Raw genomic sequence first — 72089 nt, 5'->3', positions numbered from 1 at the left:
TTTGTCACTGAATATAAATAAATTAGGCAACACAACCAGACCTCAACCACTATTTATATGGGCCTTTCAAATGTTATATGATGGTAAAAAAAAATATGCAACTTATCTGACTTATTATGATGGCTTTACTATTTCAGTTGAATTTCTGGCTGTGGTTTATGCGGTTGTGTCCCCGTGTACCGGTTAACGAAAATTGTGTGGCACCTGTTTCCTTAAAATTGCGTGACACTCGTGATTCTTGTGGTTCTCGTGGTTCTCCTGGTTCTTTGGTTCCTCTGGTTCTTGTGGTTCTCCTAGTTCTCGTGCTTCTCCTGGTTCTTGTGGTTCTCCTGGTTCTTGTTCCCTTGGTGATGACTTCCGGTTCCAGCTGCTTTCAGGCTAGGCTCAGGCTATCGCTGACAAAAGCCTTTTTTACAAGATTATTTCATCCAACATGGCGCCATGATCGGTGAACGAAGCCAACGCATACCATGCTATGAAGATCACACAACAAGTGCCAAGCCACGCAGTATGAAAATCGTTTACTTCAGGGTGAAAAGGTGGATGGGCCTGTCATTATTGAGCCCGCCCAGCATTTGAATCCGGACTTCCGCTGTACTCCTAACGTTGGCTCCTATGTGCATCCCAGAGTCATCATTTGGGATCCTTTACAACAATACAACTGCTTCAATGGCAGCATTACCTGTCCTCATTATGACTATGGCGGCAAGCTGGGTAGTATCCTCAGCCCTTGTAAGTGGAAAGATGGGAAAACTGAGTGAGATATGCCGCGTCAAATGTACTGTGTAAATGGTCCTGTGTTACTTGTGAGCCACGTGTATCGATGCAGTCAAGGGCATAAAATTGCTGGTCATGACCCCAGACTTCTGGAGAACATACCATCAGTAGACATCACATGTCACGTTGGCAATAAGATGGGAATCAATGCGTAACTCTGCTCTGTGGTTTTTAGCGTTGGCATCAAGTGGGCAATCCTTTCATGAAATTGAACTGTTTTTGGCACAAAGATACTAGGACAACTTTGCCGAAAGACAGTGCAGGTACACAAGGCATGTCGCTACTTACCGTGAGAAAAATCCGTCTGTAGACAAGGAAATGCTGGCAGAATTCCCTTCGTTTGATGTCTGGACACCGACCCTTTGTACTAAAACAATTCATCAGTGTTTTCTGCACATTTTTAGGGAGAATGAACAATTTTTTTGGCAACATATGAGTGAGAAAACAGCTTGTGCATGGGTCAGTGATAACCACACATTTAAAGTTGCTGCAAACATTGGATGCAAGCTCCCAGATGGATCTTGGTCAACCCAGTTCGATTCATTGTTCATTGTCTTAAATGAAAAAGGCCAGGTACTTCCCTATAAACAAACAAAGGGTACTGCAATGAGTAAGGTAGACGACATCTTACAGAACTTAAAGTGTAGATTTGATCAACAGAAAGTACCATGTAAGACAATATTTGTAGATGACTGCTGCAAGGTTCGTGGTAAATTACTACAGAGTTTTCCAGACATGACAGTTAAGCTTGACTTGTTTCATGCTGTCCAGAGGGTCACCTCTAATGTGCCTAAGGATCGATGGCACTACCTGTCCTCATCTTTCATAGATGACTTTAAGATGGTATTCCGAGCTGATGCAGACCAAGGCGAAACCAGGGAAATGGATACACCTGATGAGAAAACCATAATGAGTAACCTTGATAATCTTACAACAAGATGGAAAGATGTAAAGTATGACTCTGGTGAATTGTTTTGAATGCAAATATCCTCCACGAGAGACAACTTGAAAGTTCACATTGAACGAGGTTGTTTGTCAAGAATTCATCCTGGTGGTGGGTATACATCTGAGCATCTGTGCATCTGAGCTACCTTCAGGGTGTGTAAGGCATGTTGTATCCTACAGAGCAACATTACAAGGACAAGGGTTTGTACCCACAGCCAAAAGGTTTGGTATAACCCCAGATTCGCGTGACCTTGAGAATGCTAGTGCGCCCACTGCATGTTGTGATCCCAAAGTAATCCAGAGTACTTTGTGTGAAATGTCAAAGAACACCACTTCTGAATGTTATGAAACAAGCACGGACAGGCTCACTGACAATGATCTTAACAACATTTTTTGCCAGGCAGTGAACATGTCTGTTTTCTACAACCAGCTTAAATCACCACAAAAATCCCAGGCTTAGTTCCAAGCTACTCTATCTGATGCCCTGTAGCTTGCTTTTGTTCAGTAACTCGACATTTGACACTGACAACGTTGCTGAACACAAAGAAAGGCTAAAAAAAAGTCTGTTGGGCTATCACCTGAAACTTGTCACAGGGGGCGATGTTTGCCCTGGCAATAGCATTTTTCTCCGTGTTAGCCAATTAAAAGAAATGTTGCCATCATCACCCATGTTACAAGAGCATTTGTTCAACCTTGGAGTTTTATTGCCAGACAGTGACGAAACAAACATTATCCAAGCATTACGACAGATTGTTGTCGGTGAATTCCTAAGCAATGCTGGAAGATACAAGCATGCCTTATTGTCACCTGATAAGCATTTTGAAGACGAGGTTAACAAATACAGAGAGTGTGGTTACTTTACAAGTAAGTATTTACACATCATTGAGATTATTCTGCTCATAACAGTATCTTTATGTTAATCGAATGACCAAGTAATTCCATAAAGAGGCTGTTTAAAATCTTGTTGTGTTCATATGGGTAGGCAGGCTGGCCCACTTGCCAGGATCTTGGTGTTGACTGTCGAGATCTCCGCAAGCCGGACTAAAAAAAATTGATATCAACATGCCTTGGAAGGAAATTGTTTTCCCAGGACCAGCTTAACCCGAATGTTCCAGCATTCAGACCTGCCCGTGATGCAGTAGTCGCAGCGAGTGTGCAAATACTTGATATAGCAAATGATGAGCATGCCGATTGAACATTGAGTAAATGTCAAAGTTCGAAATGATTCTATGCAGAGTTTAAGCATTACAGTTTGTAAATCTGACCATATTGCTTTGTAAGATAAGGTCGACGGCAGTTTAAATTCAATTTCCTAGTCAAAGATGCAAGTTTAACATATGTCTTCTAGATGTAGACATATTGAGGGAGGATGTCGGGAATTATGCGACGTATCGTTATCATTCTTCTTTGTTCTAGATTACGTGATTTTGTCTTTGTTTTGATTATAAGCAATGTGATGTGAGAAAGTGTTAAGTGACAGACAACGTGTGGGAATCGAATAGCCTTGAACTTTGGAATCTTTCAATTGAAACTCAAGACCACATGATTGACTGTAATGGGAGAGACAATAGAAGAAAATAGAATAGGAAACCTTTGTAAGAACTTGACCTTGAGAGAGATCCTCGTGGTGAATAATAAAGAAGAAATAAATTGGCATTTCGTGTGAGTGTGTTGGGTTTTAAATCTTGGAGGCAATTCCCAACCTCTGTATAATCACACCATAGGCCATTTAAGAGTGACTATCCCTAATAACCTCGTATAGGTGGTTTGCATTGCCGCTATGTTGGTGGACAAAACAAAAGAGATTTTGTTCACATAGTCATTGCATTGAAATGACAGTTAACTCCAAGAGGAGAAAAATCTTATTGTTCCTGTCCACCAACATGGCTACTGTGACATCAAATGCAAACCATCAATTGAATTTTTATCTAAAAAAGTAGATTTCGCTGATAACTCTTCCATCAGCTTTTCTTGGCAAGTAAACACCCCTCTGTAACTGGAACCTGACCCCGTGGATTGTTTCCCCTTACCCAGTGGAAATTTAGCCTCCCTGGTACCCAGCGAATATTATGATTTTACTCTTGCTTCCCCAGTGACTGTTCGGTGTGACTTTTACATACCCAGCATATTTTTGCAAACAAACAAAAAAAAAATAATAAAAATACAACAACAATCCGAAGCCGGTTTATAAAAAAATACTAGCACGGGGAGTGAAAACAGCAGGATATATTTAAACCATGTTACACTCACCTCGGTCATAGGACTGGTGCCGATCAAACAAAATGTCAAAGATGGTGGAAGCTATAGGCTAGCGGCAGTTCTAGTTCTGGAACGGAAAGCGATTCATCCTCATTGGACTCTGGTGATTATCGCACTCGAAAACGAGGTCGACGTAGAAAAAGAAGTAAACATGTACCGGAAGTGGAAAAAATTAAGAAGCTGAAATCCAGTAAAAGTAAAACCTACCAGTGCAAGTCTGGAAGGGATAGCGACAAGTTTTGCCACGTTTCGAAAGGTGAGGACCACAAGCCTGTTTATACTGCTCTTGTCAGAAAAGACAATAGCGACAGCTACAGTCCTTTTTTGTTTTCTTTAAAGTCTGTTAATCCTTTTGCTTTATTCAAGACAAAAGTCTTAAATGCTTGTTCTGCTTCTTGAACGAATTCACAGCTTTAATATGATCACAGCGACTGCAAAGTTAATTTGAGCTCAGCCTTGTGGGAATCATTTGTCTATTGAAGAGTCTCCAAGATTGTACAGTAACCGTGCAAGTTGAAAGCGTCTCGAGTGCTGCCAGTGCTGCCTTACGATCACCTGGATCTACAAGGACAAGGTTATTTTCTTCCCAGCTATTCCGGTCCATCAACAATATCAAATGTTCCACAGAAAAATGGTAAAAATGTGCTGGACATGATAATAGAAAAGGACTGGAGCGGTGTGTTCATCCATGGGCTCCCAAAGAAGTCTAGAGAACAGGCAATGCAGAAACTAATTCTACGTTACTTGAAGGAAACGTGGTGCAAAACTTAACCAGTTTTTCACTCTACCAAAAATGTTGTAGCACCAAGCCCAGAAGGACAACAGGTTAAGAGCGCCTTTTTTTCATGACCGAGTGAGTGGTGGCACAGGGTTCAAAAATTGACTACGCTCATATTTTACTCAGAAATACTCTATGATGAGTTAACAAACGTAGTGTATTTCTTATGTTTAGCTGTGCTTTTATTTTCCAGAAAATTCTCAAAAACTGTAACGGGCGCCGACCGTCATAAAATGGCGGAAATTAGTGCGCCGAGTAACAACACAAGAACTTCGCTCGTGAAAAGCGCAAAGGAAGCACGGTTTTTTCAAATTGGTATATTTGTGTAAGAGACACTGGCAAATGATTCAAGTCTAAAACCAGGATTGTTTACTTAAAGGGGAATGCGAGTTTACGAAATCAACAACTATCTGAGCGATACCTGGATGGCTCTTGTAGAAACATCGGCGCTATTCTTGACAGTTTCAAACACACCATAGCTGCTATCTTTCTCTAACGTACAACTGAGCTTGTTTCATTGTAAAAAAATGACCATCGAGCGACATTTTTTAGCACTGAGCAACACTGTCGTTTTGACTTCTTCAATCCATGCATATCATTTGTATGTCGCGCAATGGCATATCACACACCTTACAAGGAAGGCTCAGTTACCAATATTCCTTCAGATGATACACAAGTTTTGCGGATAAGGAAATCATTTTGGTTTGTTAAACAAGACACTCTTATTGATATAAAATTCATAAAACAAATGGTCAGAAAGGCCAAAAAGAACGAGAGAGGATTAAGGAAGAAAGATCCACCGATCGACAAACAAGCAGCGAGAACGATAGGAAGAAATTAAAAAAAAAAAAAAGAAAACGAACAAGCAAACAAAGGAAGAAATGAAGGAAATAAACAAATGTAAAATTTAGAAGGAAAGTAGTAATAAAATAATGGGAAGGGAAAAGCGGGAGGGCTCAACACAAAAGTAAACCAAATTTGATAAGGTGAACTAATTCTTATGATAATGGCCATTGCGTCATTCAAAAGTTTTTAAACAAACAGATGATTGCTCAGCCACGTTGTCCTTCCGGGTAACACATATGAAATGGATATCAATTGCTCTTTTCAGAGGTTAGCTGGGAGACAGTGCTCCCAAGATGAACGAAGTCGAACAAAAGAAAAAAGTGCCCTTATCTTCCCGTTGTTTTCATGTGGAAAAAGCATCTCAGCACACACACAGTCTGTCGTCGTAAGTGATGTTGAGTCAGAGATCGACTTAATTTTTGCACGGGCATCAATTTTCACTGCACCTTGTGACATTTCAGGCATGACAATCTCTCCAGCTCATCCCTCCTCTTTGGGAATTGGGTGGCGGAGAGGTTCCCAACGATGCCGCGTTCCAGAAACCTTATCGAGCCATGCCAAAGGGAAATCGTGCAAGGCGCTTTCAAAGACTATCTAAGACGTACGGGCATGTGTGTACCTGTTGGCTCTGGTAAGGCAAAGTAGTTCATGATAGGGGAAGGTCAATTTGAAATTTAAAAGTTGTATTTTTTTGTCAAACTGAGCGGAAACCCGTAAGTCGGAAGAAGCTCGCATTTTAAATAACTAGCCTGTTTTTGGTGTAAGATAATTTAATTAAAATATTTATCATGAACTTTTTTTCCATGAATGAAACCAACATGCTTATTTTCCTGGAAACCCAACTTTAAACGCAATGCTTATGCTTTTTATCATCATCATCATCATCATCATCATCATCATTATTTTTATTATTATTTTTATTATTATTATTATCATTATTAATCATTGTTATTATGGATACTGTTTATAGCCGTAGACACTAATCTGTGAAGAACTCCGTGATTTGTGCGTACAGTGACTTCGCTCAGCTGACTTCTCTCAAAGCCTCAAAGAGGTTCTTCTGAGGGAGACTGTTAAGCTGTCTCAAATAAACTGAACTTTGACTAAGTACACAATTTTGTGGTCTCATTCCCCTCAGAAGCCCTTCAGACTGATCAATGGTACTGAGAGCAGTCATATTCAGGGCTCATTTCAGTGGTTATTTTACATCTCTAAATTGGAGACGAGACCGCCATAAAGATTTCAACGTGGTCATCCGAACCATTTGAGGGTCTGACCTTCTTCTCTGAAAATTTCTGACCCTGAGTATGGGTGCGGCCGTGGTTCGAACCCGGCGGTGCTTAATATTATTCTCATCATAATTATTTAGAAACCTTTTGTTATTTTATGTTCAGGAGCACAGTTATCCCAATAAGTATCGTTGTTTTGTGTAGGAATATGCGTGACTGTAAATTGCTATTAATCCGGACACATCGGCCATATGGAACTGTGTAGCTCAAGCCTAGCTGATATTACGCAGCCCACTGGAAATGTTGTTGTCCTTCTGAAGGACATTTGTTTGTTTTTTAGCATGTCACTGACATATCAGTTCATCGCAAATAGCCTTACATGAAAAAGATTCTTTGTCTAGGCTGCATCTGCCAGCAGTAAGATTCGTTTTCCGGGCTCTTTTCTGCTTTTTGCTGTAAGTATTTCTTCATTGGCCTTACAAGCTGAGTGCTAAAGGCATTGGTGGCATTTGTACCACTGTTAGGCTAACCTTCAGGCAACAGGTATATTGCAGGATAAAGCAGAATAATAGGCAGTGGCCAAGAAGAGAAAGTTTTGAGTAGCAACCAAAAAACTCAGAAAGGGTTTCTTTTTCTATCTTCTTTTTTTCTCAACACCACTTACACTACCCGTGTTACACAACCCGCCTCGAATAGCTTTCGCTAAACGCGGGTAGTGTACATCTGAATAATATAAAAGATGATTTTAATAAATGATTGATTTATTTGAGCGTAGCTTAAACAAGGCGTGAACTTTCTTATCGTAAAGAAATTACTGAAGAAGTTGTCACAGCCATTAAATGTGGATCTCTTTTGCTGTTTTAGTCTTGTCGTTAAAGTCAGGCAAGGCCGGGCTATCAAGCTGGACAGGGTGTGCCCATTTGACACCAGTGGTACCATTCTGCACGATGTACAGAGAATCTGCTTGTAAAAAAATTTGTACTAAAAAATCCCATCCTAAAAGATAAAAAGCTCGTAACAGATTTAGTACCATGTCAGCTAGGGGATTTTAAGCTTGAAGTCCGTATACGCAGAAGAACTGCCGCGAAATAAAAATACAACCTGGGCTGAGTTGCTTGAAGCATGGTTAGCGCTAACCATTGGTTAAGAGGTATTAAAACCTATAGGTTGTCATGGCATTTAACCCGGGTTAGCGCTAGCCATGCTTCGAGCAACTGGGCCCTGGTTGTTGGTTTTGTTGGGTGTCCTGCGCGCTCGGTCTCATTGCGTGACAAACATGAACGTCTCATGCTATGCAAGATTCCGCTTGTGTGCGTCTTCGGGCTGCAAAATTTCTTCATCTGTGACTATAGATAATTGAATCATCGTTCTTAATCGTACAATTGAGTTACCTTATTTACTATAGCTATGTGGAGACTCAAATATGGTTGAATCTGTCAGGAACTGTAATGTTTCATGCAGGAGTCATACGTATGGTTGTTGATTGTGTGCTTTGGTAAACATGGTCGAAGGGAAGATAAAAATTTTGAAGAGAGAGTGGCAATGAAAAGCAATCTACAGCCACAAGTTTTGCAAGGTAAACTTGTAATGTTGACTTTCTAATCAAATACGGTGCTAAGCACTAAGATTTGCTTGGAATATTGGCTTCGATAACAGAGACTCTAATTTGATTATTTGTGTTTGTTGACAAGTGGGGTTTATGATATTCTAGACATAGAGCGTGCTTTATCCATGCAGAAGTTAAGAGCCCCAGACTAATTTTTATATCCTTGAAAAGAAGACCATTTCCACTAATCACCACCTTAATCTCAAGCGCTTCTGAGTTATACCGCATGGGAAAAATGTTTTTTGAAAAACTGCTCTAAAATGAGAGTTTTACTCAATGAAATATTGGTGATTTTCAAACTCGTGCCGTGCATTCCCCTTTACGTAAACAATCCTGGTTTTAGACGAATCATTTGTCAGTGTCTCTTACACAAATATACCAATTTGAAAAAACCGTGCTTCCTTTTGCGCTTTTCACGAGCGAAGTTCTTGTGTTGTTACTCAGCGCACTATTTTCCACCATTTTATTATGGTCGGCGCCCGTTACAGTTTTTGAGCATTTTCTTGAAAAGACAACCAGCTTTGAACAAAAAAATATATCACGTTTGTTGGCTTATGATAGGGTATCTCTAAGCGAAATATGAAGATTCTGAATTTTTGAAGCATGTGCCACATTTTACTAATTTCATGTGGTATTCAGGGACATTCTCTCTTAATAGCCAACTGAGAAAACTGCGCCCACCATGCGAACTGAGAAAGTTCTTTGATAAAGAGCTGCTGTAAGGAAGGTGTTTGGATCTGCTGATCTGTTATTTAACCTACTGTGTTTTCAATGCCCAATCTGTGCTGCTGTTGTGGCACTTGAAACTTGAATGACATTATGATAAAGAAAGATCATTTCTGGCAGCATATGAAGAGCAGTCATGTGGATACCCCAGTGACATCACGCTACAGAGGTAAGTTCATTTACAGCGGGTTATGTATGATACAGTTTTGATGATATAATAATCCATTGAACATGTCATTGACCACATCTATGTTCTTGCTTTGATGTAAGGCTTTGTGTGTTGCTTATATGTAGTCTTATTAGCCAGGAATCTTCAATTGAAAATAGTGTGTACCCCAAAGATGAGCACAGTATTCTGATGTTCATTGAATTATGAAATAGTTTTTATATAATTTGTCCACAAACTGTACTCAGTAACCAATTAAAAAAGGCAATCATTCTATAAGTCAACAACCATGGAAGCAAGCATAACTCTTCACTTATGGGAGGTGTCTGTGCAAGAGGTTAAGAACAATAACAGTAAAGATACAGAACACTTCAAGGATATGGTCTGGCAGCCATGTCTTCTAATCTTTGTTTAGACTTGCACATTCTAAATTTTATTACTGACACGCAAGGAGTTTAATAACTGTAGAATTGTTTCTATCTTTTATGGTAGCTGCAGCAGATGTGCTTCTGAGGAGACGTGAGCACTACTTGTCCTCCAACAAAGAATGCCTCACCACTGCTGTTGAAGTGTGTCAAGGGGGCAAAGCCCACGGTCTCAAGAGGTGACTGTTTCAGGTATAGATGTTTAGTATTTAGGGCCCAAAATTAGCAGTAACATTCTATCACATTATGGTGAAAATACTTTGCATGTTTACCGGTTAAAGGAACTATGTGATGGATTTCAGCCAACTTAAAGGATAATAAAACATTTCAATAACACAGCAAATACAAAAGAAGGAAAGGCTGGCAAAAATTGACGAAGATTGAAAAATGGTTTTTGCAATACTCTTTGGCTGAACAATGTTCAAAGTAAAGCTTGCTTCTTTCACATTTTTTATTATAATGCCTAGGTGAAATATTGGTCTGAAATATAGCAATGGTTTTGTCGTTTAGAACATGTTTTAGATCAACGGGATATTTTTTTTTTCGCTGTTAGTTCACATTAGTACTAATTTAAAAAACCTACATAAAACAGGTTACCGGTAATTCAGTCATGACACAGTCCCTTTAAGGAATCACATAGAGAACTAAAAAGGCATTATTTATTTAAATACAAATTCCAAAAGGCATCTTTTCCTTAGAAGGTTCCATTTTTACCTTTCTGACATGAATCAGTAATGAATCATGTGATAACATGTCTATGAGAGTAGTAGTCTGATAAGAACCATCGTCATCTTAACAATATTATTCACTGGATCATTTTGCATTACATTTAAACTGCGGGTCCTTTTATGGATACCTATACTGTTTTTGAATGTTGAATGTAGAGAAGACAGTAAATAATAGTAATATATTATTTTCCAGTTTCTTCATTTTGGTTGTCTTGTTTCAGGTCCAGCACCCTAAAGCCCTGTAATTGCCTCCAAAGCATCATTTAGGCACCCTGCAGGTATCTATGTGCTGATGATTGAACCTGCTAAAATGAAGTTGCATATGTTTCTGACAAAGGGAACTCCAGCATTCGTTTCATCAAAGGTGTCCACTCCTTTCAAAGGGGCAAATTTGTTGGCACCTTAAAATTACAGCCTATTCCTGCCAACTGGAAACCTAAAGGGCTAGCAGTTGTTGCCAGACATAACATTGCAGTCACAGAAGGGACCAACGTCTACTTGGTGTGTATGGAGTTCACATTTAATGTTGGTCAACTTGTCAAAGTTGTGAGTCATTTGGAGTCACCACATGGGCTTTGTCTATCAAAGACTCAAGGAACTGTCTTTGTTGCTGATGGGCACAACATCAGAGAAGTTGACTTGGAGGCCAAATCCGTCAAAGTTGTTGCCAGCAGTTTCAAGCAGGCCTTTGATGTTGGTTCTTCTTCAGATGGAAATCTTGGTGTCACTGATGTCCAAGGACACAAAACTTTCATTCTTGAACAAGAACAAGATGCTAACTCCTACAAAGTTAAAAGTACAATTGGAACCGGTAATGTTGGTTTGTCTGATGGTCCTGCTGCTAAAGCAAAACTGTCAGAATCTACAGGAATGTGCTTTGACTTTGACTCTGTAATTTTTTGTTGCTTTGGTGGCAGCAAAGCTGGATATATAAAGGTCCATAGTTCTGTTGACTTTGCATGTAAATTCATGGCCAAGTTTAAACAAATTTACCATGCAAAAGGGTTTTTCCCCAAAAAAGAGAAAACCGTTTGGCTTAGTTGGGAAAGAATCCCACAGCTCCATTTGTGAAGGGAACCAATATGCTCATTGATTCCCTAGCGTACTTGGAGAGCTTGATTGCTCAACGGAAGGAGCATCTTAAAATGGCAACTGCTGGTCTCGAGGGAACTGTGTATCATGCGTCAGTGCAAGGCTTTGCAGAGACAGTCAAGGGTTTGGAGGCCCATATCCAGTCCCTTGAGCTATCAGAGCTGCATGATGTTCTAGCTGAGCTAAACCTTTATGCGTTTGTCAATGAATCCCGTAAGGAGCATTGGTTTGCAAAACACAAGCAGAAGGGGCAGTACAGGCATCCAACTGTTCAACAGTATGCTCACAGTAAAGGTCACCATGAAGTGAAATTGATCAAGAAGACTTGCAAGTGCCCACATGCCTCCCACACAAACACATTCAGTGCCCACCAGCCCAGCCATAGGTCCAATTTTTCTTCTGTGAGAACAACTGCACTGTGCAAGAAGTGGAGTGAGCAATTCTGTTCCCAACAACCCCAGCTGTCCAGTGAGCAAAGCAAAGAAAACTTCAGGGTAGCTAGGATGCTGAGTGTCTTGACAAAGTCCAGACCATCCCAGAACATATGGGACTTGTACAGGTACAAATGCGGCTATGGCCCCTGTGTTATTGTCCCAAAAGATATCCTGTTCCAAAGCAATGCCAACGTCACTTCCAGGCATTTGATGGACTGATGAGGGACCTTGAAATAAGAAGAGGAGAAAACACACCAGAGGTTGGCCGTGTCCGTTCCAGCAGTTATTTGTTTGTCCCTGGGGATATTATGGCAGTAAACCCAGGAACAGATAATGATATTCCCAGAGGTGACAAATGGTGGCTTTTCCAGGTCAACAAAGCTCATGAATCAAGTACAAACAGATCTGGATGCCATGTTTTTGGATTTTGGCTCAATGAACAGGAATAATAGTCGAATGATGAGTCTCCTTCAAGGAAGCATTTTTCACTACTTTCAAACCCTGTAAAGGTTTATTATGGCAGCGTCATCAAGGACAACAAATTCCAGTTGTACTTCCAGTAGAAGAACTAAGTTCAGGCTGCCAAAATGGACATGTGATGTACACATTCACACACCAGTATTGTAATAAACTGGATGTGTTATTTGATGCCTTCCAAAAAGAGTTCAATTTGGCTGAAACCTGTGAAGAAGAAAGTAATTTGGATTCAGAATCTGAAGAAACTGGTGGTCAACAATCTGACATACATGAGGAAGAACTCATAGCAATGCAGCACCGAAGAAGAGTTGTGAGAAATGTACAGGGTTAAGTCCTAACCTCCTACAGAGACCTGTCCCATCCACGTCCAGCAAGACAAAGGCAATGTCGCTCACAGCATTTGGGTGTTGTGGAGACAGAATTGGAAGTAGAAAGGAATTGCTCAGAGTTTGACCATGAAGAAGGAGACACTGATCAAAGATAAATATTGAATGTCAGAAGACTGTTCTCCATTATAATAAGTGCAAAATGTACATTTTCAAAGCCGGCTAAGGATACCACTTATGCTCAGAAATGTACATGTATGCAACTGTAAACCAATTTAGTTACAGTCAACTACCTCTAAAAGGTTGTTCAGACGCCAGTCAAAAGGTGGTATAGTACTCATTATTTTGTAAAGAAAGACCAGGGCTCTATTTATTAAAAAAAAAAATTGTGAGCACTGTGTACCACCTTTTAATGGGTCCATAACCTTTTCTACCTGTTTTTTAAACAGTCCTTGAGGCAGAGATCCTCAGTAAAACCTCTATTTGTCTGTTTTCGAGAGGTGACATCCAAAAGAGACTTAAGCTTAGTTTAATGATGTTATATACATTTGACATTTGCGTGACTGACTTTAAGCCAAACTCTAAATGCCTACCTTGCTGGGTCTGCTTTTGAGTTGGCTGTACTCAATATTATACAGTCGACATATTTTTGTACAAGGTAAGTACAATATTATTTTATTAATTAGGACTAAGGAGATTCTTTGTTATGACTAGCAAAATCGCAGCTATAAACAATAACACAATGCGACACTGGGTAGATAGCATTTGGCCCAATTTCGACATGTTAAAATTCAACATGAAACAATAACATTACTGCAAAGCTCGGGGAATAAAGTGTAGAGTTTATATGGGTTGAACCCCTAGAGCCTGGCAGTGATGTTTGTTGTTCCAGACTGAATTTTAACATATCGAAAAAACGCTATTTGAAGTACATCATAAAACCAAAACAAGTTATTACACTGGTCAGTGATAACAGAGGTAATTTCACAATGAACCAATCAGAATTTAAAACTGAAGTATACATGTGACTGGAATGAAAAGGGAAATGTGTGCAAGTACATGTACATGTAGGTCATGGTTGGTTTGGGTTTTGTTTATCATTGGTTGCATGAGTACTGTCGAACAAAACAAAATGAAAGCAAATGAAAAATTACTTTGAATTGACACTCAGTAGGCCATTTTCAAGTTGCTGTGAACCTCATTATGAAAGAAAGGTTAAGTGCAAAACTTTTCATATGAAAATTAATTTGGCTTGCATGTGAATGAAAACTATAAATCTCATAATAAAAACTTTGCACTTAAGCCTTGCTTTCATATTGAGGTTCAAAGCAACTCAGAAATGGTCTATTAAAACCTGCTCTGTTCCATTATATTCTGAGATATTTTCTTGTTTGAGATCTTTAAGAGTATGCATGCTGTTGTTTTACACAGGAGACAGTAGCCCAGAAAGCCATTGGGTCAAATTATTTCTGGTTTCAGTAACTGGGTGAAGATGTACTTGTATGATTAATCGATGAATTGTTAGCGGCAATTTATTATTTTCATTTAAGATTTGGGACATAGTTGCAATGCATAAAAACTGATCTTTTCACCGCGGTGCGCACTGTAATTTTTGTTTGAAATGTTTTTAGAGCAAAATTTCACAAATCTTACCTTCATGAAAAGCAAAAACATTCGACATTCACTACGACGCTGTCACCCAAGTGGGAAAGCCTTTGGAAAACGATAACATCCGCGGTTTATAGAGAGATTTATTACATAGAAATATATATTTATCACCAGAAAAGATTTATTTATCATAAAGAGAGATTTATTTATTGCAAAGAGAGATATATTTATGGTGGCGAGTGATTCGAAAGCTTGGTCGAAAAGCCTTCACGACGCTGTGGAAGTGGTTCAAGATCGCGGTTTAACAATGTGAAGCTTGAAGAAGCAGGTTGGCAAATCCTTTCTCGTCAATCTGGGAACCGAGTCCACTTCACGTACATTGACCCTGATGGCAAGAAATACAAAAGTTTGGTGCTTTGTTTCAGTTTCTGGAACCCGAAATTGAAATGTAGAAGAAGCCGCCGTCACGATGGCTCAAACAGTGGAAGTTGTCCATGAAGAATCTGTTGAAGATTACGAACTACCAACAAAGCAACGAGCAGATCAGGCTGTCGTCAAATCTGGGTGAGTAGAAAATGTAGAAATGTTTTATTGCAGTTAATTGCGTTTCTTGCTTGCCTTTGTAGCTTGCATGGACATTTGACATTAACATCTCTCGAGGTGCTGTGATTTTTTTCCCAAAATCTAAACAAATTGAACACACTTCTGTATGACTTAGTTTTACCTAGTTGTAACTAAGGATTTATTTCAACAAAGTTAAAATTGAAGTTTATTTTATCCTTTGGTGCATAATTTTGAAGTGATCGTTTGAACTGTTCGTTGGCTTGAGGGCTTGTAATTTTCTCAATAAACTGAAATTTGGCTGAAATAAGCAAATTCATCCAAACTAGTTGAAAAGCTTCTGCATCTTTACCACGAACTTCTAAGAAATGTTTACTGTTTAAGTTTATCTATCAATTTGGCTTTTTATTTCAAGTTTTAAAGTCAACAGGGTTGTTACTAGTGATAGGGTTTGGGCTTATATTAGCTTGTAACAGATAAGCGTCTGCGCATATTTCACAAGTATGACGGTGCCAACATCACAAAGTTTATGGTAACATCCATTAATTTTTTTGTGGCTTTTTCCCCCTTTAACAATTCAGAGGGCTCATATTTTCAATTGTATGAGTAACAAATGCAGGTTAAAATTTCCTGAAGTTTATGGTTAATAATATACTCTATACATTTATAGTGTCAGTGTTCCGGAGGGACTGTTTATGGCCACAACTTCAAGTATAGTCAACTTTGCAGAGGGATTCAACAACTTTTTTAAATGTCCATCAAACAATGGAAGATGCAAAGGTAGGCTATAGTAGGTCAACTTGTAAATGACCATCTCACTTTCCTAGTAGTTTACTACCTATTATCTTCCTTCCCATTCTCTTTTTGATACTAGAGAGCAATATTTCCAAAAATAATTAAAGTTTGTTCATAAGATTGTGAGGCAGCCATGAATGCCAGGGAGGATTCCCTATGTAGCCATGTGCTGCACCAGAAGGGTAGGGATCTAGGGCAGTTTTGGTCTGAAAATTGGTTCTATTTTGACCACTTTGGCATCAGGTATGGTTTTCAAGCAACCCACAAGAGCGTATCAGATTAATGTTTTTGTCTTTTCGCGTCCAAATCATTAATGGAGGAAGAGAAGTATCCAAAATATATTATTTGAAAATGTTTACAACATTTTGACTGCACTTGGACAAGGTAATGCATTCGCAAACCAAGTAAAACTTTCAGAGGCCAGGTATGAAAATAGATATGGGTTTTAGAGGCCAGATCTGAAAACAGGTGTGGAACATGGCAAATTTTTCTCTGAAATAGGTTCAGGATTTGAAAAACCGGCTGACACATCCCTACCGAGAATTACCAGGAGTACCCCCTCTCTCCCTCTGACAATTATTGTTTCCTACCATTCTCAAACTTTCCATGCTATATTATAGGAAAACTTGTCCTAAAAGCCTACAACAAGAAAGGATATGGAGGGGCGCTGGTTTTTACATTTACATGCTATGGCTACTGGACAACTGAGATTGACTACAGGAGTAGTTACCTCGCCCTTGATTCCAGAATGCAATTAGTTTCCTTGGCCCTCTCATTAGCTTTTTTTTATCAGTGGTCATGGGTATGCTGGTTATCGGAAGACATTGGGGAGGGGGCTTGGGCTGGGGATACTCTCAGAAAAGCCTTACTTAGATGTTGTAGATCTTGCCCTCCCATATATCAAAACTATTTTGGATGAGATGTGTGATAATGCCAAGCATCAGATGAAACAGATCTCACCCGATCAAATAGGTAGCTGGTCCAGAGCTGTGACAAAATTGCACCTTTGTTATAAAGAATTATATTACAGGTGCCCTTCTATACTATGGGCATCTGTCTATGCGAGGTGCAGACACAATTTGTGATGAGGAGCTGTGGCAGGGCACTGCCAAGGCAGCAGAAGGCCATCTGAGTCAAGTCCTCTGGGCTAAGGCAAAAGAAGAAGGCCTAAATGTGGCAGTCAATTGGCAGGATGGTGACTCTTCATCAGCCAAAGGTTTCCGCCATTCCTACGCCAATGAGCAGGAAAGCAAAGTAGTGCTACGTGGGGGTCATGTTGGGAGGGCACATGGGAAAAAGTTGGAGGAGTTGCGAACTAAGTCATCGTTCACTTCTGCCTTCATTGCCTTGCACAAAGAGCAATTTCCTTCTATAGGATCAGTTATATGCTGTTGTGCTGGCAAAAATCACACCTTTGTTTCTACCAGGAACAAACCTGCTTGTGGTTGTATTGGCCCAGGGTTTATTCAAAATGCCAAGCGCAACCACTTCTGCGCACTGGTGCATGCTGGCAACAGTCCCGATAAATACAGGGAAACAATGTTAGCTCTTGGAAAATACCACAGCAGGGACATTCACGAATGGGATGGGGGTTCTTGTGGGGTTTCATCCAGTTATAAAATGTAGCTGTAAGAATTGTCTCGTGGATGTAGATGGGTTTTACCCTGAACTAAAATGCTCTGGTGAGCCATATCACTCTGCTCATGTCCTGAAATGCGAATTTCATGGATTAGCATATGAGATTGAGTGCGCTCAGAGAGCAAAAGATTCTTAGAAGGTCATAGACCCAGACCTGGGCAAGGAGCATTCAAATCTTCCCGAATCAACCTTAAGTGTTTTAACAAAATTTCGGGCCAAGGATACTAATTTGCACATGAAACACTATCATGCCGCAACCAACTTGGGATTACTTCAAGCCAACATGACATGGTGTCACAAGAAAAGGGGACCCGAGTACCACTGGATCCCAGATCTTTATACCCGAATGGGCTTACCTGTCCTTGATGGCATTCAAGAAATGGTATGTTGTGTTTGAATTAATTCAGTGAGATCAGTGTGGTTTGCATTTTTCACAGATGAGGATGATGATTTAAATTATGTTCACTTTGCTCTCTATCCACTTTCAACTGTAAATTGGAAACTGTACTTGTTTCAGATGACCCCATGCCCAAGAAAAAGAGACGTATAAAGTGCAATCTCTAACAATTATTTATTTTGAAAATTAATAGCTTTTGAATTATTAGTATTATAATATACAAGAGGCATGATAGCAACAAAGTTTTCCCAACGAACCATGAATTTAAGATTATTGAGGTGAACTGGAATCATCGTTTTTTCCGTCTTTAAGTTTTAGTATTACACCGATTTTGAAATCACTGGTGATCCTTGCAATCTGACTGGCTCTCAACAGTGTGATTTATTCCCAAATTGCACCATTTTTTTCTCTGAATCGCATCCTTTCTTTAGCCCATCAAAATGGAAATGAAGTAACAAACATAGAATATTAATTTTGACAATGACATATACTCTGTGATTTCAAAATAGGTGTAAATGAAATATTTGCTTGCGAATAGGATTTTTATGTTTTTCCCGGACAATCTCATGTTAAATGATCTTGTTGCGTTATGGGGTGCGTGACAACATCTGGGCATGTGCCGAGAGGTCATGGGGCTGAATCAAAGGATGCCCCCTCTAGGGGCATGCATTACTATTACACAGTCAATTGCTGTCGCGTCATTCAATTCTTTGACTCGCTGGGGAAAGAGTGTTTTTAAGAGGTAAGCTCTCAGTCTTGTTATTGTCTACGGTTCTGTCGAACTGAGGACACTTGCCCACTGTTTACAATCGCCTATTTCATTTCAGTTTACTTTTAATAAGAATCATTTTTGCACGTACGGCTTGCAGTTAGTTGCAGCTCGTTCGTTTGATTCACCATTGTTATGTCTACTGGGGTTCCATCTGTTCTTTTTTCGGGTCATTCATTTATTAAGCGTCTGAAACGCGATTTAAGATCCCATTTTGACCCTCGGGCCGACAGTAATTTTAAACTCGGGGGAACCGTGTCTGTTCATTTACACAGCGTTGGCGGACGTACTGTGGCAAAGCTTCGGTCGTTCGATCTCCGCGTGGTTCAACAGATTGCTCCTGATATTTTAATTCTCGAGATTGGGACTAATGATCTTGTGGATACAAGTCCTGAGGTTGTTGGCTCTGAGATCGAGAGTTTGGTTTGCCTTTTATTGGAGTATTATAAGGTTCGCGTCGTGTGTGTTTGCCATGTCATTCCACGTGGTCATTCACATGATGAGGCGGCATCTTTTGCCGAGCACGTTGAGATTCTTCAGCAGTATCTTGACGTTGTGCTTTCTCCCATCCCAAAGGTTTTTTGTTGGCTTCACAAAGCTTTTTCTCACCCCGGGAAAGATTTTTATTTACCAGATGGCGTTCACGTGAACCCAGGGGGTCAATACTATTTATATCGTAGTTACAGGGGCGCCATTTTGCGGGCCTTGCGTTTGCTTTAGAATTTTCTTTACACATTCTTTGCATTTTTTGAATTTTTCACACCTTCCACTCCTCAATTTTTATGTGGGCAGTAACTTTTAGTCCAGTCATGGTGGGGTTTCATTTTTATGGGTTACATTCATCACTGATGGGTCAAAATTTTTATTTTTATTGCTTTGGGGATTCGTCCCCCACATCATGGTTTTTCATGACTGGTTCACTTATTTTGTTAATTTTGCGTGGGGACTCGTCCTTCACAATTTTTAATAGAGGATTCGTCCTTAATGTTATGGATTCGTCCATGGTTTTCTCTGTTGTGGTTTATCCACTGTCTCAGGGCAGATTCGTCTGCTCTGATTACAGGAGATTTGTCTCCATTGTTATAGCGTGGATTTGTCCACTGTTGCTTATAAAACTTGGTTTTATGGCAGTTTAGATTTATTTTGACATTAAAAGGAAGCTGCTGCGTCGACTGTTTGTCTGACAGGCTTTCCTTGCCGCTTACTTTGTTTGTTTGCTTTTTCCCATGACCGGTTCTGTTAATCGTTTTATTTTCATTGTCACAATTTTGTTTTGGCAGTATCTGGTGTGCTTTTCACTGTTCTTTTGCAGACTCAGTATGCCTCCAGAGCGCTCCACGTGTACGCAATCCTTCTGCAAGGGCGGTTGCGATAGCCGCTGGGGGCCAACCTCCCCGAAGAAAGTCCAGGCGTGCAGCTTTGCAGCCAACCCCTGATAGCTCCAACCAGTCTCCTGATCCTTCAAGTGCCGCTTCTGTTGAGCAACAACCCCTCTCTCTCCCTCCGGGAGTATTGGAGCAATTGGTATTACGGGTGGCGGATGAAGTAACCCGACGTCTTTCTCCCCCCGAGGATCCAAGCAACACTCCAGTAAACAACACCTCTCTACCCAATGCATTGCCCGAAATGCTGTTGGTTTCCACCCCGCCTACACCAGCTAATGCCGTCCGGGTGCCTGGTACATCAGCTGCTGCCAGAGTGCAGGGGTCTTTAAGCACCACGCAAACATCATTGTCAGGTAGGCCTCAAGTACCCACTCAGCTGTTCTCTTCCCCAAGTCTTCCGATCGATGCTAGGGTGTCAGAGAAGCTTCGGGAAAAGATCTGGAACAATGAGTTCTTTGATTTTAGTGCTTTACTGTCTAATCCTGTTTTGGAGGATAGATACCAAGTAACCATTTCAAATTCTGACAAGGAGAAAATCCCATCATTATGTTTAGAGCCTTTTGCGAAGGCTAAGAAGCACTTGTCAATCGAAACCTGGCTAAGTTGCTTTCATATTTTTGTCGGGGTGTACACTAGTAGGTGTCCCCATGAGGCCCCCGCCCTCATGAAACATGGGGAAGTGGTTCAAGATTTGGCAGCCAGGGGTGGTAATTGGAAGTTTTACGAGGAAAACTTCCGTTTTTTAAGGCAGGCACAACCTGCTTCATTCCCATGGGGTATAATTCATTGGGAGTTATGGATGCGGGCTCAACATTCTTTTAAAAAGCAAACAAGTCCTGCCAGTCAGGGACGTCCCAAGCCCCAGGATCAGGGTACCCCTAGGGGATACTGTTTTAAGTTTCACAAGGGAGTGGATTGTGATGCTGGTTGTGCCTCTAAACATTTGTGTTATAAGTGTGAAGGTCCACATCCGGTCAGTCGGTGTAATTTTTGTGGCCAGAGTAGAACCTCTTCGAACCGACCCCTACCTGCCAAGTCTCAACCCAAAAAATCATAATTTGCCGACACCTGTCATTGTTGAGAGGTTAGATTTCTTACTTTCTGGGTACAACCATTCCATTGCAGCGTTTCTTTCATCAGGTTTCAGAGTGGGTTTTCCTTTACATTATGAAGGTGATCCTGGTTGCTCGGATGCAAAAAATTTAATTTCAGCTTTAGAAAATCCTGATGCAGTAGATACCAAAATTAGTAAGGAGCTTGAGGCAGGTCGTCTAGCGAGACCATTTCGGACTCGACCTTTTTACCCATTTCGGATTTCTCCATTAGGTGTTGTTCCAAAAAAGACTCCTGGGGAATTTCGATTGATTCACCACTTATCTTATCCCAGGGGTTCTTCTGTTAATGACGGCATCTCTCCAGACCATACTAGCGTTTCCTATGCGACTATTGCAGATGCCATTCGTCACATTAAGGCTGCCGGTCGCGGGTGTTTTCTAGCCAAAACCGATGTGAAGAATGCTTTTAGGATTATCCCCATTCGTCCTCTGGATTATAGTTTACTTGGTATGAGATGGAGGAATTTGTACTATTACAATCGGTGCATGCCTATGGGGTGTTCTAGTAGCTGTAACACATTTGAAACCCTTAGTACTGCAATGGAATGGATTGCTCAGAATAAACTAAGGATTAATCATATTATTCATTTACTCGATGATTTTCTTATTATCGCTCAGTCTCATTCATTATGCCAGGATCAGTTACATTTATTCCTTGACCTTTATTCCTTTATTTCTTGGCATTCTCATAGCACCAGAGAAAACATGTGGCCCTGCTACAACATTGTCCTTTGCTGGAATCGAATTGGATTCAGTTTCTTTTGAGGTTCATTTGCCTCTGGACAAAATTGACAAATGTCTCAGTCTGATTTTCTTACTCGTAAGAAGGTGACACTGAGAGAAATCCAATCGTTAACGGGCATGTTAAATTTTGCTTGTTCTGTAGTTGTCCCAGGTAGAGCCTTTTTGCGAAGGTTAATTGATCTCACTGTTGGGATCCATTTGCCACACCATTATGTTAGGATAAATCGAGAGGTCAAAGCTGACTTAAAGCTTTGGCAGTCTTTTTTGACCGGTTTCAATGGCAGGTCCTTCTTTGTTGAGGACTTTTGGGACAGTTCAGACAAATTGGATTTATATACTGATGCTGCTGGTTCTTTAGGTTTTGGAGCAGTTTTTGGCAGTAAATGGTGCTATGGGAAATGACCTGATAATTGGTTATACCAGAACATTGCTATGCTTGAGTTTTATCCAATTGTTCTTAGTTTATATCCGTGGGGTCATCAAATGCAAAACCGTTGTATCCTGTTTCTGACAGATAATGAGGCACTTGTTCACGTAATTAATAAGCAGTCCTGCAAGGACAAGATTTTGATGTTTTTTGTAAGAAAATTAGTGCTGGTCTGTTTAGAGAACAACATCCTTTTTAAGGCCAAACATGTTAGAGGTGTTTATAACACTCTAGCAGACTCTTTGTCTCGGTTACAGGTGGATACATTCAAGCGTTTGGCACCAGTCCACATGGAACGGGAGCCAACAGACATTCCTGTGCTTTTGCAGCCTCAGAATTGGCACCTGTAATTTCCACACTATTGCAGTCCAGCCTGCAACCTTCCTCGCGTCCAAATTATCAACGGGCATGGAAGCTCTTTTCGCAATTTTTACATGTGATTCTACCTGGCAATTTTACCACCCTGCCCATTTCACCCTCTGTTTTCGCACTTTCTATTGCATACTTGTATGATCGTCATTATGCTCCTTCCACCGTGAGCACCTATGTCTCGGCCTTAGGCTACAGCCACAAGCTCTCAGGTTTTCCTGATCCCACTAAGGCCTTTTTTATTGTTCAGATGCTTAAGGGTTATGGAAAGCTTGGGTCTCGTCTAGATAGTCGGCTGCCAATTACCCTACCAATTCTACATAGAATTTTGGAATCTTCAGTTCAATTTTGTCATACACCATTTGATAGTCTTTTATTTCAGGCCATGTGCTCCCTTGCCTTTTTTGCTTCTATGCGGGTCGGTGAGATCACTTTGACGACCACAAAGGAGAGAGAGGCTATCTTATTCAACTTCACCAACTTATGCAGCTGGTAGACGCGAGTCAGGGGGTCATTGCTTTAAAGTTCACCTTTCTTGACTTCAAACATAATTACAATCAGAGACCTTTTTCAGTTGTTATTAATCGCCACAAAAATTTTTGTCCTGTACAAATCATATTGGATTATTTGTCTCTCAGGGGGGACAGGCCAGGGCCTCTTTTTTGCTGTGCGGATGGTTCCCCTGTCTCAAGAACTATATTTATTGACAAGCTTTCCATGGCCATTAAGTATTGCAGTCTTGACCCTTCACGTTACAAAGGTCATAGCTTTCGAATAGGTGCTGCTTCTTATGCTGCTGATGCTGGAATGTCTGATGCACAGATTAGGGCTTTAGGGCGTTGGAAGTCCAATGCATTCCAGAAATATATAAGAATCCCTTCATTATCTTCATAGTTGATTAATTTAAGGCTGGTGGTGGCATCCGGCCGGGGAGGTCGCTGCTCCCGCTCCTGCCATACTCTGGACTGATTTTACTGACTTGCAAGGGCAGCAGTTTGAATCGGTTCTGAGTTAGGTAGTAGTGGTATCTTAGGTTTTTATTTTGTACATATTTTAGATGGGAGCTGACTTGCAAGGGCAGTAAAAAGTGTAAATGGTGTGGAAGCAACACCCACACGCGTAGGAGTCACAAAGACTGCCCTCACAACAAGAACAAATCTCGAGATTCTTCCTAGAGTTTATGTGTTTACACAATAATTGTAAATATAAATTTTTTCCCCTTTAGTAAAAGGGAATTTCAATTGTAAAGAAAACCATATTTCTATGGTGATCAACATCTTTTCCTCAACAGATTGCAAACAAATATTGGAAAATCTGTAAATGATCTTGACCAAAATTGTCGTTTTGGTTTTTTGTGTAAAAAATATTACGAAAATACGCTGTATACTGCAACATGACTGTCCAGACTGGCCATGTTGTATTTGTAGTCAGTCAGATATTGATTACTGTTTACCTTTGTTGGCACTAAGCTGTCCAAACCAAGCATAATCCAAAAAATGACAGAGGTAACATAGAATCAAACCCAGGGAAAACAGTCTTTGTTTTGCAGTATCTATAGCGAACCACACAATGTTATGACTGTGTGTTTATGAAATTGGGCAAGTTATACTAGTTGGAGATTACAACATTATTGTAATTTTACCTTGAGGCTCGCATGATTAACAATTATTGTTCATCTTGTGAGTCCAAAGGTATGAAAGCATAGGTGAAAATTTTACAAACAAAAATATACAAAAAATATATAATCTTTTTGGTTTATTCCTTAATGTCACACTATTTTGTATACTGCAAATAAAAGGCAATGTACATATTGAATTTTGTTTACAAAAAATATTACAATTGTTATGTTTTCATAACTTAAAATTTTGGAAAAGGTAAAAAATTAAAGAAATAACAAATTACTGACGCGAAGCTGGCAGGTCCTCTCTGCAGGTCCTCCACTGTCATTTGATAAACCTTGGGAAAAATGTGAAGGTATAATCAAACAATGGAAGGTTTTCAAGTCTAAAGTGGTTTTGAAAAATGGAAACCCCATCCTTCCAAGCTTAGGCATTTGCCCTTTAATTTGCCCACTGATAAGACTGAATTGCTTTCAGTGAGTGCTGGAGAGCACTACTGAAAGTTATGCTTTCCTTGTCTAAAACATATCACAAGAGAAATTTTGGGAAATGAGTAGAAAAATTGAGATTTGAGCATTAGATGGGCATGAACAATGAGAAACAAGTTTATTGTAACCCAACAAAACACCTTACCATAGAGCCTTCAGGATCCTGATAGTCCCTGAGATCCTCGTCTAGTATTTCCCGTATGGCATCCTTTATACATTGGGGATAAACATAGGTTGGGAGAGCTTTCCTCCGGAACCTCCCTTTTCCAACACTGTTTCCAAACTGTTGAGTAAAAATGACAATGTAATAGAAAACTGAAGTTCTCATTTTAGAAAACGATTTGAAGGTTTCAATTATGAATCAAAATGATTACTTTTTCCATTATTTTATTTTATTTTTTTTCATGTGGAAATAATTTTTCTCTTTTGCTTTTTTTGGAAATTAACATAAGAGCTCAACTGCTAGCCCGTGAAACAGCTAATTACGTGGTCCCGTGGATTCTCGCATGTGCGCTTCAGATGGAATGATCGATACAAGCGCAGTTTTAGCTATCTGAAGTTAAAAAGGGAATCTATTCAAAAGATGGTGCAAACAATTAGAAGGGGCTTACCCAAAGAATACCAAATAAGCGCTTGTAAAAGCGCTTTCTGGCGTTTTCGGCGCTTTCTCCACGCTTCTTGGTGAAACGCCGGAGAATATTCTTCAGGCCGATAGGCGCAGATTGGAAACTGAAAGGCAAACAAGATCATGTTACATACTGCTATCCTCTTCATTGAATGAAAACGCGAATTCACCATAAAGAAAGTGCTTATTTACCCGCATTCTTGAAATTTAGCATCAAGCATGGCGAGAGCTCCATCGTGACACAAGGCCATGGCTGAGAGGGTTTCACGTTTCTTCGTCAAAACGTTTTGCTTGATGTATCTGTAAACAAGGCATGTTCGGGAAACTAGACACCAAGCGCAAACACTTCTTAGTCCCGTATCGTATCGCCATTTTGCCTAGGAATTGATCCTTAGAAACGAAACTTCAATTGCTTGTATTTCTAAAACGAAACGCCTTTCAGCTGTTAAACTTGGCATACAAACTTCTTCAGTGATAATCTTTAAGTTGTGAAAAAAGCAACGAAATTCGCAAAGGTCACCACAGCCTCCAGGAATACCTTACATTAAAATGACAAATTATGTACGACATATATTTCAGGATTGATCCTGGTACCTTGTGTTATGAGGAACCCAAATTTATTGCGTTCTTCACAAATCTCCTTGGGCTGTTTTCCATGTTCTGCTTCAAGTGCAAAGTAAGCAATCCAAGAGTGACTATGACTCACAGAGGAACAATGGTAATTGTGAAGCAGTACTGCCAGAGCTGCAACAAAAAGCCATACACCTAGAGGTCTCAACCCATGATGTTCAATGAAAGATACCCAGCTGGGAATGTCCTTCTCAGCTTCAGTATACTCATGGCTAGAGCATCCATAAGGAAAATCTTGTTGGTGTTCAAACAGTTTGGTCTGTCGGTGTTTACTGCAACGACATTCTTCTTCCATCAGAAAAACTTCTTGTTTCCAGCAGTTCTTAGTTATTGGGAACGTTATCGGGCAGCACTATTTCAGAAGCTCAAGGACATAAAGGATGTGGTCTGGAGTGGGGATGGCAGATTCGATTCAATGGGTCACATTGCAAAATATGGTGTTTATACTATGTTTTGCAACACCATTCTCAAAGTTGCACATTTTGAGCTTATCCAGATCAGTGGTCTGATTTGGAGCAATAAATTATGCATACACTTCATAAACCCAATGTTCCCTTTCCCAACAGTAATCCCTTTCTCCATTATTTAATACCTTTATTCCCTTAATGTGTACTGTGGAGATGACTGGAGTAGAGGAATAAATACAACCCAGTGTCTGAGTGTCCAGATCAAAATGTGTTACAAAAAACCGTGACAGGTAACTATGGTGTTACACTGTTTCACTACATTGTCTACAACATTTATGATTAATAAAGTGCTACCATGCAGGCAAATGAGACTGGTGGTAATACAACGATGGAATTAGAGGGAGCAAAGCGTGCATTTTCCTTCCTCTATTCAGTTGGTTTGAGGATTTTGGTGTTTATTTCTGATCGGCACAGGGGCATTGCAAAGTGGATCAGAGAGAACCATGCAGGATGTGCACATTTCTACGATATCTGGCATATTGCTCGATCCATCACCAAGAAGATGATCAAGTTAGGGAAGGAAAAGGGATGCGAAAAGATTGCTGATTGGGTAAAGGGAGCACGTGATCACTGGTGCGTAACATGCACCAGCAGGGTTTTGGTGAAATTGTGGCAAAATGGAAATCTTTCATAGAGCATGTTGCCAACAAACATAATAATCATCCCTCTCCTCTTTTTTAAAAGTATGTACATGGTGACATTGAAAATAGAAGGTGGATCAGAATAATTAGGTAATCAATGATTTTCCTAAGATAACAGAAGGTAGAAAGACTTGCATAATCTTGCTTTTCATGCTGGGCATTCTCGATGAGCTTCAGAAATTGAGCCTAACATTTCATAACGATGAGGTGGCAGTCAGTGATGTAAAGAATTCACTTGAGCGAACCAGACTAGCCTAAGGTGTTCTTCTTGCACAGCCAGGTGCAAATGTCAGAAAATTTCAGCAGCCTGCTAATGGTGATGCTGTTAATCAGTATATAGTACTGGAAGTTGGTCAATGGCCGAATGATGATGAGCATTTAGCAGTGTATGGTGAGAGTGAAATCAATGTTCTTGCCCAGCACTATTACAAGCTGCTGGAGAGGAAGGATTTTGACAAAGATGAAGCACTAGCAGAATGGTAGGATTTGAAAGTCCTGGTGAAGAATAACCACAGACACCTCAGAAATCATGCATTGTGGTGACTTTTGTTTACCGATTTTACAGAAAGATTTGTCAACATTTTAATGTTGATAGGAATACTGCTTGTCCTTGCTGCTTGCTTTGAAAGTCGTTTCAGTTGAATGAGCCGGATTAAGACACAGTACAGATCAAGGTTAGACTCGGTAACATTAAACTTCTTGTTGTGAATTGCTATTGATGGCGTTTCCTCACATAAATTTGATTCTGAGAGGGATATTGTATTTTGGTGGAATACTGATCAGAGGGCAAGACAACAGAATTTATCCAAAATTGAAGTCGTCTTCAATGTGGCTAAAAGCAATTTAGGGTTAGTTAAACTCTGCTGGCCAGCAGTTTCCGTTCGAATTATTTGGGGTGGCCGCACAACTTCACAGGGGCTGTCGGGAATTTAAATCTCCCCTGTTTAGGTCAGGTCATTTTGTTCGTGTTGCCTCACATTGCCATGCATACTGACACATTGCTTGTGGCAAGATGAGTTCTTACAACACCAATGATAGCCGATGGTCCGCTTTTTTGGTGGCGACTTTTTCGGAAACGACTTTGTGGTTTTTTTTCTGTCAGATCAGTAGAAAGTAGCCATAGCAGCAGAAAGATCCCAACATTATGGGGAGGTACGCTAGCAATCTCTGCAACCGTCATCCTGTTCTACAAACTACAACTCTTCTGGGGACGTTCCTGCGTCTTTGCATTTGTCGGGGACGAATTTCTTGGCTTTTGGCTCAGGGATCCTAGGGCCTCACAACAACTCACATGCCTCAAGGTAGGCCAATTTCTTCCGTGTGTCTTTTGCGTTGACATTTGCTGCACCAGTGATGTTACTTCCACCATTTGCTTCAAGTGCCATTAGCTTGTCGACCAGTGCAACTTGCAATTTTGCCACGATGGCTATACCGCAGGCATCCACACCTTTGGATCAACAATCCATGGTTGGACTGGGTTTTTTGCCCGTTCCCTCCAAGTTGGTCGCTTAAATCATCTCCGGTAAATACTTCAACCTTTAGACCGATAAAGCAACGTCATTGGATTGATGATATCGCCACATGGTTCAAGGCATTTGCAATTTTTCTCTAGGGTTGGTTTCGCATTTTCCTTATCACTGGAAAGACAAAGCAATACCAGTTGCTAATGTTGAGTACCTATCCCTCTTGAAAAACCTCACAGGATCTTCAAGGATCTTCGAAGATCTTCAAAGACCTGCTAAAGATCCTCCAAAGATGAGAATGATGTATTCGGCAAAAACACAATCAGGGTGGAAAAGTTCAAAAGGACCATGTTATAACACTGAAAAATCTCTAATAGAGTTGTTTCATTTGACTTTTCTACCTTTTATCATCAAAGGTCTCCTGGGATAACATTTTAAAGACAAAACAGCAACTGTATTACAGATTGTCAAAAATCGGTAACAGGTCAAGGGGTCAAAAATAGGCTGAATTCTTAACATTGTGGAGGGTCACTTGAAATTTGCAATTTTTGGTTCCTTCACTGCAGCTAAACTATTCTGTTTGATAAAGAGGATAATATGTTTTGATACTTAATTATGTCAACATACTTAACCCAAAATGCATTTTGTGATTGACGCAGTTTATTTATGACTTGGAGCTCATTTGCTGAACCATGTCAATGTTATGCAAAATAACATTTTTGAACCTTTAGTTCCAAATTATGTGCTTTTGTTGAAAAGGATCAATATCATATCATTACAAATTTCTCTAAGTACATTTTAAACCTTTATTGTTGGCAATTGATGCTTTGGCTTTGTTCCATTAAGAAAAAAATTCTACAGCAATTCAAAGTGGAAGGTTAAAAAGTACCAAAAATCCTGTAGTGTCCGTACCCCCATGTGTTTTTAAGGAACCACTCGATGAAATGTGAAATAACTCTACAAGTTTTTTTGCTATGGCTGGACATAATACAGCTGTGATATTTATGGGGATTTTTGATTTTTAATTATTGCAAGAAAATAGACTCAAGTACCAAAATGTAGTGTCTGTACCCCTTGTACCTCAATATCAAATTTTAACATTTTCTTCAGATAAAAAGCAACTTTTATGCAAAGGTGTATTTGACCATGTGAAATACACTTAGTATACTTGTTTTATGTTAGTATTGACATACTTCAGTTATTGGTTTTGACATCTCACAATAAAGTAAGAACATCATTTTTGTGAACTGAAGTAAATAATGTGATTATAGGAATATTATGATTTTAATAAAGGCCTTTTTTCCTTAAAACAGTTTAGAATCTCTTACTATCTGACATTTCATTCAAAATTCACTTATTCTCAGAAACTGGATACCTAAATTACTTGAGAAACCATCATCCTCCATGTTTACCTGGTTACCAAGCACTCAGCTCCATGTGCTGTTTTGAATAGGCAGGTACAAAAGTCGGACCAGATCAACTCACACCGCCAGTCCGGGTGGGATCAACTCGGATCAACTTGGATCGACTCGGATCGCCTCGAATCATGAAAAAAAAAAAATTAAATTAAATTGAAACTTTTGCCCATTTGAAAGTTATTTTTTCGGTCAAAAATGGGCCAAATTAAGAAAGACTCGCAACGTTTCTCCGTGTTGTGCTGTGTAGTCAAGCCGCCATTCTGTACTCTAAGTGCCAGTTCCTCTCAGACTCGTCTCGTGTTTATCCATCCCTGTTTATCCATCATCTCCACAAGATGAAGGTAAAATCTAGTAATTAAAATTAGTTGAAACACCTTTTGGATCATCATCCTCCTCAAAAAACTATCTTCAGGATCTTTGAAAATCGTTTTAAGTTCGTTCGTATAAAACGTCAACCATTTTGGACTAAAATCCTTTGTCATCAAGCAGGCCAAGTTTAGCTAAATCTATCAACTTCCTGTTCTCCAAATTAGGAGCCAAACGGACGTAAAGTGAATTTCTGCGAAATCACGTAGCGTATAAACAGAAATGGGTTATGACTGAAACTATCTTTTTGGTGGACGGATAAAAATTCACTGACAAAGATGGCCTAGATTTTACCTTCATCTGGGTCCATGATCGTGGTGATCGACACCGCTGGATCAGGGATGGATGAACACGAGACGAGTCAGAGAGGAACTGGCACTTAGAATACAAAATGGCGGCTTGACTACACAACACGACACGGAGAAGCGTCTCGAGTCTTTCTTAATTTGGCCCATTTGTGACCAGAATTTTAACCTTCAAATGGGTAAAAGTTTCAATTTCATTTAATTTTACGTTTTTTTCATGATCCGAGGCGATCCGAGTTGATCCGACCCGGACTGGCGGTCCAAGTTGACCCGGTCCAACTTTTGTACCTGCCTGTTTTGAATGGTAATACCATTTTTATATTTCTCTGCAAGTTATGCAAGTTGTAAAATAATGGAGTCGGCGGGAAAAAGGAGCAGTATTGGTCAAAAAAGAAGGGAAGATAACATTTTCACCTCAAATGCAAATAAGAAGAGAAGATATCGTTTGTTTGCAATCATTTCATCGCACAAATCCTGGAAATGTACGATGATGCCATGCAGGCACAACTGAAATTAATGAAGAAAGACGATAAACATGAAAGTTTATATTTCTGGCCCCCCGATGATGACATATCATGGGAAAACTATTCCCAAATTCTTGTTGTCTTAGTCAACCAGAATTGTGCTACTCCATCAGCACAAACAGGCACCAGTTCTTTGGATTTAAGGCTCATCCTCTAGCCTTTTCAGATTCTTTTCTTAAGCTGATGTAATTTCCTTATAAAAAAAACTCACGCCAGTTAGTAATTAGTGCTGAATGTCAACAAACAAAGTCGATTTTATTCAATTTATGAAAAACATTCTTGCAATTTAATACTTTCAAACAGTTGCCTTGAGACATTAAGTTTGTTGCACTGTTAAAAATGTATTAAAAGTTGGGAATACTTTATAAACTAACTCATTATCTAGGTTGACTTTGCCAGTTATATAAAGGTTTTGGTCACCTTAGAGCCTGGGAATGAGGAGACTTAATTCTGTTACAAAGTTTGTAGTGTCTGTACCCCCACCCCCTTAGAAAATGTTTCATCCCCTTTTCCATTTGTTGTTTCAGCAAAACAAAACACTTAAATTGCATAACGTTTACACACTGCCTGTGCATTAAAACAGAACGAGCAGTTGTTTCTATTGTGAATGTACTACTGAAAAAACAAGATCTGTTAAAAGAGAATCTTATTTTACCTCCCTGTACTTAGAGCTGAATTGTATAAACATTCCCATATCATAATTTAATGCTGTTTTGTAGAGGTTCAGAATTAACTTGATTGGATGAATGTGAAGCCCTGTATATTATAGTTTGCTCATTCCTTTTCCATTTTTGTAGTGTCCGTACCCCCAAAATTGACTCTAATTAACTAAGGCATATCTCTAAAACCAGAAGCAAATGCTCCGAGATACTACATAGCAGTAATCATGAGATGTTGTACGTCCAAACCATGCATGAAAAACAAAGATATAACAAGGTTGATATTTTGCCCAAAGTGGACCATACTTTGCCACCCTGGTTGTGTTTTAGCCGATTATTCTAGAAAGTGACATAGGCATACTCGGAAAAAAGAAATCTGAGTGCTCCTATCAGGAGTCGAACCTAAGACCTTCCGACTACTAGTTCGGATGCTCTACCACTGAGCTACAGGAGACTCGTGGGAGCTAAGGCCATTAAACTAGGTTCATGGGACAAACATCCTGCATACTGCTAGGATTTGAATGTCAAACGTGTGGTATATGAAATAAATGTGATGGTATATTGTCAGCCTGGTGAATGAATGAGAATGATGTAATATTATAGAAAGTGACACAGGCATACTTGGAAAAAAGAAATCTGAGTGCTCCTATCAGGAGTTGAACCTAAGACCTTCCCATTACTAGCTCGGATGCTCTACCACTAGGCCCTAAAGTTTTTCTGCTGACTTGCAAGGATCCATCTGTTATAAAGATCCCCAAAATAAAGGAATAAATCTCATAGTTTATTAGATAAAGTTTACTTATCATTTTTACATAAATTATGACCTAAATTTGGAAAGCGCTGAATTTCTCAAATTAGGTCTGCAATGTTGGTGAAACTTTGTTCAGCGCAAGGCACTAAGAGAGACCTTTAGATTCTAGTACGAGTACAACTACGAGTTTCTCGAATAGACAAAGAGTGTGCGCGCTTGAACCAGTGTCATTTTGGCGGGAAAACGAGATAGCTGTCGTCATTTTACTAGGAGATTTTGTAAGAATCTCGTAGTGGCGAAAACGAGTCCTTGAAACGTAGGTGATCTTGTCTTTTTGGAAACACGTAAGGGCTTAACTATCATCATTCAAACTAACTGCGTCAAGTTCGTCACTCATAAAGAGTGAAATGAAACTTTCTGTGATATATCTGTTCGTAGTACTTCGCCAAAAACTCAAATCGCCAAAAAATCAAATCAAAATCAAAGTCAAATCTCGTAGTCGTACTCGTACTAGAATCTAAAGGTCTCTATTGTGCACTATATGCAGCCCAGAGGATTTTCACGAAAAAAAGCCAGCAACAGCAGAATTTCGACTCAGATTACAAAGGGGTGTGGCACTACAACCACGTGACATTTACTCAGATTGCCAAAAATTTTTTTTGCTACATTGTAGATTGATCTATATCCATTCTATGTGTTAGACTTGCGATAAAAGTAAAGGTGGGGATACCAGAGAGCTTCAAACTTGGATGGTACCACCAAAAAATAACTGGGTCGAGCAACCTTAAAATGCTTGAGATAATCTAAATTTTGCGCTATATCTAAGCTTACGTTTTTTATATTTGAAACGCACACATAAACTTAAGCTTAATATAATTTCAATTTCCCAGGCCGATTTACGTCAATTTGCATATGAAAAGTGCATATTGTTTATTAAGTCATACAAAGTTAGGGAGGAAAAAAGAGGGAAGGAATTCTTTTAGGAGTGGCTGCAGCATAGTCGTGCGCCCGTTTGTCGTGCAATCTTATGAAATTTATACAGGTCGATAGTTAACATAGCTCTGAGGCTACGATTGATTAGAGATTGTAGAATGAAAACCCTTCCTAATATAGCATTGTTTCTTCTTTGGGAACTACTTAAAGGAATTCATTGTAAATCTCGTCAGGAACAGTTCCAAGGAGATTTCACTTATTTCTTCGCTTCGCTTACAACGCACGACCACCTGAAAGGGCAATGTTTTGGTGCGAACTTGCGTTGACTCTGAAATTTCATTCGAACGTGAGGAAAAAAGAGAAGGAATTTTTTTAGGAGTAGCTGCGGTATAGTCATGCAATCTAATGAAGTTACAGCCAGATAATTCCGGTCGGTAGTTGACATAGCTCAGACTTCGAACAACTGGAGATTGTAGAATAAAAACCCTTCCTCCTATAGTATTGTTTCTTCTTCAGGAACTACTTTAAAAGGAGTTCATTGTAAATTTCGCCACGAACAGTTCCAAGGAGATTTCACTCATTTAATTTTTGTATTTGATATCTTTGATTCACTAAACAACGCACGACCACGTGAAAGAGCGATGTTTTAGTGGGGACTTGCCATGACCCTGAAATTTCATTCACGCATTTTTGAGACCATTACAGGTTATAATGCTGTGCTGCATTTCCATGTTCGGCAATCTGTACTGAATGTTGACGTACTAGTAAAACCCTAAAACCAGTACCATTATACTTTTTGGTGGTGACCGGTGTGCCTTTGTATTCTTTGAAGAGTAGGGGAAATTTTCTGTTGTGCTGGAAAGCCAAATTAAAGAGGAGCACTACGCATTCAACCAGACTGTGAATGTTTTGTGGGGAAAGGAAAGTCTGCGCAGTACTACAAAGCAAAATTGATGTTGTGTGGTGTGCCTTTTTATATCACTGATATATCTTTTTATAAGAATTTTTTTTTCTGTTTCTGCCAATGTTAGGCTGAAAAGGTTCTTGTGAATACTCTTAGATTATTGCGTATGATATTTTTGTTTTAGAAGTGTATTGGAGTATCATTTACAAGTGTTTGGTGTTGAGATCTGTTTCGACTACATTGTGCATGTGCCCCATGGCTTTTCGTTGCAGCCAGCAAGGTCAAGCTGTCATGCATGTCAGACGACATTTGGCCATTTTGGCTTTAAGAAATGAAAATACCACACAAAACACACACAAAATTATATTCTTTTCAAAATCTCAGCCTCAGGTTTATTCTTAAAAGATTCTTAAAATTTGGCAAATTTCAGCCATAACATCCTTATAAAATAAATTGTTATAAAAAAAGAGTATATAAACCATTGTAGTAATAATCAAAGATTAGGGAGTGCATTTGGTGATCTTGATCCCAGGGCATCTCTCCTTTGCCAAGTTGGTGTTGATGTCATCTGCCCCTGCAAAATCTGTGGGAGATGCCAGATCCATTCCATAAACATTACCCTATAGAATCTTGACTCCAATCTGTATCAGGAGTGGTGTGCCTTCTTTCTACATCTAATGCAATAATTAAGAGCATGAATCATTTCCACCATACTTTTGCGTTCATTTCACTTTAGGCCCGTCATACCACTTAGAATACCTTTAAGCTTCACAGGACTTAACTTTTGGGATCAAGTAATTGAGTGAACCAGTTCCCAATTCAGACTATAACAACCATCAGTGACTGTATTTGTCCCAAATATTTAAAGCTTAGGGTATTTTGGTGAAGATCCAGGGACATCTGGTCACCTGACTGGCAAATTTAGAAAATTAACCGATGTAAATTGACTAAATTATGCTACAAATTTTTTGCTTATCATAAGGCACTAAGATTGTGAAAAGGAGGCATTAGATGTCTCCTTTCAAGGAAATCACAGTATGTTAGAGGATGACAAAGGTAAGCTTTGCAAAATTAAAAGGAAAGGTAAATAATAAAATAATTCCAAGCTATATTGAGCGGCATCATGATTCTACAGATACCAAGAAGTCAACTGAAAGCAGTGAAAGAGAGAGGAAGAAAGAAGATACTGGTAGTCACTCAGTGACATCTAAGAAAATTAAAGGTATTCTATTTTCAATTGGCTCTTTGTTTAACAATGAGCCCAGAATTATACAATTTTGTTACTGCACCTTTCAGTAAGAAACCCGAGGCTCTAACTGGGCTGTGGAAGCTGGTATCACTCACTGTGCAACCTCCTTGTGATTTTCCACCAAGCAGAATGGATGTTCAGTGGAGAGTAATAGCCGCTGACATTAAACTAACAAATACAATAAGGTGTTAACAATATTTTCCCCATCTTCATTGCATGGAAACTCGTCTCCTTGAACAAAATCTGCATTCTATTGAAAATCTTTCATATGACACATAAAGTGTAGAAATTTGTTCCGAGGAACTCTAACAATAAATTTATTTACAAGCAAAAGTCAGTATTGGCACTTAAAAGTGACTGGCGATAGTGGAAAATGGCAGGATTTAGAGCATATTTTTCCAGTAATCATTGCAAAATTATTCCATTGAATGATATCTGTATAACATAGGAACTCTGAATTTCAAGACTGACAATTTATTTAAAGTTGAGTTATTCAGAGCAGCCAGCCAGGGTTAAGGAACTCTTGAAAAACAACGAAGTTAAGTTCAACAGTTTCAAGAGATCATGTTCATACACTGTGATGGGAATAATTCAGTGTGCTTTTGTATGATCGTCAGAGCTCTGTCAAGTTAAAAAAAATTTGGTGTCCATTCGAAGGTGAAGTATTACAAATCTAAGTTGTTGTTTTTAGAATTAAGGCCGGGTTGCACTAGCATAAAATGTTGTTTATTTTGCAAAAAAATCTGTCACATATAGGGTTTGCTAGTGTGACCTCTAGTAAAAAAATTACAAAAATGAGCCGAATGCAACAAATGTTCAAAGATACTGCCAGTTGAACTTGGCGCGCTCTAGATCTCACCAAAATGTCACAAAACATCAAAAAAGCTTTGAAGATGTCAATCATGACGTAAATAGAAATCAAAAGCGCAGTAAAATCAATTTTCTTGCGACTTTGCGGCCATTTTCTCGAGATGGATCCCATATGGCCATATGCAAACTCTTGCGCTTTCAGTTACCTTCCATTCAATCAGTGAGCTTCCATCGGACAAGCAAATGATGTCAACCGTCCAGCAATTCACTCGATGAGCCAGCCAACCTTCAGCCCTGCATATTCTGCCCTGTATTCAGCGTACAACCCTCGTGGCTCTGGCTCTAGTTCCAACTCCAACTCCATCGGCGAAACTCCTTCGCTGATTGATCGCAAAGAAGAGATTCAGATAACAAGCCCTGCTTCAAGCAAGAGGTACAACAAATGGACAAACGAACAGCAGAGCTACTTCGTCCAGCTCTGGGCAGATAAGCAGAACCAGCTCCATACCAAGGACTCGCGAGAGGCGTGGCGGGACATTGCCGAGCTGATCAACTTGAAGTTTGCCACCGACAGGACAATCATCAATCACGGTTGACACATTGGTTGACATAACTAGTTAACTGTGCGACCCAAACTTAACAAAACATTTTTTTTGGAAACAGAAATTTGAGGGAAATATTGTCCCAACAAAACCAATTTTATCTTGTAGTGCAACCCGGCCCTTAGCCAATGTGGGCCCCTTCTGTAATTTGGGTGTAATGATAATGCTGTCAATAAATTGAGGACAGCATATCATTGTTCCTTACTTATGTCACTATTTTTAAGTTGTTCTTGACTTTTCACTGGATGAACTGCTTATTATATAGTACTATTGTTCATCCAAATCGTGTGGGATTATTCTATACATTGTATGTCTTATTGAAAGTGGTCACTTAGAACTGTGTATCATGTCCAGTAGTTGCAACAGTTGTTTTGGTTTGTATTCCCTGTTGCTTAATGTCATCATATGTTGTATGATGAATGGAGTTAATTGCATGATAAATAGTTACTTTATTTGCTGACAATTGGACAAAATTCGTGTGACGGAAATCGGCAAATAATTTTTTTTACTCCTTGGTGAATAGCACCAATTAAAGCACTATTCACTTGTGTGATATTTACTAATGACAATATTATAAATGTTGTTTATTGTTATTCAAGAGAACGGAAATCAGATTACCTATAATTTATTTGCTGAATGACAAGAAACAAAAAGCAACTCCTTCGAAAGATGCTGCTGCTACCAAGAAAAAGCCTTTGAAAAGATTGCTAGCGCCAGCAATGCTAAAAAAGATACAACTCCGCATCCTTTGGAAGTTGCTATTTCGAAAGCTGTTACACCTGCACCTGCTGTATCCGAAGCCCCAGTAAAAAGGAAACATAAGGGGTATGTCTACGTTTTGGAAAGTGACAATGGCCAGCAAGAAAATAAAGACAACACACCCGCCAATCACAAATGTGATGGTACAAACAAAAAGCCAACTGTTTGACCTTTGAATTCCATACAGTAAAACCCCGTGTATAAGAACCTAGCCCTTGGGGCTAGAATTTCAAAGCAGGTTCTTATTTTATCAAATGGAGTCAAAACTAAAAAAATATATATAAATCAAACAAAGTATCTACAGTTGTATACAATGTTTGGTTAAGTTGTAAGTTACATTCAGTGTAGCTTTAAAGTGCATATAGGGCTTCTATAAGTGCTTATACTGTCTTTTTGGAGACAATTTGTGCATAATTTATATAAATGATATACAAAAGAAAAACCTAGCTATTTAGAACCTGTTTAGCCTAATTTCATGGTAAGCACAATTTACATATGAAACTGTTTAAGCTAACTTGGAAAAGTCTAGGTTCTTATACATGGGGTTTTACTGTATTATTTTTGACCTTTGAATTGCATATTTGGCATGCATGTGTTCTATTTTATTGTAGCTTTAACCCTTTACTCCCTAAAGTGAATGCCACTGTTTTTTTTTTTCTAAATAAAATATGACCCACTCTAGGTCAAGATTTTATGCTTTTATTGGGTAGATCTGTACAAGAACATTGTGGTAGCAAAATTTCATAGAAATCTATTGAATATTCACCAAGTTATGGCACGTTGTGCCAATTGGCCTCTTAGGGAGTAAAGGGTTAACATAATTTTCTAGATGTAACAATCAATATTAATTAACAGTACTTGCAGCAACTGGTGGTTTAATAAAATTTTGGATGGTTACATTTCATTCACTTTTGCAATAAATCACTGCATTTGAAAAAAACAGAAACGTGTTTCACTTGTACCTACCTACAATCGGATCAGCCTCCGCTCATTTGTGTTAATTGCACACCTAAGTTGTCAACTGTGTATGGAGGCAGCATGCATGGCGGTTAAATAAGGTAAGGATGGGCTTTAAAGGTTAATTAGTTGACATCCATTATCTTCTCACCTGCAGGCCTAGGTATGATTCAGGTTTATTAAAGAATAATGCATGCTATGATTGGCTAATACTTTTCTTTAAATTCTTCACTTTCTTTGGTTTGTACATGTACCAGAAAGACAGTGTACAATGTTTTTATAGGCTGCTACAATTAATGTAAGTACGTACGTACAGTACAGCAGGCCTCGCGCCAGCTGCTAGCTAGGTTATATATATTGGAATACAAAGTAACCAATTTCACTTGTTTTCACAGGGTTTTTCACATGTTTTGATTTTTTTCACATGGTTATTTCACAGGGTTTTCAAAGGTTAGGGTTATTTCACGGGGTTTTTCAAGGGATTATTCTTTTGGGTAGAGAACCATTTTCACATGGTAAATTCACATCCTACCATGTGAAATACCATATGAAAATGCAGAGCCCGTTTCACATGGTTTCACAGAGTTATTTCACAGATTTTTTCACGTCTGTGAAAAAAACCTGTGAAATAGTGTGTGGAAACTATGTAAAATACATGTGAAACCTGTGCATAATTTCACATGGTTTCACATAGTTTTCACAGGGTACCTCCTAGTAGTGTATATTACAACGGAAAATCGCTTTTTGAAAAACGCAATTCTCACTTTCAACTTTGACAACCCCCCACCCCCACCCCCCTCCCCTATCAAAGCGGGAGACTTGGTAGCCTCGCCCAGCACCTCAACTGCTGGCATCGATCGCGCACTCATATGTTTTCCCCTTTTCCGCTCTTTGAGCTATTCTGGACAAAGCTGCAGCATTCATTTGTGCAAAAAGACATCAAACAGTTGTTTCAATCCTACAAAGCTCGCGAAAGGTGTGATAAATGTGCTTTTTAAGGATCTTATTGGTTCTAGGAACAGGTAACAAAGAAGCGGTATAGTGCTGTTTATAAATCAGTTCAGAAAAGCGCAAAAGGCATCAGATGAGCACAATGGCAACATTGAACCGCTGGCGAGAAAAAATCCGCTACTTTTCTGAAAATGAAATCAAGGTACAGAGGTTGGAGCTGTTTCATACTATCAATGACGATGCCTTCCTCCCATTGAAGGCATGGCCCAGTCAAATGGGCATGCTTTTCTGGAAGAAAGCATTGGGAGATAGAGATACCTTCAAGCTGTTGCTGTTTTGTATCGGAAATGGCTGCGCCCTGGAGTTAATCGTTCCTTGAAGACTTCTAATGGGGGACGCCACATAATGCTGAAAAACGGGCGTGTCAAATGGATTTCGTCCTTAACAACATGGAAAGCAAAAGAAACTTGTGGTTCTACTTTGACATTGATTACAACAAGATGCTCTATCTCGACGGCCTTCCCAAGAACAGGTAATTGAAGAAAACGATGCTGCTGCACGAAGCAACAGGAAAAGGACGAAAAAACAAAACAAAAAAACCCTGCATTGCAGTTCGAAAAAAAAAAAAGCTTCTTTCGGAGCCACCACTTACATTAAAGTTTTTGACCAACAAAATATAATTTCCGATGCGTTGTATCTCGTAGCCTGCCCGGCTGTTTATTGAATTATGAGAATCCAATTTTAAGGGTGGAGCTGTGTAACATTCATTAGTCTCTCACAGAAGGTTTAATTAATGACCAAATAGATGAATATTAGTAGAGAAGTTCAACTGTATTAATTATCCTAAATTGCAAGTTGGGCAACCACTCAAACTTGGACTTCAGAAGATTCAAAGTTGACCACTCACAACATTACTTCTAAACAAAGTGTATTGATTGATGTTTCTTGTCTACAGACCAATAACATTACAGTATCCAAACAATGCACGTTCAATTACATTTGAAACCATCCAAATCAAGCAAAAGGAAAATTTCTCATGTAAGAAATTCTCTAGTCATGATTGTACATGTCGGTGGGTTTCTGAAGATTAGACTTCTAAGTAGACCTTGCATGACATTACATACAAAAACTGACCTTACATCTACACCTGCAGTATGGAAATATTTTTCCAATTAGTTAGTAAATTGTATTATATATATATATTACTGTGCGAATCCAAAAACTGTGAACACTTTGATTTGACTTTGACATTTTAATTGTGCGATGACCAATCAGATGAAAGATCAAAACCACAAGAAAAAACCGCAAGCCACAAAGCTAATTACCGCTACAGCTTGCGATTTATCCATCTTGCATCTGATTGGCTTTTACCTCGCAACACAATAACATTCCTGAGATAATTCTAGTGTTCACAGTTTTCAAACTCCCCCAGTAAATAAATATTTTTTGGCCCAAATTCCCCCATCTTTCAATTTAAGAAACTCTTTATCAATTGTATTTAATATATAATACACCCATTTCTTTTAATATTTTACTAGGGCGTCGCAAATCAGCATTTCATGAATTCCTTTCACAAATACTGGAATTGGTGGCAGATAGGGTTCAGTTGAGAGGACAACAAGCAAGGCAGATGACACTCCCACATTGCACATGGGATAAATTTGGAGAGTTGCTAGCAGAGAATGGTGGAAGATTACTGGGCCTCTTCGATGAGCTAATGGCATTTTTTGCAACTATGAACATGTATTCGTCCCATAAAATGCAGTCATCAGGGAAAGCAAAAACACGTGAAACAGGTATTTCTCTTACTACTGTATTAAAATTCTTCACTGCCACACAAACATATATTACGAATCATAATAGAAAGAATGGACTTTTCCAAAAGGAACAAAATTTGAATATAAAGTAGAACCTAGCTGACTCGAACTTGGTTAACTCTAACTCCCCGCCAACTCAAGCACAATCCAGTTTCCCTTGGTTTTCACACTAGTTTTTCAGTCATTTACTATCAACTAGCTCAAACTCCCCGCTCACTAAACTCATTTTATTTTCCCATGGCATACATTTGACTCAAATTGATCCTGTTAACTCAAAATCGATTTTTAAAACGTCGCATAGCTGATTGACTAGTCAGAATCTCCTGAATCTTCAAACATGATGAATGATGCAAAGTAAGGTGAAGTCACTAACTTCCAAAAGTTGTACAGTATTCATATCTCTTGGCAGTTACAGATGGTGGGGTTCTATTGTATTTCATTTTTTGAAATTGCCAATAATAATAATAATAATAATAATAATTACATGTATTACTCCTTTGAACACCTTTAATACCCAACTTCAAAACACTCAACATTTCACTGAGAAATTAAAAAAAAAACATGAATTGCAAACAACTATGCAAATAACCTATCAGTTGTGGTCAGCGGTTTAATGCTACAAGTTTTTTTTATTGCAAGGCTTGTGGAGATGGGAGGACAAGACTAAATTAACAATGCAGAATTTGGGTAGGGATATTACTTTACAAATCATTACATCTCAGACATTTGAAAGCCAATTCCATTGAAATATACAAAAAATGGAGGAAAGGTATTGCTGACGTCAGTTATTGATTTTATATATATTAACATATCCCTTATGTCCTCCTCGAATATTCTTCTTTTTCAGATCCTCGTCCCCCATTTTGTAGATGAAATCCTCTTCAGACGGCGACTTGTCGCTTCTCGATGAAAGTATCCAAAATAATCCTTAGACGGCGAGTTGTCCCTTCTCGATGAAAATTCTCAGAAATTCTTCTTTAGACGGCGACCATACGCTTCCCGGGTCTCGGCACCATGTTAAAAAAAAGTTCTCCTTGAATGGTAGGCTCAAACTCCAAATTTAATTCCAATAAATAAATGGGAAAATGGTAAACAAAGAGTGAAAAGAAACTACAAACTCTAGCAAAAACTGCAAAAACTTATACGCGTCAACAAATCGTACACGCCATAAAAATTTGAAATATTGTGCGCGTCACATGCTCACGCGCGCGCCCAAAGTTCTCCACAAGGGGGTAGTCTCAACGTCTCAAAGAATTGAAACATCCCTGAATTGTATGACACAAAGTCCAATATTATTACCAATTAATCGTATCAATAACAAAATTTAAGATCAAATGGTTGGTGATATTAGTCTCTCCTTCCTCTAAAACAATATCTTCCTTGATAGAGCTTTTCACAGTATTAAGTGCAGCATGTGTAATTGGGGCAGCTCATGATGCACTAAATACTCTGAAAAGGTCTATTGTTCAAGGTGGTAAGAAGTGATCTCTGTTTTAGAGACAATGTCAAAATACATTGAATTAAATATTACATACATTGGTCATACTTGCAGAACAACAATGGCTAATGTCATGTCTTCAAAAGAAAGGAATTTTTTAGACCTGATTTCTGAATCAGAGGGAGATATTTCAAGTCTTGTTAAATGGTTGGACTGTGTGGCAAAAGCCAGTGTGTCCTCTTTCCTCCACAAAAGAGTTGATGTTGTAATTTCTGATAGGGATGATACATGCAGGAAGAGAAAAACATTGAACAATTTGCATACTACTTGTGGAGCTGATCAAAAGCGAAGTATGATTATGCTTGGAATGGGTACTAGTGCTGAACACAGTGCCTCATAATCTGTTTAGTCTTGCAACAAAATGGAACGTGACAGTTTTAAAATATGTTGATGTTTTGGTGTGCATGAAACGCTTCAATCTTGCATCCCCTCATAATCACTCGCAAACTCTGAGAAAATCAAAGAGCAGTCATAAAGTGAGGTGTCTTTGTTCTCCTTTTATAATAGTGGACGATCAGTCAAGGAAGTTCAGTCCAGAGGTTGCTGAAATGAGGTCTTTCCCACGCATAGATTTTAATATAGAAGGCGCAAGTTCTTCATTTGACACCTGGTGTAGAGAGAATAATTTCTATCCAAAAAAGTGAAATGAATAGTTGAAAATAATGAACTGTGTTCAACTAACATTATCTTCTTTGAATCTCATACTGTAATTTTGTTCATGTTGTAAGGAGCTATCAGCCTATGTACTACTAGACAGTTAACATATGAATTAATTAGTGCATTTTATAGTTTTTAAACCTACAGGTAAAAATATTTCAAGTCTTTATGGCATAAACCAGGAGAATCAAAGTTATTTCTATGACAACCATTGATAGAGGTGGATACATGTAACTGTTTTGTTTTTAGGTAACCTTTTATTTTATTTTTGGTCAATAGTTTCTGTTTTACTAAAACCAAACAAAGATTAACCTTGGAAAATGTTTTACAAGTTAATTAGAGGCCACTCGCAAATAGTGAATTAAATCCAGGCAAAACCGTAAAACAACAAGAAATTCAGCACTGGCCATTATTGAAGATTGTGCTAGAAAAACATGCAAAGTGACGTTTCAGGTCATTTTTCTTTTCTTTTTCTTTTGCTTGAAAGTGTCTAAATTTTATTTTCTGTGACCTTCAATTTATTGAAACAATACTGCTCTGAGATTTTCCCATTGGTTTCCACTTAGTTTTCCAAAAAAAAAATATCATTGTTATCTCCTGTTCAAAACACAAACAAAATAAGCGATTAAGAGTGCTCGGTGTTGTTTGAATAAATTGGAGGCCACATGCAAAAATTCAGGCACTTTCCAGTCAAAAAGACGAAAAGTCACAAGACATTTTTGCAGCATTCTCTTCAATATTAGTACACTCAGCCCCTCAATTATAATTGTTATTTGTGTTTTCTTGTGAGGAAACCAATACCATATTACCATGTAGCAAATCTGTTTATGCCTGAATGCCTGACAAAAACTAACCATAATTGACATATTTTTAGGTTTGTACTTATTTTATGAACCAGGAACTTAAAATTTTGATGTTTTTTGGACGTTTACACATTTAGATCACATGCTGTGCTCTCGCATTGCCCAGAGGCCTCATGTTGCTAATGTTTGTCTTTGGGTGGCTGGAAAAACTTACTTTCTACATGAAGTTAAGGGGCTGCGGATCATCAGATTTCACAGCTGGGACTTGTTGGGTTTCCTGTGATTCTTCTAATAGCACAGCTTTGATTTTTTTATTTCAATTTTTTTCAGCTATTACTGTTAGAAAGGAAGAGGAAATTTTGTGGATTTTAAGCATCAACTGTTGTCCGAAGAAGTGCTTAAAGAAACTGTCATGTGATGATATCCACTACTGCGAAGTGCGCTTGCATGATAAGAACCAGACAGAAAAGAGGAACTTTGTGCTGGAATTCTTGCAAAACCAAAGCCAGACCAGTGATTCTGGAGAGTACGTAACTGAATTGATTGGAATATGATATGAGTAAAGAAACATTTACATGACTTCATCATAAGTTTAAAGATGGTGTTATAGTTTCAGAGCATGGTAACAAAGGGAGCAAATCGATCAGGCCGAAGGATTTAGAGTGTATTGCTTGGCTGCAATTTTTCGCTAATTCTGTTGGTGATCAAGTGCATTCACCTGCCATCATGCTTCAGCAGAAGTGACGTTTACAAGAAAATGCTTGAGGAAACACAGCACTAAACAATCCAACAGTCTCCCTATTCCATTTTTACAACATTTGGGAGAAACATTTCAGCCATGTTCTTATTCCTAAGGTACGTACATGTACTTCAATATCATTGTAGTTAAGTAAGGTTTTAATACAGTTGACTTAGAAAGAGGTGGATTAAGTCCAAAACATCAGCTTGGCAGAAGCTACACTGCTTGCATGACCACCCTCAGGACTACCAAAAAAATTCTGATCCTTTTTAAGGTGTCTGATCCCTAGGGTACTGACAAACGTTTGTGAGCCACATACAATAGTCATGTAGTTATACATGCAAATAATATGTCTCATAGTAATTGTTTGTGTTGCAGGTTGGTGAAGCAGAAAAAAATATTTTCCTTATAATACACATTTTTTACCAAGTGTACTAACTGCACAAAGTATAAAGAGGAGAAAGAAAAAACAATGGACAAAGCAAGATGTGCTGAAATTGATCGCCTGCTAAAACTTCATCTGAAATTGGTTTGGTAAGCATTAAAACTCCACATTAATTTCCTATTAATTTATGTTGATGCCCAATTAAATCAATCAATCAAATCTAAGTGATAAACTGGTTAGTTCAGTCATAAAAGCGCCAGTCTGCAGAGCGGGAGGTCATGGGTTCAAATCCCGGCTGGACCACTTACCAGGGTCTTTAAATAACTTGTAAGATCATGCTGGCCGTGCGCAACACCTTGTCTCATTTCAGACTATCGTATTATTGGGCGGTGATGTTAAGCAGTTGGCCTTGTGTCCTACACCTTCTCATTACTAGTAGGGGACGTTAAAGAACCCCTCAATTGAATTGCAAAGCACAGTTGAACATATGTGCACACGGAAACTGCGCTATAATATCATTTAATTTATTTTTCTTTTTTACAGGCAAGAAAGACGAGTGTATTACCTTTACCGTTACAAGGCACGAAAGTTTCATAGAACATAGATGACGGCATGGACCAGCACACAACAAACATCCCCAGTCTACGCCGCCTAAGTAAAGCCATGTCTGCCCTATTAAGAGTAGGCACCCACCATGTGGGGGCCATCATCCACAATGGACAGGCAGTCATGGGGAAAGAGGTTTATGGGTCATTTGACTATTACCAGTTTCCCTATGACTCCAATCTCACCATGACTGTTCTTCTGGATGTTCTTGTCAAATAGTGTGAAGACTACTTGCTCCCACCTGTCCTCTATTTGCAATTTGGCAATTGTGTAAGGGAGAACAAAAACCGCCTTATGTATGCTCTCCTAGCACTTCTTGTTGAAGGGAAGATTTTTGAGAAGGTCTGTTTAAATTCAAGGATGTAACATTGGATAAGTTTTGTTTATCATTATGGTGCTAAGTCTCAGTCTGTTACAAACTAGAGTTCTATGTATTTTTGCCCAGATAAAAGCTTCAGTTTAATTCTTTGCACATTGCAATGCTTTAACATAATGTCAACTGGGAATTTTTACATCCCTGTAAATACACATAAGTACAGGTACACTTGTAAAGTCTCCCAAAAGGATAAAATATAGAAAGCCACCACATGAAATAATGGTTATCAGTTTTCAAATGCCATGTTTAAGTCTCACATTTTTGTCTAATTTTTCTTTAGCTTATTCCACCATCTGAAGCATCAACATCGTTCTCATCGACAAGATCAGCTTTAACTTCAAAGAGTAAGGTTTTACTTTGTTAAAATGCTCTGTTTCTAAGGGTGTGTTTCTTTGGGAAAATCCGAATCCGGATTTTTGATCCAAGATCACTCGGATCATGGTGTATCAAAGGAATCGATGAATTCACTCTGGGTAAAGATTTGTCAGTTACTTTGACGTGTACCATGATCCAAGTGATCTTGGATGAAAAATCTGGATTCGGATGTTTCCAAAGAAAGGCATCTAAAGTCGAGGGGTAGAAGCTCACTTTTTGTGGGAACCAATACTGAACTGAGACAAGGACGACAGTCATGTTTATTTACACTTCAAATAGTGAAGGCTAAAGAAATACATTGTATTTCTGAAGTAAGATTATTTTTTTGAAGAACAGAGGTGAAACTGGTTGTATGTCCTCTTACACATGTAATTGCATTTCATTCTGGACTCTCAGATAGTAGCATATTGCAATGGCAATTAAGGTAAATTTTAAGTAGATGTTTTTTCTTACTTCTTAGCGCTCATCTTCACCCTTGCCTGGGAGAAAATTTCCACGGCTGAGCTCAATGGTAAGTTTAATACTGCTTCTCAGTTAAAACTGTATCCACAGAAGAAGCACATCAAAAGGACTCCTGGCTTAAATAGGAAAAGATAGCACTTTGCCAGTTTTGGCAACAGCAATAATATTGCAATCCATTCTTTTTGTATACAATATTCTACTGCATTTCATTTACTCTTACATGTATGTCCAACTAATATCTGCATATTCCCTGTATGTTTTAGTGGACCTAATCAATTTTATCATTAGATGCAAATGCAAATTCCATTCTGATTATTTATTTAAGGCCAAACCAAGACAAACCAACACCCTTGTTTCGTCAGTCTCTGACCTGCTTGAAAACAGTGCAAAGGACTTAGAGACCCTTGCAGCGAACCTTAACTTGGTTGTCCCCTTAATAATAATAATAATAATAATAATAATAATAATAATAATAATAATAATTAATATTTGTATGGCGCAAATTAGCATGTGTATATGATCAAATGCGCCTAACAAATTGTATATGTAAAAACTAAAAAATAAAAAATAAAAATAAAAAATTATTAATTAAAAATAGTTATTTACAATTCTAACAGTCCTTACATCGTATTGTAAGCAACTCTAAATAAAAATGTCTTCAATTTGGACTTAAAACGTGTGAGATCATCCTCGTCCCTTATTGCGCTCGGCAGTTTATTCCAGAGTGATGGTGCAGCAGCAGTAAAAGCCTTGTCACCGTGTCTTCTTCGTTTTCGTGGATGGTGGTACTAATAAAAGTTCAGAATTTGAGCGAAGACCATACGTGGAAAAATTTCTAACATTAACGAGATTACAAATGTAGTCGGGGCTTGGCCATGTATGGCTTTAAAAGTAATTATTAAAATCTTAAAATCAATTCTAAATTTGACTGGTAGCCAATGTAAAGAAAATAACACGGGAGTAACATGGCTAAAGCGTGGAGTTGAACAAATCAGCCTGGCAGCTGCATTTTGCACGTGTTGCAGCTTATTAATATGAGTGGTCGGTAAACCATAGAGGAGACTATTACAATAATCAATGCGTCCCATTATGAAGGCATGCACTAGCACCTTGGTAGACTCCATCGTAAGAAACTTCCTGATGCGTCTTATATTATGCAGATGAGAGAAAGCAGCTTTACATGTGTTAGTAATGTGCGTCACTAAACTGAGGTTGGTGTCAAACCAAGGTCCAAGGTTTCTTGCAGAAATAACAGGAGCCGCGCTGACACCACCGACCGATAATTTCTCGATATGAACTTTGCTAAGCTGTTGTCGTGTACCAATTATTAAGAATTCAGTTTTGTCGTCATTCAACTTTAACTTGTCAGTAGTCATCCATGCTCTGATTGCCTTTATGCAGAGTTCCATTGCTTCAATTGCTTCAGATTGGCTTGATGAGGTGTCAGGCTTGAATGACAAGTAGAGTTGTGTGTCATCTGCGTATGCGTGTGCTACAGGGAGATGATCTTTTATCACCTCGAATAACTTGCTAGAATAGATGGTAAATAGCAGGGGTCCCAAACATGAGCCTTGAGGGACACCATGTGGTAACTTGATACTGTCAGAGAGACAGCCCCCTGAAAACACGCGTTGAGATCGGTTGGAAAGGTACGATTCAAACCACTTCAGAGCCGTTCCTGTGATGCCAAGACTTGAATGTAGGCGATGAAGTAAGATTTTGTGGTCTACCGTGTCAAAAGCCGCACTGAGATCTAGAAGAACTAAAAGTGTCACATGCTGGCGGTTCATATTCATTAGTATGTCATTTTGGACCCTTAGGAGTGCAGTCTCAGTACTGTGGAATTTCCTATATGCAGACTGAAAAAGGGGAAACAGGCCAAAATTCATCATGTGATTACACGTCTGATCAAATACAGCGCGTTCTGTCAGTTTTCATAGAAATTGAAGATTACTAACAGGTCGTAGGTTCTTGAACACCGGATCAAGACCAGCCTTCTTTAGAAGGGGGTTTACAAGGGCTACCTTCCACTCAGCAGGGAAGTAGCCCGAGGACAGCGATGAATTAACTATGCGTGTGATGACAGGGAGGAGCACGTAGAGACAACCAACAACCAGTGAGGTTGGCATAGGATCCAGGGGGTAAGTCTTCTTCGCTGACTTCTGAATGAGAGCACATACATCACTCTCGGTGAGAGGGTGGAAGGCGCTGAATGTACTACCATCTCCCACTTCAGAGTCAATGGGTACTGCAGCATCCACATCGGTCGCATCAATATCTGCACCAATTCTGGTGATCTTACGTACAGAAAAGACATTGATGTCATTAGCCAGGACCATTTTATCATGATATTCAGGAAAAGATAATTCATCCTTTCTTGACAGGAGTTTCTTGGTAGCTTGAAATAGCCTTCCTTGATCAGCACTATTCTCATCAATAAAGTTAGTGTAAAACGCTTGTCTAGCCTGATTCATGAGATGAGTCACGTGGTTTTTCCTAGACTTAAAGATATTAAGATCAGACAGCAATTTAGATTTTCTCCACCTTCGCTCAGCTTTCCGTCGTAGTCGTTTAGCGTTATCTATGTCAGCGTTGTACCAAGGCACCCTCGGCCTAGCCCTCAAGGTCTTTTTCTTTAATGGCGCATAATGATTGATCATTCTGGACAAAATACTGTTATAGTTAAGTAAAAGGGCGTCAACTCCCTCCGGGGTGAGATGAGATGATTCTTCAGATTGATCTTGGCATAATCCATAGGCAGCTAAGTCATCTTTTAGTGAATCAAGGTCCACTGATTTGAGCTTCTTGTAAGTGACCACATTAGTAGTCACAGCTGGTTTATCATGAAGTAGCTTGCAGAGGAGTGATGCATGATCCAAAATAAAACGATCAATTTGTGGTGGATCCTGGACGATTTGATCGGAGTGTCGTGTGATAATGAGGTCCAGTATGTGCCCGTGAACATGAGTTGGCTGGGTGACGTGCTGCCGAAGACCAACAGACTCCAAGAGATCGAGCACCTTGAGAGAGTCAGGGTTATCAACAACATCAACGTGGATATTGAAGTCACCGGTAATCAGTAGCTGCTCCTTTGACAATAGGATGGATTTTAGATAATTCGAGAACTCCGAGAAGAAGTCATTGGTTGAGACTCTGTGATCATCAGAGTATGGCGGACGATAAATGATAACAAGACGAAGATTGCGCAGAGGTGATGACGTAACAATCCACTCGGAGAATTCAAACGAGGCCTTTTCACCTGCATCAACTTTCTTAATGCCCAGTGTACTCCGATATACTAGTCCGGTTCCACCACCACGACGTCCAAAACGGGGATGATCTATAAACTTGTACCCATCAGGGCACAACTCCATTCGTACAGCCACGTCATCTGCAGTCAGCCACGTCTCAGTAATCGCAAAAAGATCAGCTTTGCAATCGCATATATAGTCCAAGATTTCAGCACTCTTGTTTTTAACCGAACGAGCATTGAATGTGCATAGTGTCATCAGCTGTTTATGGTAAACACTCAAAGATGATCCGGTAGGACAATTGATGTTAATTAAATTTCCAGGATTGCAAGAGGGCCTTGTCAATTGGGCTCTGTGTTGGTGATCACTGCGTGATGAAACAATCACAGGTATTCTATCACCAGTTGGACCAGGATTCAACTTAAACACAAGATCTCCAATTAACAGAGCATGGAATGTCGCTGTTGTATTCGAATAATAGGCACACGGACGTTTATGCCTTTTGATCTTGATCTTGTATTGTCTATGTGATGAAGGACGAGCAGTCATGCACGGAAAGGCAAGCGTCTCATTAGTCGGTGTGATTGTAGCATTCCATGACCAGGAAGACAATGGTTGATTACCGGTGAAATTGCTGCTGTTGTTAACATAGCCAACAATGATATTCATGGAACCCAGAGAGAACGATGGCAAAACATCGTGAACTGGCTTTCCTGACACAAATATCTGATTTCCCCGCTCCAAAGGGCTCCTAGACATCAACAGAGATGTTAAAACTGATCTGCCATTTCCGCAGTCCTGAAATAGACATCCCAAAAAAAGAAAATACGGTAGAATAGCGTAGGTCAAGAAGGCGCGTCCAACCCTCATTATATACTACACACATGTCGGTTAAAGAATGTAGGAGGCAAGGAATGCGCAACTTGACAAGCAAGGCAAGAAATTAGGTAATCAAAAATTCTTTGGTAATATTACAGGCCACTATTGGGAGGCAAACTCCATCCCTTGCTGAATTTGAGCTTTGCTCCCAAAAAGTGATTTCAGGGCTCAAGGACCCACGGTCAAGGGAGCTTTCAAAGAGTGGGTAAGTGGTTTATTATACTGTAAGCCAATACATTAAGTGAAAGAGTAAGTGAGTGGTTTTTGGGGCTGTCTGTGTTCGGTTGTCATTGCTAGGGGGAGGGGGTGGGAGAGAGAAGTAAGGTTCTGTGGTGGAGTTAACAAGAGGGGAATAGTACATGTAAGCAAGTGTTTTTTGTGCTGTTCGTGTTTGGTTTTCTCAAGGAGTTTTGTCCATGATTGCAAAACCGCAAAATGTTTTCAAAACCAGGGAGAGCAAAAATTCGGACAAATCCAAGAAAAATCGAAAAACATGCCGAAATTCGACATAGGTCGGTTATGCTCTCAGCCCTACAATATTGTAACCTCTTATAAGTGACCACTTAAGATTGACATTTTGAGTGGTTGCTTACAGCACGTTTGACTTTATTTGTAACCTGGACATCTGTGATAGTTGAGGTTATTTCTTTCATAATACATTTACTCCAATAATCCTCAAACTTTCTATCACTTCAGGCCACTGTATTGTGACTTTTAAGGAAGGCTTACTATAACCGCAAACCCGTGGAGAGGCCACAGAAGAAAAGGGAGGGCGATTATGAAACGGCCTCTTCTGCCGAGGGCCCGATGGCCAACTTAAAGAGTCAAAAATTGCTGGACTTTTCTCAACATCCCTTTCTCACAGAAGAAAGTGGATAGAAAGCCTTACGGGTGAAGGAGCTGTCCAAAAAGTCCTTCATTAAAATTCATATACGACACACAAGGTTTTTTGAAAACTTTTGACGATATTGAGTTATAAACAGATTGCTTGTCAGATCATATAAGTAATTCAAAATAAAACCGCTACATCTGGCAACAAAAATGGTCATTTCGTACTGGTATTGACTTACATGTGGGATATGATATATCGCTCGGATATCTGAGGGACAGAAAAGACTTTTTACGTAGATTTAAGACTTTGTTTTCTTTTTTTTTTGTAATTGCAAAACGAAGAACACTACTTTACAAAACAAGACGAACACTACTTACAATACCACCTACAAGACATTACTTATACTACTTACTATATAATACTTCCTTCGACTGCAATTCTTAATTTAAGTTTTGAACAAGAAGTACAACACAGACACAAAACAACAACACACAAAATATACAAACTAACAAAAGCGCACTTACCATCTCGGTTGCTGCACACTTTCGCCGAGATCTCCATGGCAAATGGTTGTATTATACTATGGTATTAAAAGTGACAAGCAGTTTTGCCTGCGCCGAAGTTGTAAACAAAACTATAAATCATAAAGTTCATTTAGCTATCAATACAATTACGCAGTATATAGTGACAGCAAAACAGCAACATAAGGATTACTCATGTCTGATTTTAAAGGACCTGAGACCTTCAGAATCGATTTCTTTATACAGTATCTGCGTGGGAACTGACCATGGCATGAACACGAACTGGACTCCATCCCTTTGTTTAAGTTGCTTTAAATGATCTTTCCTGTCCTCCACCATATTAATTTGCGTCCCCGCAAGTAGAGCAGTTTTGTGACAAGGCAGACAACATTTTCAAGAGCTTTCCTTTCGCCAAGGGAGACGAGAAGAAATACAGCCAAGTGAAAGAAAAATTCAATCAACATTTTGTCATAAAAAGAAACGTGACCTTCGAACGCGCAAAGTTCAACATGCAAAACCAAGAACCGGATGAGCCAGTTGATGCATTTATCACAGACCTGGATTGTTTATCTGAGCACTGCGCATTTGGAACTCTTCGAAATGAGTTAATTAGACATCGTATTGAAACTCCAGAAACTCCAGAAACTTCAGATGGATTCAGCCCTTACGCTATAGTCGGCTACAAACAGTGCAGAACGAGTCGGTTAAAAAGCAACAAGAAACTCTTTGAAGTCGAAGTGTACACTTTACCTTTCTATCGTCCGGTGTCATCTCGGCTACGCAACACAAGTATGGTCTCCACAGTCTATTGGCCTACTTGAACGAGTTGAAAACGTGCAGCGCCGTGCTACAAAACTAATTTTGAAGCTCCCCTTCCGATGTGATGTAACCTATAAGACCCGCCTTCAATTAACAAATTTGTTACCCATTTCATACTGGCATGAATATTTGGACATGGTTTTTTTCTACAAAGCTGTTAATAACTTAGTTTTCATAGACAGTGAAGCTCTACCTGTAACTAGACAATTTATGAGATCTACTAGGACATCGAGAAGTAGAGCTATTACTTATATTCCTAACCGAAGTAGAACTCTTACTTATCAACGTTCATTTTTCATACGCGCGTGCCGCACATGGAATGTTCTTCCCGCTGAGCTACGCACAGTTCACATCTCTTTAGCTTTATTCAAAACTTTATTACTTTAATATTACAAAAAGGCTTTGAACTTGTACGACGCTGACGACATTAGAACTTGGAGAACAATCTGTCCTAGGTGTAACACAGCGAGGTCTCTCCTATGCCTGCCAACGTGCTGCTTCTAGCAATTTGGTCTCCCGCCTTGTCTCCTCTCAAGTTTTATGCTTACATATTAGTAGTTTTAGTTATTAAGCATTTTTTTTATATAAATAATTAATTGGCTGTAATTGGCTACGCTGTAGTGGTCTCCCTGCCTAATTATTATATCTTTGGTATTTTTTTCTTGTTTCTATTGTTTGTTTCCATTCTGTTTGTATTTTAGTTAGGCGAAGCTAAATAAATAAATAAATACCAACACAAATCAATGATGTAAAAGGATTGAAAGCAAACCAAGAACGACGATAGAATTGGCCACAAAGGCGACCAACGAAATGCATGCGTTGCAGCGTTATCTTGGAATATCATGCTCGCCAAAAATGCCTCACAAAGGATGCCACATTTGCCAAGTGTAACAAAAGAGGCTTTTGAAGGCGTTGATTATTGCGATAAATGAGCAGAGTCACTCATTAGACGCCTGCTTCCCCCCTGGTTTGGGGGTGGAGACGGGCGCAGGGGGGAGCGGGCGTCTAATGAGTGACTTTGTGCATTTATCGCAATAATCAACGCCTTCAAAAGCCTATTTAAGGCTTCTGACACTTTTCATGCTTTTCAAGTTTTGATAAAGATGGCTGACAGTCATCGAAACTGTCAGCATAAATAAGACTTTAATATAAGACTGGCTATGTTGTAAGAACATTTAAATCGACTGTTCAGTTATCGAGCCTGATGAATTTCTTCAAGCATTAAATGAAGGTCTTTGAGAATGACAGAATAAGATCAGGCTTGTGGAAAAGCAATGTCTTCACCACAGATAAGCAGAATGTTAATGCCGCCATGAGAATAATGAAAACAGAAGTTAGAGTTTGCATGTGGAGTGACGCAAAAACTACTGGAACAAGAGCGTATTTAAAGATGGACACTCCATATTACAGGCATACACTGAAAGAGACTTGACTGTGTGCGAGTGTGCAAAGCTTGCATGGGCACCCCTGACTTTTTTGTGATATTGGAGAGCATAGCTACAAATTTCTAACTGCGATGTTGAGAAGAATTTTATTTTGCAACAAACCTATGAAGACACAATCCTCACAGGACATGGACTCATACTTGTAATGAAAATGTTTTTCATATACTACACCAACCACACCTTTCAGCCCTGGGCATTAGATTTACAGGGGTGCGAGGATTTTTTTTTTTTTTGCGAAATTGCAGTGTTTCTGTGGAGGAAGGTCAAACTTGACATTACTGGACCTAATCGACCTTTCCAGCAGAGTACAGAAGTTAGAAGAAATGAAATCATGCCGCGTTATTCCTGATATGCAGCCATCGAACTGGCCACAAAACATTGATGAGGAACTGAAAGAAGGCATGATGACCACAAAGTGAGAGGTTCTTAAAACATTACGACTCTTAGGTATGCTACCAGCTCTGGTCAAAGGTAACATCCTGAAATTAGATGGCAATGACATAATCTGCCTAAACACACCAGGTTTAGGAACATTTGCAGTGCAGGAATCGCCTGATGAGAATGAGATAATCCCCATCGATGAGCTCTTTGACTTAGATAGCGAGGTTCTTCTCACAGTAGTTGAAGTGAGAATCCATCCAATGCCTTAATTGATTTGGCTGCAACAACTTGCTTACCGTCTGTACAGGAGGGGTTGGATGAGGAGGATGAAGAAGATAGTCCTACTCACTGCACGTTATACAAGGAAAAGAAATGCAAGTGAGGTAAGTGTGACGCAACCAACATGGCCAGTGAAAGTGGATCTGAGCGATGTTCTAAAGGATTTACCACATTTGCAGCTGATGGACAAGGAAAGAGAGAAAAACCAATTGGAAAAGAGGGAGGAAAGGAAAAGGCTGAAGGAAGGAAACCCCAAAGACATGACAATTCAATTGCTGAGGGAGGTTCTAGAAGTAATACATCAACCCTATAGCAAGAGCTGGAAAAAAATACAGTTGATACAAAGGGTAAGAGATGCAAGGGAGAAAGAGAACTTAACAGCATGCCATACTACGTGTAACTCAGCATAAATCTTCACGACGACTACAGCTACTGCTAGCCAACAGAGTTCAGGTCTCAGCGGGGACATTGACACTGCTAAAACGATCTCTACTTGTTCATACGAACACAAAAGCGATTCATCGTGGGATCAAAAATTGTCCTTTATTATTATGACGATAAAAAAGAACGAATCATTTATTTGTTATTACACATACTGTTTATACTTGGGCTGATTAGCGTATATATGGACAACTTAACTTATTATTATGTGATCACTGCACTTATGTCAATTACTGCTTTTCTTTCAATGAATGGTGTAACAAGCCTTTTGTTTTCTTCCTTACTTCGATTAATAATATTGTTGACTTGCTACATGTTTGCTCGAGCAAATGGAAGCTTTTCTTCAAGTTCTACCACACCCGACGGCGTCAATTTGTACTGAACTCTCTTCTCCTCTAATGTTAAGCTGTTACCATTACACGTTCTAGTTATGAATATCTTTGTTTTTGTAAAAAAAAAACTATGCTAATAAGATTTAGCATACACTACAGACCGTGTAGTTTAAACTGAATGTATTTAATGAGAATTAAAGTCAGACAAAAACCAATGGCAGCAAAAGTGATCGATTAACATTGGTAATCAATGAAAATTGATGTTATTTAATTGATCGATTCTTATCGATTATCAATTGTATTCATAATCGATGACAATAATCGATGACAATCAATAATCACAAAACCTTAGGCGATCGATTGTTCACCAATATAATAATAATAATAATAATCTTTATTTATATAGCGTTATTTCTACTAAGAAACCAATAACGCTTTACAATAATAATAATATGTGTGAAATATGTGATAACAATATATGAAAATAATAGATAACAGTAACACTTAAAATATACAAAGACTATAATATGAATAACTAATCAAGATAAATATAAATCGGAGAAACTAACGCGTTAGTTTGTGTGATTGATATTTATCTTGATTAGTTATTATTATTATTATTATTATTATTATTGTTGATTTTGTTATTAAATTAATCAGAAAAACTAACGCGTTAGTTTTTCTGATTTATTTAATAACAAAACTCAATCTTATACGTAAGATAAATATTTACAAGAAAAATAATTCAACAATAATAAAAGAGTCAAAAAGCTTCTAAAAAATTGTCAGACCATGGCAATATACGGTTGGTGATAGCGGCCAGTGCCCTAGGGATGGGGGTAGACATTCCGAATGTCAAAAAGGTGATTATTTTTGGTGTGCCAGAAAGTATGGAGGCATATCAACAGGCTGTTGGAAGAGTTGACAGGGACGGTTCAGAGGTATCATCTATAATGTATTACCATGGATACCGTTTATGTCACTGTGATCCCACTATGAGAACAATTGTTAAAAAGAAATCCAGTTGTAGGCATGGTGAAAGCGGCTGTACTAGAACCCATCACAGAACATTGCAAGGAGAAAGTCAAGAAATGAACGTTTTTGCCACAGCGAGTGCATGCAGCAACACTAGTACTCCTAGCGACACATGCCTTCTCCTAATGCAAAGCGTCAAAACCAAGAATGGATGGGCGAATGTAATGTGGGATAGCGCAGCATCATTATGTTTCATCACCAACACGAAGCCAAAGCTGAAAATTTGCATGGCACAAAAGCGGAACTATCCATTGTTAAAGTTGGAGGAACAAGCGAAAGATTTATTGCTCACAAGTACCTGCTACCACTCATCGATTCGCAAGGCCAAATCGTTGAATTTGAAGTATATGGAAAAGATAACGACTGACATTGAAAGCGTCAATGTGGATAAAGTACATGTAGTTAATCTCTCCAAGGATGTTGCACTCCATGACATCAAAAGACTGTCGCCAAAATATTTTTAAAAATGTGATGCATAACGCCTTTGTTTTATAATAAGGGGATGGAACACAAACTTTACTGAAAAGCGAAACTGATCCTTGGTAGCGAAACACAAAAAATACACAACAATGCTCATATATCAAAGTTACTTTATTGAAGATTTCAGTTTCTTAGGTTCACCCTCTTGCGAGAAACATCCATTTATAAGTGTACTGAACATATTTTCGAACGTCTAAATAACAGTAGTTTCATTGGCACGCAGGATTGCGAAATGAAATTTCAGACCTGTCGAGGTTGAGCAATCTAGGTGAAACTGCCACAAATGATTGCTCATAAGACGTTACACCATATCAAATGAACATTTTGCTTGTGTTGTGTTCATACACTGTTCTAGAGCAAAAATTTGAAGTACCGAACACATTACAGCTTGATAAATATTCTGGTCCCTCGATGACAAACATACCATATTAAGTACCAATCCCACCAATAGTAGGTACTGTTATTATTTCCAATACTGTACTTGAAAGGCAACAACTACCCTTAACTCTTGCCTGGGCATTAACAATCCATAAAAGTCAAGCAATGACTTTAGACAGGGCTTGGATAGATATAGGTAAAAATGACACAACATTGGGAATAACATACATGTATGTTGGAATCAGTGGAGTTTGTAATCTGTCATCTTTAGTAATTGAAGCAATGACATTTGAAAGACTTCAAAAACTCGGAAAATCTGAATCTCCTAGGTTCAGATTAAATGAAGAACAAAGGTTAAAAAATCTTTCTCAAAAAACGGCTGAACTATATATACACTAATGTCACTGTTTTTGTTCTTACCTATAATTTTATTGTCAAATCGTCATCATCAACATCATTATAATTAAATTATGATTACTAATACTACCATTGCTGGTTTATTGGTCTACTTGCTTTCTTCAGTTGTTTTAACAATACAATTATTGTTTTTTTAGTGAATTCCACATGGATCAACCATCAGGTAAGTAACAATGTGCTCTGAAATCACTATACACTAGGGATCATCTGCTTATTTCACCTAAAAGCAAAATAGTCTTAAGCTTGAGAAAGCAGCAGGGCCACATGTTAGCTTGTTAGAATCTACATGTATTCTTATCCCCATTCTTGATGATTTCACTTAACTCTACACACTGTTGTATAAGTACCAAACCCTTTTTATTAACTCCTGACATTTACAATGTATATAATAATATTATTAATATTGTTTAAGAAAACACAAGTTTTGTGATCAGTTTTAAATAGTTCAAACGTATAAATGTAAGTACAGTTTTCTATACATTCAAGGTTCATTTATGTACCACACGCAGTGTAAATACCAATGTATATCATAATTGTACCCACAATGGGTGATTAACATGCTGACAACATTTGCAGTTGCAGACAAAATAGAGACAGAAATGTCGCAACAATCACAAACTCCAGAAAAGGGTAAGTATTTCACATTTGTATCTACCATACATTTTTAGCATACCATACATATAATATGCTCTATTTAGCACCCGGGGCTCATAAGATAAGTTGGGGGGGGGGGGGGGGCTTATTACATAATAGAACATGGGGGAAGGGGCTTGAGTTAGGGAGGGGGGCTTATTAAATTTTTCCATGGCAAATGTTCAACATGTCTTACGTTACAGTGTACATGACAGATGATGTTTTAACAAACTTCAAGGTCACTGACAAAAGCAACATAAACAAACTATTATGCACCAAGAGAAGGGAATCATGGCGAGAAAATCATTGGCACAGGAGAAGAGGTTTTAATGAAGAGAGCGGGGCTTATTGGAAGGGGGAGATAACTAGAGGGCAGGCTTCTGAATCAATCAATCAATCAATCAATCAAACATATAACGGGATATGACGCTTATTCTTATTACGAGTTGTGCGATCATGAACGGCTGATCTTTTTTTAAATTTTATACCTAGTCAGGTGCGCATTTGTATGCCATGACAGAATCTCTAAATTGGAGCATCTCATTTATTGACAGCCAGTTAAGTTGTTGGAGTAGTGGTGTCACGTGGTCATATTTCTGTGATCCAGTAATGGTTCTACAGGCGAAGTTCTGGATAAGTTGCAGCTTTTTATGTTGTTTTTAGATGTATTAGACCAAACTGACGAGCAGTAAAACATTTTACTGAATACAAGAGATGATATAATAAGCATCAAAATGTCTTTGTCAAAACTTTTCTTAACTCGGTTGATCTGGACTAGCTTTGACAGGCACGGAGAGACTAAGTAAGAAATGTGATTGTCATAGGTCACATAGGAGTCCATGATTACGCCCAAGTCTCTTGCTGAGTCGACAGGGGTGAGAGTCCTTCCCATAAACGAGACGGAAAAATCAACTGGATGACTACTCATCAGTTGTCTGGTGCCAATCAACATAAACTTCGTTTTATCGGGGTTGATGAGTAATTGATTTTCACAGGACCAGATAGCAACTTAGCATAAATCCCCCCTCAAGCTTGATCTTGGCATCGTTAAAATCAGATACAGGAAAGGATAACAGGACTTTGGAATCATCAACATACAACTCAAGTTGACAGAATACAAGTGTGCCCAACAGATCATTCAAATAAATGCAAAAAAGGAGTGGTGAAAGTATTGCGCCCTGAGGAACTCCGCGTGTAATTAGTGAAACGAACGTCACTCAAATAACTCAAGTATTATTTATAACAATAGAAAAGATGTTAATGATTTTTCTTATATTCATCTCAAATATATTTACTAGCTTGGTATTCTTTGCAATTTAATCCTAATGCTGAAGACAAAATGTCTTACTTTTTTTTTTTCGTTTCAGATAAGCCTGCAGTCTGTTATATACACAATCTTTCACCAATGAAAGTCAGCCAGGCACATAATGACTACTTTGATGTCACTTTGCAAATGAGGGATAAAACGCTGAGAGCAGTTTGTTTTTCTCCAGAAAAGATAAAACCTTTCAAAGCCAAATATGAATCATCATCCCCAATTAAGCTGTCGAATTATACTAAAAAAAAAAAACATTCACTGATGAAGAAGAAGTGCACATTAATAAAAGAACCAGGCTATCTGATCCACTGCACAGTGAGATAGATTTCAATATAGCAGATCTACAAAATGTAGAAGACTTAACAACAAAGACTAAAGTAAATGAAATAGTTGCACACAAGTGGAAGAGTCACGTTAACGTAGCAGTTTGTGTTACTTTCCAAGGAAGCCCAGAAACAATCCAATCCAATGGAAAGACACTCAACAAACAGGAAGCAGTTCTGACAGATGAAACTGCTTCTATAAGACTTGTTTTATGGGAATCAGACAATAGCAAAGTTAAACGTGGTTGGTGTGTTCATTAACTTTTGGGATTGTCGAGCTTTCTGTGTCTTCAACCGTTCTCTTTAATCCATGTACTATTCTACTCGGATCTACATTTGATGGGGAAGGTCCAGGATTGACCTCTATATCATTAGCTAAACGTATCAAATCAGGAATATAAAAACGACAAAGGTACATTTGTGTTAACCGTAGACGATTCATCCTCATTACTTCATAATTACAAACCACAGCTTTTAAAACTGGCAAGTAGAGTGCTTCCATGTAGAACAACAAAATCACAGTACGCCAAAAATTTACCTTTAAAACGTTTTTCATAATCCCTTGACATTATAAATATAAAATGTGTGCCCACAACTGGTCTGTACTGCTCCAAACTATTTCCCATATTCAAAGCCTACCTTCGATTTAGCCCGCCTTTGACTTAATGTTATCAATCTGTTGAGAAAACGAGAGGTATACTCTCTGATGAGTGACTCAGACACCAGATAAACTGATAGAACCAAATATACCAAAAGGGGTGTGGATAACACACCAGATATGAGGCATACAAACATACACCAAGTGATCAAGTTTAGAACGAAGCGTGAAAATTAACACCAAGGGAGGCTATGGAAAACTAAAGTTTAGTGACCTTGCAGTGAATACAATGATTTGCGAAAATAAAAATCTGAAAGAAAATAAAATGTTGTTTATATGTCAATGACTTACATCATGTAAGACATTTGAAATGCGTATGTTATTCACATATTCATGACTTAAGCTGAGCTAAAATGCAGTTTTGCCCTACTGAAAAAAATGTACTCAGAAGATTGCACCATTGGAATTGAACACGTGAATGCAATCTTGGTCGCTGTTAATGCTAAATTCAAGGTCTCCAGACCAATTTGCTTTAAGCACAGTCAGATTTAGCCGTTCAAATAGCATCAGACCTTCAACCTGACACCTACGTGTTTCAGAATAAAGGCAACGAGCAGCAGTTTAGTTTCAATCATAAAGTGGCCAAGACGAGTGGTTCAGCTCTGAAAGCCTTGGAGAGCGGAAACATTCCTAAAGCTAAGGAGGAACTTAACAAAGGTATTTCTTCGATTAATTCTAGACAGAAAATAATCACGCTAGCTGATAAATCCGAATTCGGTTGGGCCACAGTCCAAGAGTACATTTGGCTGACGACGAGGCCGACGCCTCGAAGATCAAAAAAGCTGAGGAGAGCCTCTGTTAAGATTAAAACACTTCAAGAGAGGAAGAGAAAGACCAGTTCTAAAGTTTCCTCGGCTTCTGCGCCTCCATCCTTCAGCGCTTCCAAACCTGGCGGTTCTTTTGGTTCTTTTCCTCCAGCTTCTAGTTATTTTCGCCCCCAAAGTTGATTCTCCTACAATACATTCAGAGCTTCCGATATGTGCTTTCGATGCAGCAAGCGAGGTCACTGGGCCAATTTTTGCAATTCTAGAGACAAACCTCTGTCGTCAGGATCCAAACCTTGACTGTTTGGAACCATGCGAATTTGAACAGAATGTCGAAGGATCAAGCTCGAGTTTTGGTCTAGGGAAATTAAGTGCAAACTTGACTTGTAACTTGACTTGAAAAAACTATTGGAAATTTGTGTTAAAATGTGAATTATCCTGTAGCTATTTTATATGACAATTCAAACTGTTTAATTTATTTTTTAAATTTCTAGTTTTTGGTTCAACTTTTCATGAACTCGTAACTCGCAAAAGTTTCTATAAAAAGGAAATTCAGATACTAAGGTAAAATATCAAGGATAGCGGATAAGGATTTACATGGAATTTGTGCTCCCTCTACATAATGAGCAGAAAATGAGCCATTTGGTCATGAATATGCTTGTATGGCAGCGTCTCTATGTTCATGAATCTTGCTTCAGCGCCATCTTCAGCGATCCCTTGGGTGTTCACTAACGGCTGAAATGTACTTTTCAGTCTGCCGGGTTTCGTTGTGATCTATGACGAACATACCAATTGTGGCCGACGATCAGAGTCGTAATTTGGGAATCAGAGTGGTGATTTAATGTGCAGATAGATATTTGACATTGTAACCAGCTTTGCGCATGTTCTGGGTAATCCTTTAAATCCTGCTCTGTGGGAAGAGAAAGATGAGTGCTGGAAAATTTCTCTTGTGAGGCAGCTGCTAAAGCCTTTTGAAATAACTGAAATAATGATAGATTTTTGAGCTTCAGTGAACGCGTTTATCGTTGTTGGGTTTTGAGACTCGTACCCAGTTGCTATTTATGTGTTTTGTGGTGTGAGAAGATTGGAGACGAGGACGGATTGAGGAGCGCGGGGTGTCATGGGAAGAGACGAAGGAAAAATAGCGTCCCTCTATCCATCTCTGTGTCCAATCTTCTCACACCACAAACATGTAAATAGCAACTGGGTACGAGTCTGGATTTGAATGAAACACTTGCTCATTTGTCGAAGAGAAAATGAATGGAAAGCAGCATGCTAGACCACTGAGAGCACGAACAGAACAGCAAAAATTTTGCTTGCGCCTTGTGATAAATAATCTCAAAGAGTTCACATCAACATTTAAAGCGCAAGGACTAATCAATATTTTTGTGGCTGTTGAAAAAGTCAAGTGCTGCTACGAAAGTTTGAAGTGCTTTCTGCGCCCCGTGCCGACCTTACGGGAATGCGGCGCAAGAGTGCGGCCAAAACTATCTCACTCACCAAAATTTGTCTAGCACCGGATAAAAAGAAACAATGATGGGTCAATGCCTTTTCAAAGAAAGTAAAACAGCAAACATTTGCAAGTCTTTTCTTTGCTAACAATGGGCGTGATAGTGACGCGTACTGCCGCCCGACTCAGAGCATTTATCGCTATCGTTTGTTTTCCGTGCAAAATTGCTTACCATGTTAGACACTCTCAACATGGTGTAATGGATGAACAAGTAGTTTGTCTTAAGGACATATTATACCTTGTTATTAATGAATTATCGTTCACGATCAAAAGCGCGAGAACAAAAGAGTTATTCTAGTGACTTGTTTGTCAAGTCGCGCCGCAAAGGCTACGACAATTGGAAATTCCCTGAGGACTTATTCAAGCACAGTCTGCGTCATCAGTGTAGGAAAGTTCTTTTAGGAGCTCCATTCCCTCCAAGTGAAAAATACGTAGCAGTTCTTTTTACAGATTCCAGCCTCTATCTCATTTTGTTAAAACAAAACAGTTCTTTTAAGAACTACATCTCCGTTCAAAGTGATGTCTCTCATGGAACAAAACGATGTCCCAACAATGAACCCTCTCTACGTTCATGTCCGTGAACCTTGCTTTATAGGATGCGATCCCAATTTTAAGCTCCAGGTGTGCAACGAAGTTCTGTGGACTTTGAGGAAAAGTTCTGCGAAAGAAATAGCGATCTGTTTCTTCAACTGCTTGTGGGAACTTGGCTTTAGGCTCACAGAGAACGGCGAAAAGTGCGTGTTAAAGATTATCGTCCCGAAAGTCACGAAGTTCCAGAAAAGCTACTCTGACATTCAAGGGAAGAGAGCTCGACATGAAATAAGAGGACATTGGTTTACGATACTTGTTAGCCCTCAAGAGTTCAGTAGCTTCCCCTGGAATAAATTGTGTTCATTGCGACAGGAAAGTAAGCGCGGAGGAAAATGACCAGCTTCACTTGGATATTGAGGAAAGCGCGAGGAAATTGTACGATCCGATGGAGGAATGCCAAGCGCTGCAGCAGGAACTCAGCGAGTTGAGAAGAAATGACAAAGAGCAACCGCAGGCATATCGCAGTCGTCACTACAGTGATGTTTCGTCATGACAACAGCAGAGACAACGCCTTCAAATCAAGTAAGACCCTTCAATTCAATTCAATTCAATTTATTAAAGCACATTTTTCACGAAGGTAAGGCAAGAATGCACTAGCCCGCAAATAGCATAGGCTAATCTAGGCGGGTAGTGCAGTTGATTAGTATATATTTACAGAATATAATTTAAAGATATACCAATAATTAATGTGTAATAAGTGAAGTAAAAAATAATGACTGTCTAAATTAAAATTAAGAAAGTTTCATATTAGCTAATCATACCACTGATATTTGAAGTTTTTAATCAGAGTGTTGATGTCAACATAAATATCCTCTTGATCAAGAAGTTTTAGTAATCTGGTCTGAAGGCATTTCTTAAAGGAGGCTTTAGTTTTTGCACGGAAAGATTCCGGTAATTCATTCCAGATTTTACAACCTAATCTCGAAAATGAGTGGCTCAGTTGTGTCAGCTTTGAGCATTTTATATGAAATTTGCCCGTGGATGCAGACCTGGTTCTATACGAGTGCACAGAATCTACTCGATCAAAAAGATTTATTAGGTTCAGGGGAGCACTTTGGTTATTGATATCATGCATAAGACTGGCTATAGATTTGAAATAAAGCATGTCAACTGGAAGGATATTAGAACATACGAATAACGGGATGGCATGCTCTCTGTTATTGCGGAAATAAATTAGACGTAAGGCTCTTTTTTGGAGGATTAAGATTTTCTCCAGATTTGATTTTGAAGTTTGGCCCCATACTGAAAGACCGTAAGAAACGTAAGGATGGATTAGAGAACGGTAAATATGAAGAAGAATAGAAGTGGGTAGAACGTATCTCAATCGTGATATAATACCAATTGTTTTACTTATCTTAAGCGAAATATAATTAATGTGATATTGCCAAGAGAGGTTGCTGTCGATCAACACACCCAGATACTTAACACAATCTTTTTGTTCAAGGTGTTCGAACACATTGTGTTTGCAGTTGAATACTTTTATGTGAAGGCTATTTGCTGTCGCTCTTTGGCGAGGGTGAAATAATACGTAATTAGATTTTTTAGTATTTAAAGTCAACTTGTTAGCTAGTAACCAATCACAAACATTTTCCAATTCTTTGTTTATTATAAGCTCCAGGGTCTTTAAGCATTTGTCAGCAAATAGCAGATTCGTGTCATCAGCGAATAAAAAGAAATCTAGTTTACTGGATGAAGCTTGAATGTCGTTAACATATAGAAGGAATAGTAACGGTCCTAAAATTGACCCCTGAGGAACGCCACATAATACACTTTCTTTCTCCGACACCACAGAACCGATTTGAGTTGATTGAGACCTACATGATAGATATGATTGAAACCAATCATTGACAATGCCTCGTACACCGTAGTGGTTGAGTTTATGCAGTAATATTCCATAATATTCCGTAATATGCAGTAATATTCAATTTCTGTATTCAATGTTAGCCTTTCTTCTTCATGCTGGGACATAAAAGTAGTAACAAATATGAAGGCTTGGATTTAATAAGTTCAGTATAAAAAAATAATGGTCATTTTCTACATGTGATATAAAGTTTGATAATTCAAGTTTAGCTCACTATTATTAATAACTACAATTTTCTGTTTTAGAGAACGAGCACAGTAAGCCCTCTGGTTTGAGACATTTCGACTCCTTCCGGTCTCCCTTCAACTAACAGACCCAGTGGGTAAACCAGTGAATGAATCAAGATGAAACAGGTACACTGTGTATAGCTAAAACATCATTGTAGCTAATTCTTCCTTAGAGAAATCCCTTTCTATTTTTCTCCCGGTGCTGTAAGAATAATTTTGAGATGGCTAAAAAGGCTCTTTGCCAAATATTTGAGTACTTTGGCCCAAAGCACAGAAATATTATCTTGGCAAGCCTTTTGTACTATATCTGGAGTTGTAACTGAATACTTTTTGTAAATCCTGGCTTAAATATTATTGTTTTGTGTTGATTGTGTTAAACAGGAGAGAACATGGCCCCTGCTGAACAAAACCATATCAGGCACCATACACACCAGGTAACAAATAAACATACTGCAAGTATGTCAACACTGTCTGTATACAAAGTGGCTTGGTGACTTTACTTCAGCCATGAAAGGCTATGGAGAAATACTCTTCAATGTTGAAGTAAAACTACACTCACATCAGCATTTTGACATATGATAAATTTTCCATGCTGACAGCACAAGTCCTGTTAGAAACTGTACAGCCCCATGCCATAATTGTGATAGTAGTTGGTAAAGCCCCCTTTACAGCAAGTTAAAACTGTTGTTTACTGTCTTGTTTTTAACAGGTGAAAGGCAATCACCCTGAATCACAGACTAAATATAATACAACATTGTCATTTGTTAACTACGCTTATACAAACATTGCATTCCAAAATTTCGAATAATAATAATCTGTTGTCTCTTACATCAGGTGTACAAAAAAAGAATGATGATTTTCGAAGGTATTTCCACCAAAGAATAAACAAGTGGGATACATGCAAATCACTGTTGATGGTTGAAAAACGGGAGGAGGAGGTAGAGCCATGGAAAAAAAACAGCCCGCCAATACACAAAAAGGGACACCAAATTCTGGCAGGAGGGAGGAAAACAAGAAAGTACAAGGAAAGTTCCTCGACTGTCACCCAACACAGAAGATGATGATGACCTACAAACACAGATGTTGTCGCAATACAGTGAGAGTGAACTTAGGAAAATGAAAGTTCCTCAGCTGCGTAACATCCTTGAAGTTCGACTCAGACTTTCAGTGGGCAGGGGCAAAAGAAAACAAGAACTGATAGAGATGATATGCCAGTTTCACGCTCGCAGCCAATAACTGATTGCTGTTATAATAAACATTTCAAATTTGTAAAATACAACTGCAACAACTGGAGACTTCAATGCAGAATACTAAGATAAGGTATAATTTTGAGGACAGCTTTTTCAGTTGAGATCACACAGCTCCACAGCGGTGTTCACAAGCAGCACATAAATTTTCAGTAGCAAGTGAAACATTTCAAAAATCCTAGCTCTGAAATCCATGTTTGTTGTTCCCTGCAGAGAGGGTGAAGAATTGAGTATACATGTAGCAAAAGAAATGTAAACATGCAAATCTTTCAATATATGTGACCCTCTTCGGGAAAACGGACACTAACGCTTTAAACGTTGACTAACTAACTTAACTAACCCGTTTAAACGGATAAACCGTTTACTATCCGCTTATATCCGTTTAAACGGTTCATTCAAGCGTTTAAACGGTTTGCTCATCTGTTTAAAAAAAATTGCATCTGTTTAACGCTTTGGCGAAAACGTTTAAACGGTTTGCTCATCCGTTTAAAAAAATTTGCATCTGTTTAACGCTTTGGCAAAGGTTTAAATGGTTTGCTTATCCGTTCAAAAAAATTGCATCCGTTTAACGCTCTAGGGAAAACGTTTAAACAGTTTGCTTATCCATTTATAAAGAAACCCAGCAGCTGATTAAACTCAACTGCCCTGCGAGCAGAACTATCAAGCTAACAATCGCTCGATACTCACCGGAAAGTGAACTGCAGAACAACGGGATTTCATTTTGGTCGCAACTTATCCAAGTTTATAGAAAGCGAGTAATCGTCGCATCCTTGGACAAACGACAAAAAAAATTAAAATATCGGTTTGGACAAACGTATAGCATCGAGAGCCGATGAAGCCATTGATTCGGTCACCATGATTCTGCCATCGATCTTGTTCGTTCAGAAGACTGAATGCACTTTATCACTTTGACCGGATGACGCTATCTTAGTTCCTGTGTCCTAGTTTTGAATCGTTCCTCATAGACAAGTTATTTAGTTCAGAAATTTAGGTCATTGTTTGGTGGGATTGTGAGGGGTCACAATCTTCCAGCAGATGTTTATTCTAACAAATTCTGTAGCCAACTTGATCACACAATCGTAACGCGTAGCGGCAGGAAGAAAATAAAAAAAGCGTGCGCGCGCTCATCTAATTGTGACGTCACTTCCTCGCCTGTCTCGCATTATATTACCAAACGGTAATGATTACAGCTCACTGACGAAAAACTCACTCGAAAATTCCCAAGACACCTATAACAGTCTTTTACGACGACAAGTTTTTATTGTGGCGCTTTATCTTTCGATAGTTATGGGACACAAAGATATGTTTTGAAACAAAAAGGTCCAAGATGTGAAATCTTCAACCCTCAAACTTCTTTAAGCCAGCGAAACACTTGGCGAAAATCCCCGGCGCAGCGACTACGATTATCGCTGATCGGCGCAATCGGCGTATAAAATCTTTAGAGAGCGAATCATTTCTGGTGTTATTTGACCCTGACGCGTCTCGGCTTCAGACAAGGTCATGTCTTTTGCAGTTCATCGTGCACGTATGCAAATTTGTTTTGTGCAACTTCAAAACAAAACAACAATGGCTATGGTTTCGTGACAGTATAAAGAGTTAGTTGCGCCTGTTGTACGCGTGTATTGAAAATTTCTTGTCAACATAAAAAAAATTATAATTATTCACGCTAGTTGTTTAATTCCCGAGGTTACGGTTTTTGTTATGATGCGTTGTAGTAGCCGTTCAGGTTGAGATATTTGGGACCTTAAGCCGCGACGACGACGACGTCAGCGAGAACGTCAGAAAACAATAGTTTTAGTTAGGAAAACACTGGCTCTGCCTGGCGTTATACACTTTGGTACATTTCTTTGTTGTCCTCTGCGAAACAACAACGTGAAGTGACCAAATATGTTCTACGGAGAACGTGAATGCATGATGATTAATTTTCCTTTCCCTTTCTGAACTTTAAAGGCGCTCCGACGACATTAGCTCCTCGATAGTTCGGCTACATTGCATATTGCACAAACTGAGAGATTATACATGTAAATCATCGCAAATTTATTCAGAAGACGCGACGATAATTTTTTAACTTTTTTTTTTACTCGTCGGCATCGTTGTCGTCTCTGCTTAAGGTCCCAGCGAAACTGTCCTTTATAAATAATTGTGCTTATTTCAACAAATTTCAGGGAAGAGAATCAACGTCATGTCACAAAAACGGCAATAGTATACCCAGAAATAGAATACACAAGCGAGAAAGGAAGCGCATAAATAAATTTTGAAGTAACCCAACTAAAGTCCGGGCTAATGTTCATCAGATACGACAGTACTTTTTTCGTTCACAGAATGTATCCCAGTTATTATCTACCAATTATGCTCCATGTTTACGCTCAAAGTTATCCGTTAAACATTGTAAGACTGATAGTTTTTCCTCAAGCGATCTCGCCGAGTCAATCATTGAACAGTTTAAGCTGTCCGTTTTTAGACTTCGATCAACCGTTTAACGGTGTGAGCTATCCGTTTTTGGTCAACCGTTTTTGGACTTTGGGCAACCGTTTAACGTTTCAAGCTAACCGTTTATTTTTTGCTTGACCGTTTAACGCTTTAAGTTATCTGTTTTTGGACTTTGGTCAACGGTCTAAATTTTTTGCTATACGGACGTTAAACGGTTTTGGAAACCGTTTAAACGCTTGAGTTAGCCGTTTAGTATCCGTTTACAACCGTTTTTCTTGACCGTTTAACGGAAAAGCATTATTGTCCGTTTTCCCAAAGAGGGTCACATATATATTAGCTTATAAAATTCCATGATAAAGATGGTGTCGTGCAAAAGAGTATGGCCGCAGACATTAAGTGGGGCAAATACTGGTGTACCTCTTACTGCCAAATTGAAGTGGACTGCAAGAGGTACACAGTATTGTGGGAATTGGCTCCAGCAGATGCAGCAACAAATTTGGCAACTGACTCAGGAACAACTGTTCCTGATTCAGAAGACTCAGATCATGATTCAAATCAAGATGATGCAGAACATGACGCACATGAACACACCTCTACTGAGCCAGTGAAGCCTGCTTTGGCGAGAACTCATTGCTTGCCCTTTAAAGTGCTAGGAACGTGTTATTCAAGAGAAAACCAAAATGCCCTAAAGGAAGCTTATGAATATCTCTATGAAAACAACCGACCAGTTATTGCGAAACTACAAGCAGAACCAGAGAACACTCATGACAAACGTGCAATTGCTATTTATATTATGTCATCTTCAGATTATTACAAAGTGGGATATATAGCTAGAGAATTAACACAGTTTGTACATCCATTACTGCAAGACCTATCTCTTACTGTATCTGTTAAGAAAATTCGCTTTTGTACAACGTATCTCATGATTGGTTTCTATCTCACAATTGAAATCACAAGGAGAGGTTTATGGGAAAAACCAGTAATCACAGCCAGTCGTAAAGTGAAGTAGGGACCGTTTTTGTGAATTGTTCATAGAGTTAAAAGCTGTTGCATCAAAGTGAAACTCGTGACCTAATTCAAGTAACATCTATTTCAATAGCTTCAATATAATTATTACTAATTTAGGTGGAATCTTACAGTACTTGTGTGAGCATACAATAGGGCTATTATCAATCCCCAGCAACCAGCTGTTTTAGTTGTGACTAACAATTGCAGCAAAGATGGCTGGCTCCAAAACTTGAAAATCATTTACTTCCTATGTAGCCATCTTCCCCTATGTAGCCAGCTGTGCCAAGGCTTAGGCCCGGTTCAAGCGTCGCATTTCACATGTGCCAAATAAAACTCGAGAATTAACTGCATGTGAAATGCGACGTTTGAATCAATTAAATTCGACAGTTTCGAATTAAATTCGACTAACGTCGAATCTGCGACTGAAACAGTCGAATATTCGACTTAAGTTCGACATTTGATTCAGACGTCGCATTTCACATGTGCAGAATATAATACATAAATTATAGTAAATTATTATTATTCATTTTGTAACCACAATCCGTAGATGCCATGCGCAGAAGAGTAT

The 72089-nt window shown here is 38.9% G+C and overlaps 2 protein-coding genes and 6 pseudogenes across 3 annotated transcripts; 7 read left to right on the top strand and 1 right to left on the bottom strand.

The window, feature by feature from the left end:
• The first annotated feature begins 14523 nt into the window (after nt 1-14523).
• On the top strand, nt 14524-17813 carry LOC146455623 (uncharacterized; annotated as a pseudogene). The gene is made up of 3 exons (XR_014858993.1): nt 14524-14986; nt 15654-15763; nt 16399-17813. The product of XR_014858993.1 is annotated as an uncharacterized LOC146455623 (transcript).
• Nucleotides 17814-19822: 2009 nt separating this feature from the next.
• Nucleotides 19823-22228, top strand: LOC146455622 (uncharacterized; annotated as a pseudogene).
• Nucleotides 22229-22343: 115 nt separating this feature from the next.
• On the top strand, nt 22344-23692 carry LOC146455621 (uncharacterized; annotated as a pseudogene).
• A 2158-nt stretch (nt 23693-25850) lies between these two features.
• On the top strand, nt 25851-27229 carry LOC146455620 (uncharacterized; annotated as a pseudogene).
• An 11299-nt stretch (nt 27230-38528) lies between these two features.
• LOC146455619 (uncharacterized) lies at nt 38529-47596 on the top strand (annotated as a pseudogene).
• A 1799-nt stretch (nt 47597-49395) lies between these two features.
• Nucleotides 49396-51582, bottom strand: LOC146455618 (uncharacterized). Its single transcript, XM_085094077.1, has one exon. The coding sequence runs from the start codon at nt 51580-51582 to the stop codon at nt 49396-49398; it is 2187 nt and encodes a 728-aa protein (XP_084950203.1).
• Nucleotides 51583-58978: 7396 nt separating this feature from the next.
• Nucleotides 58979-61466, top strand: LOC146455617 (uncharacterized). Its single transcript, XM_085093977.1, has 3 exons — nt 58979-59114; nt 59528-59581; nt 60952-61466. Exons 1-3 carry the CDS (start codon nt 59099-59101, stop codon nt 61224-61226), a joined length of 345 nt encoding a protein of 114 aa, XP_084950103.1. The 5' UTR covers nt 58979-59098; the 3' UTR covers nt 61227-61466.
• Nucleotides 61467-70892: 9426 nt separating this feature from the next.
• The window catches only part of LOC146455616 (uncharacterized), a 1998-nt pseudogene continuing 801 nt past the window's right edge, over nt 70893-72089 (top strand).

This window comes from Pavona decussata, unplaced genomic scaffold, assembly GCF_977016875.1.
Source record: "Pavona decussata unplaced genomic scaffold, jaPavDecu1.1 SCAFFOLD_272, whole genome shotgun sequence".
Classification (NCBI taxonomy): domain Eukaryota; kingdom Metazoa; phylum Cnidaria; class Anthozoa; order Scleractinia; family Agariciidae; genus Pavona; species Pavona decussata.
Note: the sequence above shows the minus strand (reverse complement) of the source record. Positions and strands in the feature narration are given on the sequence as shown.

Bases quoted from the DNA above. Each gene is read 5' to 3' on its own strand.
- LOC146455618 (XM_085094077.1), bottom strand. From the start codon at position 51,582: ATGAGGGTTGGACGCGCCTTCTTGACCTACGCTATTCTACCGTATTTT.
- LOC146455617 (XM_085093977.1), top strand. The intron at 59,582-60,951 runs GTAAGTATTTCA...TTTTCGTTTCAG, and splicing joins ATCACAAACTCCAGAAAAGG to ATAAGCCTGCAGTCTGTTAT.